At 43.8% G+C, this 59,272-nt stretch overlaps 2 protein-coding genes and 1 pseudogene across 2 annotated transcripts; 2 read left to right on the top strand and 1 right to left on the bottom strand.

Annotated features, from left to right (window-relative positions):
- Nucleotides 1–7,007: 7,007 nt before the first annotated feature.
- Nucleotides 7,008–15,307, top strand: LOC127770806 (wall-associated receptor kinase 2-like). The gene is made up of 4 exons (XM_052296602.1): nt 7,008–7,278; nt 10,014–10,835; nt 13,800–13,940; nt 14,124–15,307. Exons 1-4 carry the CDS (start codon nt 7,008–7,010, stop codon nt 15,305–15,307), a joined length of 2,418 nt encoding a protein of 805 aa, XP_052152562.1.
- A 1,026-nt stretch (nt 15,308–16,333) lies between these two features.
- LOC127771157 (F-box/LRR-repeat protein 14-like) lies at nt 16,334–17,934 on the bottom strand (annotated as a pseudogene).
- Nucleotides 17,935–46,778: 28,844 nt separating this feature from the next.
- LOC127770805 (wall-associated receptor kinase 2-like) lies at nt 46,779–55,884 on the top strand. The gene is made up of 3 exons (XM_052296601.1): nt 46,779–47,670; nt 54,147–54,317; nt 55,079–55,884. The coding sequence occupies exons 1-3, from the start codon at nt 46,779–46,781 to the stop codon at nt 55,882–55,884; spliced, it is 1,869 nt and encodes a 622-aa protein (XP_052152561.1).
- Nucleotides 55,885–59,272: the final 3,388 nt, after the last annotated feature.

Genomic DNA, 59,272 nt, shown 5'->3' with positions numbered 1-59,272 from the left:
ATCACAGGTTGATTCAATCAAGGGGGAGTGTTAAGAAACTACGGGTGATCTCATCCACCCAAGTAAATAGGAACAACGGTTCCTAATCTAACCGGTAGAGAAGAGGAGATCGCTCCTCTCTCTCCCTTTGGCGCCCCTCTCAACAACCGACGAACATCGCGGCCCCTGCGGTTGCCACTGCTTCACATTGTATAAATGTACTATTGATCAATGAGAAACTCATCCATTCGCTCTATTCTGTTCAATCATCTCTTGCTCCAATCAATTTTATCCGCTTTAAACAAAAACCGTACGTCACTTGACACATGTTCCCCGTCTTTTTGGGTGATGATGGCTTGTCCCATGGGGTGGAATACTCTGTCTCATCTTTAATGTCTCTCATTTAATTTCCGCACTTACTTTCTCATCTCACCCAATCATATATAATCGTTGTTCACCTCAACCTTAGGTGATGTTTGGATCCACGGACTAAACTTTAGTCGTGTCATATCAGATATATGGACACTAATTTAGAGTATTAAACAAGGACTACCTACAAAACTAATTGCGTAAATGAGAGCTAATTCACGAGACAAATTTTTAAGCCTAATTAATCCATAATCAGCACATGTTTAATGTAGCATCACATAGGCTAATAATGGATTAATTAGGCTAAATAGATTCATCTCGCGAATTAGTCCAGGATTATGGGATGGGTTTTGTTAATACTTCTAACTAGTGTCCCAACATCCGATGTGACAGTAGGGGTGAAACGGTACGGAAACTTTCCGGATTCTTGAACTATTTTCGAAAATGGAATCTGCCAGTCAGAATTTTTCGGAATTTTTCAGAAATGGAAATGAATTCAAAAATATTTTCTCGGAAATGGAATCGAAAATGATAAGGGCAGTTTTCGTCGGAACTCGGAATCGGTCAGAAACTTTCCTCAGAATTTCTGGAATTTTCCTCAGAATTTCCAAAAATCACAAAATACCCTGGATTCTTTTTTTAAGCACTGAATAGTGAATACCATGGTGTTTGGCTGCTATTTTTTAAAAAATATTTTTATGCAAATCTAAAATTACATAAGAATATTTTTTCCCTGCATTAGGATTTATCAACAGCATTACTAATTTATTCCATAGATTGTGTTTTGTGATGTACTGTTGATACTTAACAATTGGACTTATATGATTGTGTTTTATGGTGAATTATTGACCGTTGCGACTTGATAATTGGATTTATTAGTTTGAGGCGTTTTTTTATTCCGATAAATTTTCGTTACCGTATTCGCACCGGTTCGTTTTCGCTCTGTTTTCGATTTCGATAATATTCGATTCCGTTTTCGTATCCGGGGTTTCCGATTCCGAAAAAATATGAAAAGGAAAATGATAAAGATGATTTCCGTCCGTTTTCGTACTGTTTTTACCCCTATGTGATAGGGACTAAAATACATCCAAACAGGCCCTTATTTCCACTAAAACTCTAAAAAATGTCTGTACTTTGAAGTAGAGGGAATAGATAAATTTGACAAGAGCGAAAATAAGATATAATTTGCCTGTGACAAGTAAAACTATTTTTTGAGATAATTTGATTTTATTTGAAAGTGTGATTATTATTTATACTAGGTAATTCCCCGCTGTTTGCTACAGAAACTACTAAGTAACTTTTAATATTTTTAATAATAGAGCTAAAAGTAAAAAATATATATTAGTTATTAACAATAAATAAAACTGGTTTGTCAAACTATGTTCAGAGAGAGAAGTAATTGAGTAGACTCTGTATAAGATTGTAAATAAAATATGATATGCCGCACTTTGATTATATGGATGAATATATGTTAAGTATTATAAAAATAATGGATATATATATATATATATATGTGTTAAAAATGTTGTGAAAAATAATGTGAAGGGAGATGATTGGATGAGATTTGTAGAATTCAATGAATTGTAGATGATGTTGTGTCGGGTCCCAAAACTAACAATTCAGAAACCGACATGTTTAACTGTATCAAGCCCTGGATCAGTAGATTGATACAGGTTCAACAATCTGGATCTTCATCGCATACATTTAGTCAAGACTCCAAAGGAGATATCTTTATATAAAATAATAGGACATTTACAAGTTTGTGGCTAACTATTACAGCAGAAGCTATACGATGACTCAACTCTGCCGTTTTACTATAGAATTAAACCATCTAACTATACTAGACTTGAAGACTAGGTTTAAAGGGAACTAACTTATGTGTTTGAACTCCCAGCTTTGGCAAAAACTCCAAATAGACTCTGAAAAAGAGGGGTTGAAGCAAGGGTGAGTACAACGTACTCAGCAAGCTATTATATTAATCAATAATGAATGCATGAAATAGTAGTATTTGAGTGGGGTTAGATTTACTTGCAGAAAGCAGAGAATGTAGAAGGAAAGTCTATAATGTTTTAAATGCAACAGTATTTAATAAAGTTTGAAATTATGTTTCTAACCAAGATGCCATTGTGAGTCCCAATGCCCGATAACCGCGAGCACGGCTATTCGAATAGTTTTAATAATATTCATACTGCAGTAGATGTACGCTTTACCCGCAATCCATGACGTGCCAAACACATTAGCCTTGTCATGGCAAAGCTTTTCGGTCACTAACATCAGTGGTACCTGTTCCATGAACTCTAGTCCTCATGCGCTCTGAACGTAACGTTATCAGCAGCGAGAGGAGTTCTGGCGTTCCCGAGGCCTTTAGAGAGAACTGATTGTATGACACCATGTCATCGCAATCAGGGTTTACAAACAGTTCGTGATATCACAATTCATCTCATATATTTACCTGCGCCTCGGTAAATATCACAATTGCCCTTCGCGGCATAAATTTGCCTCCTGCGCGAGGACTTAAGAAGAACCACTATACAGAGGTACCACTTTTGCTAGATAACTTAATCAGCTAGGTCTATGCCCATACGAGAATTGCGGTCGTACTCGTATGTTCTTCACATGTACTTGGCAGTCTTATGTCGGTTGGAACAGTACTAGCCACCCGGAAATCAACCATTTCTACCGTACTGTCCCAATCTAAGTTCATTATATTTTATGCAGTCTAACTAGGCAGGGCTAAGCAAAAATCTAGCATATATCTGGTTTGCTATATGTTCAAGTTATGCATTTAAAATCATGAATGGCTAATGCATGGAATAATAGAGATATAGAATATAGGATAATAATGCTCAAAGGGGAGGAATAATAACTTGCCTTGCTCCAACGCAAATAAATCTGAGATAGGCAACCTGATTATACGATCCTTGAAATACCACAGGTTGCCATCCAAAATATAACAGACTTTACTGTAGAAGAGGAAGATCCAAATTCAATAAAAAGCCATAGAATAACAAGAAAACGACAAACGATTAAGAGGGCTAGGGTTTAGGGTATAACCTATCTCCTTTATAGGGTATAGGGATTGTTGGGCTAATATTTGTTAGCGATAGGTTTAGGTAGTATAATACCTAGGGTTTAGTTATATGGGAGTCGATTATGGAGTAGGATAGCATATTGGCTAGGCTCTATATTTTATGTGGAGGCTCTCGTGGTTTGGACGATAGGAAATATATTAGATAGTTAATATGGTTAAATATGCATGTGGCTAATATGGGTCAAGGTTGGCTTTGATAGAATAGTGGCTAGGATTTAGTTGTTTAGGCCGATATCGAGGTAGGATAAATATCGGCTAGGGTTTTAGGTGTTTGCTAGTCGTCGCTAGAGTTGGACAGCATGACGACTAGGTTTGGTATCATTTCTAGCCGTGTCGATAGACAACATATCGGCTAGAAGAATAGGAGGTGGGTGCAGGTTTAGTGGGGTGGAAGTGTTACTCCGACAACCGTGAGTGGCGGCGGAGCGGCTTGGATCACACAGAGCCCGAGAGCTAACTATGCGGCGTGCAATGGAGGTCGAGGGGATAGTGAAGCTTCAACCGCTATACGCATCAAGGCGTGGGGTGCTAGGAGCAGCACTTCGACCTTGGGTTTGGTTTATGCCGGGCTTTACAACCAACGGTCCGACGTTGAGGTCCGTAGACCGCGCAAACGTCCCCATGGAAGGCGCAAAGTTCCAACCGGCGGCTTTTTAGTGGCTAAAGGGGATTTTGGAAATAAAAGAAAACATTTGAAAGGCAAATATAAGTTTAAATTGTAAATAAGATTAAATCAAATATTTATTCAAATGGTATTTGAATAAATTAAGGAAATTCAAATAAAATCTTAAAATAGCAAATTTGATATCAAAATGAAGAGTTTGAATTTAGATGAATTTAGGTCCAAAGTTCACTGGAATCGGATCTACGGTTTAGGAAATATGGGCTTCTAAAGATTGGATTTTGAATTAAATCTAGAAATTGAGAAATAGTACTGTAGGGGCCCACCTGTCAGTCTTTTTCTCTTTTCTTTTTCTTTCTCCTCTTCTTCTTCTTCCTTCGTTCTCTTCTTCCTCTGCTTCACAGTGAGCCGAGAGAAGAGAGAGGAGAGGGTGAGCGGGGCGCCGGGCTTCCAGTGGCAAAAGTGTGACGACGTCGGCGGCCACACATGTTCCCGAGCACGACGCACCCGAGGACGGCGGTGGCTGGCGGAGAGAGCGAGGGAGATGGCCGGAACGGCGAGTAGAAGAGCTTATCTCCGGCGGCAAAAGAAGTGGCTGTGGTGATTGCTATGGGGTGGGGGAGAAGGGGGAAACAGGAAAAATGGAATCACCTCGTCGAGACGAACATGATGGCGCGATGGTTTGGCTTGCGAGGCTCCGGTGAGGGAGATCGGGTGGTGGCGGCCATGGGGAGGAGAGAGAGCTGGAACTCGGTTTTTGTGTGGAAAAGGGGAGGGGTGGCCGGCTATTTATAGGGAGAGAAGGCGGTTTGGAGGAGGAGGGAAAGAGGGTCACGATGTCGGTGGAGTGGAGGAGAAGGAGACGGCGCCGGCTTCGTTTCTTAGCGACGACGGAAGAGGAGTTGGCGGCGGCATGCGCCGTGCACGGCACGCGCACCAGGAGGAGGAGGCGGCTCGGCTGGTGGTGTGGGCTGGTTTGGGCCGGCTCGGCTTAGCTGGGCCGGCAGCCCAAGAAGGAGGAGGAAAATATAAGATAAAAGAAAAGGGATTGGGCCAAAAAGGAAGAAAGAATGGAGTTTCGGCCCGATGACAAAAAGAAAGAAGTCTAATTTGAATACTTGATTTGGATAACTAGGTTTTGCAAAGAATTTGAATTTGGAAAGAATTCACAAAAGAGATTTTCTAATTTATTTGAGTGCAATATTTAGAGGTGGAGTTTGAGGGAATTTATTTGGAAGCACTCAAATAGGAAGGGAAGTTAATAATATTCCTCAAAATATTTTTGGGAATATTGAAGGGAATTAGTTGAAGGCAATAAATAGGATTTGAATTCTAAAATTGGTGTGATGCATATTTGTGGCTAAAGGAGAAAGTTGAATGAAGAGTATAAGTTGGAATTTTCTTAGCACAAGAGCAATTATTCACAATATTTAAAATAATACTATTCTTGTGCTGAAGAGGAAATCAAGCCACAAAGATTAAATTGGTGGCTAGATCAAAAGGAGAAATTTGGATATTTGGATCGAGAATCAAAGGATGGGCTTAAGATCAAAGGACAGGCTAACAATTAATTCCAATGAGATTGGAATTACTTTGGTTTAGGTTCAAGGGCAAAATTGGAGGATTTCTCGGACCATAATTCATAATAGTAAAAATGGTTTTCAAACTAAATTTGAATAAAAGAGTTTTAGACGAAAGAAGGTTTAATATTCGAAAATAGAATTCCAACAAGAAATACCAAATATGTTTTTAAATGAAAAACACAAAAGGGATTAAATACCAGAGATGTTTTATGCGAGTTAGTTTTAGGAGGTCGCGCTTATTATATTTTCCTAGGTTTAGAAGGTTATTACGAACATAAGAACCAGCATGATGCAAGATTAGAAAATGACACATTTTCAGGATGTTACAAAATCATTTTTTTGTTAGGAGCACACTACAAATCTAATAATCTAATAATGTTATTTTGACTTTTAGTTGTGTTAGAATGGGGGTCTTATTTTTTTAATATTGCTCAAAGTTATGTTCATATTACTTTTATTATATCTATTATTTTTTATCAAGGTATGTACGATGATAAAATATATATAATTATTTTTATAATTCTATAATTTCTTAAGTAGCACGCAAAAGTCGGAAGATGTAGCCCTAATTAATGTGAGATATTTATTCTTAAAGGTGAATTAAAGTGGATGAGTTTTTAAATACAAAATAATCAAAAGATAAAAGACATAAGCAGATCAAATATTAGTTTTTTGATTTAGATGTTATATTTGCTTATTTCTTTAACATAGAATTTTTGCTTTTCTGAAAGCGTGAAAAAGGAAAAGAAATAGGTAAAAAAGAGGGAAAAGAATTTAGAGGAGGGAGTAAACGTAAGAAACGTACGTATGTACGTACGTACAAGCCAACAGTGCAGGTGGGCCCAGGTATGGGAAGACGATTTCTTTTATAGATAAATCTAGGGACAATTGCATCCATGCCCCTACTTTCAATCCCAATTGCTGTTTTACCCTTACTTTTTAGGGTTTGCAGTTTTACCCTTACTTTTTGAATCTGAATCAGCCGTCTACCCCTACTTGTAACCGCCGTTTGGTGGGTCCCACGTTTTGTGTTAAAGAAATATAAAAGGAAATAAAAAAAAGGTTTTAGGGAATATGAATTTACGTTTGTACCCTTGAGGCAATGGATAAGGACTCCTCCAACCCGTGCGCGTTGAGGGCGTGAAACCCACCTATCGGCGGCGGCAGCGAGGGCTTGCGCGCGGCGGCGGCGGCGAGGGCGTGCGCGCGGCGTGGTGGCGGCTGTGGCGAGGGAGGGCGGCAGCGAGGGCGTGCATGCAGCGGCGGCGGCCGTGGCGAGGTCGTGAGGGCGACGGCGGCGGCCTCGGGGCTTCGACGCGGCGACGAGGGCGGGCAGGTGCCTCACTGGCCTGGCTCCGTTGCCATGGCGGCAGCTGCTCCTTCAGTGGCTGCTGGCTTCCACGCCGAGGCGGCGTCATCGTCGTCGTCCGCCTCCGCCTCCCCTGACCGCGCCCTCCTCGCACTACTACGCAGCCGGGCAGCCGGCTACGATCCCATCTTACTCGACGTCGACGCCGCCCTCCTCCCCATCCCTTGCTCCCAGGTCCTCCCCGCGCGGTTTTGCTGCACCGGCATGAAGGTTGCGGTCCGCGTCGATGAGCTTTGGAAAATGGCGGACCAAGCGCTCGATCAAAGTTTTTTTTTTCTTTTTTTTGAAGATGCTAGCTGATTCGTTGCGACAGAGGTAAATCAAGGAGGAGGAAACAAACAACAGCTCGATCGAGTAATGTAACTCCTGTTGATTTTTTACTCATGTCTCCTCTTCTCTTCCGCTCCCACTACGGCTTGAACACCTGTCACACGTCGAGGGAGACGACGAGAGGCAGCGAGTGGCCGGCGGTAGGGCTGCCACTGCCGCCGGCGTCGAAGGCGGACGACGCGGACTTCAGCAAGGGCGCCAATTTAGCCATCACCGACGCGACAGTGCTGGAGTACTCCTCCTTCAAGCAGCACGGCATCGACCAGCGCATTTTGGTTAAATTTTGTAAATGCTGTCGAAATTTTATTCAAACTTTGATCAAATTTTGTAATTGCCGTTCATATTTGGTCGAAATACTCATCACACAAGCTGAAAACACAAAATAGGGGCAAAATCACGCAAAGCTAAAAAAAATGAGGGCAAAAATGCAATAACCACTAAGGGTATAAACGTCATGTTTTCTACAACTAACACCGTTAAAACCGGCTGTTAGAAGTAGGGGTACACGGCTGATTCAGATTAAAAAAGTGAGGGTAAAACTGCAAACCCTAAAAAGTAGGGGTAAAATAGCAATTGGCTTTGAAAGTAGGGGCACGGATGCAATTGCCCCATAAATCTAACGGTTACTAATAATGAGTCCACTAAATTTAATGAAAATCAACAGTTAGATGTTTGTTTTTCTTTAAAGATTTTATTTAATTTATTAGTGTGCCACGTGGTGGCTTAGGAGCGTTTATAGGATGCCACATGGCGGTTTAGGAGCGTTTGTAGAAAGTTTAATGGACTTTTAGTATATAATAGATAGATAGATAATAGATTTGTGATGGACGCTTTTGACTTTTTAGAGCGTTCAAGACGTGAGCTTGACGCTTTTGAGCTTTTCGTAAATGAATTTTTTATAATTTCAAACGTATGAACGGCATAGATTAATTCTAGCACGCCAGATAAAAAAGAACAAAGGTAGTATATACATAAATCGACGGAACCACAAATGAAGCAATATCGATATTGTGGGCTTGTGGCCAATCTTTCATTTTGCTGGAGGTTATCTGAATACCTCAAATTATGATCTAATCTCTCCAGCACACATTAATTACTTTTTTGGCTGTTCGATTAGGCAGTTCTTATCAATGTTTAAGATTTTTGTCCACATATATTATAACCATATATATATGTGTATGCATCGATGTTAGTACAACATGACAACACACTGGTGGAGAAACCATCTTTGATCGGTCCGGCAAAATTCACAATAGTCCCGGATCCAAAAAGAACCGGGAGTAAAGATTATTTTTAGTCCCGGTTATAAAAATTTTGATCTTTAGTCTCGGTTGGTAACACCAACCGGGACTATCATCTTTAGTCGATCACCACTTTAATCACGGTTGGTACTACCAACCGGGACTAAAGATGAAGATGATCTTTAGTCCCGGTTGATAGTATCAACCGGGACTAAAATTAAACACGTAGTATATAATCCCTATCCCTTATCCTCTCCTTCACAGTTACAACTTAACATATAGAATCTCACCCCTCTCCTCAGATCTATCTCTAACTCTCTTCTCCAACTCCTCCCCTTCCTCCTCTCCTCCCCCTTCTCTCCCCTTCCTCCTCCCCTTCCCGGCCGGCCTCCCCTTCCCATCCGGCGGGCCGCCCGGCGACAGGGCCGACGGGGCGGCGCCCGGCGGAGGGCGGCGGGCGGCGGTGCCGCGCGCGGCGGCGGGCGGCAGGCGGCCGGCGCGGCGGGCGGCGGGGCCGCGCCCGTCGTTCGTGGCGACCGGCGGCGGCAGCGGCATTCTTTTTTTTTTAATTTGCGATGATTCACTGAGATGTATTTGACTGAGAAGTTACAAATTTATGATTCATTGTTTGGATCTGTGATGTATTTGAGTAATTTCTTAGGATATTGTGATGTATTTGATTTGTGATGTATTTATTTGTGTGTATAAGTAACTTTGATTTCTGATGTAAATTTGAGATGTTACTTCGATTTGTGGATTGGGGGTTTGATTTGGGATATGTATCCCACTTGATTTGGGAGAAAATAAAAAAGAAAAAAAAAGAAAAAGGGGATCATCTCACTGCCGCAACCCTCTCTTTAGTCCCGGTTGGTGTAGGTCCCCTCTCTTTAGTCCCGGTTGGTGTTACTAACCGGGACTAAAGATCTATTTTTAGTCCCGGGTATTTGAACCAGGACTAAAGATAGCGATCTTTAGTTCCGGATTGGTAGTCCCGGTTTTCAAACCGGGACTATAGGGGGTTGCGAACCGTAACTAAAAAGCATTTCTCCACCAGTGACAACATGCTGGGTGTGCAATTCAGAAAAGATATTATTACAGTTGTGTCTAGATCACAAATAGGAATATCGACTCCAGGCGCTAAGCTGTCCCTATGTGAAGACGAAGACTCAGAACAAGTCCAAGTCAAGGCTGGATTTGTAAAATTAAAATAATTTTGACAGGAGTACAAGATCGTATCTCCTCCTACGTCTATGGAAGAAGTGGCCACTGCTATATATCTTAACTCAGAGTTACTTGCTCACATAGCTAGGTGATGCAAAAATCAAGGCCTAGAACACAACACCGATCATTAAACTCAAATCGTCCATATATATATCTCCATTCAACATACTTGCCATTCTACCATGGCTCTGCTTAGTGGTATTGGCAGGTGATCTGCCGCCCAACTGCGAGAGAAATTGCAGCGGCATAGAGATCCCTTACCCGTTTGGCCTTGAACCTGCCTGTGCCTTGTCCGGCTTCAACCTCACATGCAACACCACAGATGGCAAGCTGTATTTCTACGATGTGGAGCTGCTCAACATCTCGCTGCTAGAAGGTTGGGTTCGCATGAGGATGGATATATCCAATTACTGCTACAACGACAGTTTACATGACATGGACAACGACAATATTATAGGTTGGTCGTTAGACTTAACAGATACACCATACAGATTAGCCGATCTTGGCAACATGTTCACGGTCATCGGTTGCCGAACACTTGCATACATCGACGATCTGGATGCAGCCGGCAATTTAACAACTGGGTGCGTGGCCACATGCCGGCAAGGTGACTATTCAAGCATCACTGACGGTGCCTGCTCCGGGATAGGTTGCTGCCAAATGACCATCCCCAAGGGGCTCCAGTACTTCCAGGTTTCGTTTGACTCGCGCTTCAACATGACAGAGATCTACAACTTTAGTCGTTGTAGCTATGCAGCACTTGTTGAGTCATCCAGATTCAACTTCTCCAAGAACTACTCTACCTCTTCAGCGTTCTATGATTATTATGGTGGGCAGGCTCCGCTGCGCATGGATTGGGCCATCGGGAACAAGACATGTGAGGAAGCACGGCATCAGGCCAATTACAGCTGCATCAGCACGCACAGCGATTGCTTCAACTCGCTCAACGGACCAGGCTACATCTGTAACTGCTCCAAAGGATTCCACGGAAATCCTTACCTGAAATCAGATGATCCCGACAGCTGCCAAGGTGATCTTGCATACAATCCCATCCTTCCATGCATTTTTGAGCAAGTTAATTTGGCGTGAAAATAATACGGTTTTGGCAAGTTAATTTTTGAGCAACTAATTTTTTCACCTATGGGCATATCTGACCAAATACCCGAAAACCTAGTGGGTGCAGCAAGGTTTTATATTTTGCCCCGAGCAACCAATACCCGACCCGCGAATCAAGTGGGCACAACCTAGCTGCTTTGTAAGATTAGTGCACACTATTTAGGATATAACAACTACTTTTGGATGACTGTAGTATGTGATGATATTACTGAATTATTTTTGGATCAGTGCTGCTTGAAGGTGAAAACTGCAGAGTGAAGCAAGATGATTGAAATGTTGAACTTTGATAAAGTTGTTAAATGTTGTGTCGATTGTTGGCAACTTGAAAGTTGAAGTGATAATTTTGCTAGCTTGTTAATTGTGTTGCTCTTTTGAGTATCTATCTATAGAGATATTACTCACGTTATTAAAAACCCACTGGGTTACTCATGAATACGGGATAGTTTTGGTTTCTGAAATTTTATTTATTTTTTGAACTATTTTAATTTTTAATTTTAAAAATAAACCATTTCAAAACTTATTTTCAAGATCTGAATCTTTTGGCCACGTCAGCCGGACTGGCGTGACAAAACAATATTGTCACGTCGACCTGACTAACATGACAACGTTATTTGGTCACGCCGATCTGACTAGTGTGGTAGCATTATTTGGCCAATGTAGCAAGACAAAACAGTCATGCGCGCTGTGTGTGGCGTGTCAGTATTATTTTACCACGCTGGCACGTCTGGTGTGGCCAAAATATTCAGATTCTAAAAATAAATTTTTGAAATGTTTATTTTTAAAATTAAAGAAATTAAAAAGTTCAAAAAATTAAAATATTTTGGTTTCCACCAGTTGATATTTTCCGGGATTGGTCAGGTGTGTTTCTGCTCCACCCATACCCGAGTACCTGACTCGACCAATTGCCATCCATTGACATAGCCATGTCCTGCTCATTGCTCAATGGCAGCATGTGGGACCCACCATTTCCTAGTTGGAGTTCCATCAAAGAGCAGGTACAATGAAAGAGAATATAAGTTAGATATAAACACATATCGATGAGATGAAATAGGTGAGATAAGAGCAGCGAGCTATCGATTTGTAGCTAGCTATAGTATGAACTCTAAGACGCAATATGTGCATGGTAAGTGAGACCATGTATTAATAGTGTTATATTTATATGTAACTATTGTATAAATTGGCTATTAAATTGACTGTAGATGATTTGGAGTTATAGATGGCTATACTATTAAACTTGCTCTAAGTTCTAGGTAAGGCCTGGTTTAGTTCCCAATTTTTTCTTCACTTCCAACTTTTCCATCACATCAAACATTTTCTACATACACAAACTTCCAACTTTTCCGTCACATCGTTCCAATTTCAATCAAACTTTCAATTTTAGCGTGAAATAAAAACACACCCTGAGTCAAAACTAGTTTGGTTCTCTGCCGAGCAGTGTAAATTAAATTATTTGGAAAGTTGAAGGATGAATAATATATAGCGCTAAAGTTTATGGACAACTTTCAGATTATTGTTTTTGAATTTTATAGTGTAAAATGATGTTTTATTTCATTTTCATCACTCAGCCATGGCTTTGGATTGCTAAGAGTTATTAGGCCATTCACAATGCTCCTATGTGGCATTCAGCCTCAAAGGGAAGAACAGCATATTCTGTGCCACATCATACACAAGTGTAGCAAAGTGAAGACCGAGTAGCCAAACTTGCCTACCCGTTCTTGGGCTGAAAAGCCTGTCAAATGCACGTGCGCATCTTGGAAGAGGAGAGAGAGAGAGAGTTGGAAAAGCAAGCACAGCCACCCGAGCTCCCGACTCCGTCGCCGCTCAGGCCACGGCGCAGCCGCCCGACGCCTCCGCCGACGCTGACGCCCGCCGACGCCGTCCCCCGCTCCAGGTCAGGCGCCCAGCACCGACATGCCGCCGCCGTCCGAGGTCGATCCCTCGATCCGCCGCCCGGCCGGCCCGCCCCGCCCCCGCACCGCCGTGGAAGGCCACGGCGCCGCCGCCGCCGCGCCGTGGCCCCGCTGACGCCACCGGATCTGGGGAGATGGTGAGATCCGAGCATCGGCGTGGCCCCACCGCCGCGCCGCCGTGGAAGGCCACGGCGCCGCCGCCGCTGCGCCTCGATGAGCCGACGCCACCGGATCCCCTCCGCAACCTCCGCTTGAGCCACCGCTTCGCCGACCTTCGCAACCTCTGTCTCCGCCGGCTCATCGGTGGGTAAAGGAAGAGAGGGGAGAGAAGAGAGAGGAGAGGGAAAAGTACAATGGGAAAAGTGTAAAAGTAGTATTGGTGGGACCCACTGCAAGTTACTTGTACATGGTCCTGAGGAGTTTGCACTGTGGAACAAGTGGCTAATACCGTTCTTGGTCTATGTGGCATGGGAAGAACACCAAAACTTGGTGACGCACTGTGAATGGCCTTAGTATACCTTAAATTATTCATATACATCAGTCATGTGCCTTCATGTTATAAGCTGTAGTACAGGAATGCTTCCCAAGCATAATTTTCTGAATTCTCATCTGTAGATTGTTAAAACTAAAAAAAATATAGTTCTAGGCAGTTCACGTACTCACACACTATTTGTACACAAGCTTGTTCCTAGACCTTCTGGAATTTAATTCAAACATGTACGCCTCAAAACATAACATACATGTGTATACTGATAGTCAGTGTTTATTATTATAATCTGACGGAATAAAACAAAGAAAATCGTCTAAATAATTCTAAAATTTGTTCTCCATGGCTTCCTGTAATCCTGTCTGTATTACAGAGACGACGGGAGACATGAATTTGATATTTGCAGTCCATTAAATTGTACAGTTTTCTAACTAAGCATCACTAATTTCCATTTCTTAATGTCACTGGTATTTTGCTGCAGATATCGATGAGTGCAAGGAACCAAATAAGTACCCTTGCCACGGAAAATGCATGAATAAAGTTGGAGGCTATAATTGTACTTGCCCGTTTGGTACAAGAGGCAATGCCTACAATGGACAATGCGACAGAGGGCTAGCAATTGGTACACACAAAACTTTCGATCTTGCAATATTTAGATACATTTGAACAAATTTTGAATATCTTGTTCGTACCAACATAGATCAGTACATTTTTTTGTGTTACTTATTGATTCATTTGAATATGTCATGGGCTAATTCCTCATGATATATAGTTGCGTTGAACGTTTTGAACTTCTTCTTGCCAGGAATTTGTGCCACTATTTTGCTCGCTCTAATGAGTTTGCTTGGGATAGAATGGATCAAGTACAAACAACGAATGAAAAGGCAAGACATCATGAAGAAGAGAGGAGAGTATTTTCATCTACATGGAGGCCAGTTGTTAACAGATATGATGAACATAGAGAACAACATTTCATTTAAGCTATATGACCGAGATGAAATTGAGTTGGCTACCAAAGGCTTTGACAAGACATCAATCATTGGTGAAGGAGGTCAGGGTATTGTTTTTAAAGGGTATAATCTTGATCAAGTGAGCAACCCTGTTGCGATCAAGAAGTGCAAGGGATTTGATGAGAATAGTAGGACAGAATTTACACAGGAGCTGCTCATACTTTCTCAAGTCAACCATGAAAACATTGTCAAGCTTCTTGGTTGCTGTCTACAGTTTGAAGTTCCATTTCTTGTGTACGAATTTGTGCCCAATAAGACTTTGCACTATCTATTCCACAGCCAAAATGATCCATCCATCAGACCACTGGAGATCCGCCTAAAAGTTGCTGCCGAATCTGCTGAAGCATTTTCATATCTACATTCACTGGATCACCCTATCTTACACGGAGATGTCAAGTCCACCAACATACTCCTTAGCAACAATTTTATTGCGAAGATTTCTGATTTTGGGTGCTCCAAAATTAGGGCAGCTGATGGACACAATGACGTGGTGAAAGGTACAATTGGCTATCTAGATCCAGAGTACCTGCTGAAGTTTGAGCTCACTGACAAGAGTGACGTGTACAGCTTTGGTGTCGTTCTTCTTGAGCTTTTAACTCGCCGAACACCATTATCTAATCAAAAGGTTAGCCTCGCATCAGTATTTCAAGAGGCCATGAAGGAAGGTCTGTTTCTTGAGCTCATAGACACAGAAATATTGCATGAGGATAACATGAGATTGATAAGTGATCTAGCAAGGCTGGCATGCCAGTGCTTAGCAATGACTAGTGAGAGTAGACCAACAATGAGCAGGATTGCAGAGGAATTAAGACGAATAGAAAAACAAGTACGACAACACCGTGGGGTACTTACAAGTATTAGTTCATTGTCATTGTCAGCAAGTTCATCTGCAGACACATCAGAGCATTTCACAGGTGAAACCAATGGTTACAACAGCCTTAGGAGGGTGGCTGCAATGAGCATAGAATTTGCTAGATGATTGCACAAGTACTGGATGGTTGTCGTTTGAATGCAAGCGCTTCTCTTATATGCCAATATTATATTTGTCATTTGTAACTCTGTTCTAGATATATAGATGATAATGATGTTGTTGTTTGTATGTCCCTCTAAAGAAAACATTGTGTATCTTTGATCAGGTGTTGTCACTAGTTATCAATAATTCAGGCTAAAGATATCTTGTGCTTAATTTTAAGATTTGGGAGGTTAATTATCTCCTCATTCATCTGAATAATCTCTCTTCCATCGATTTGCTAGATGTCTACAATTATTGAAAACCGCATCAGGTTAAATCAGAAGGCGAATAGGAATGTTGGAGGAATGCCACGAGGGCCTTCGACCGGACCTGCCGAAACTGAAGCTCCAGCAAGGATACAAGCCAGAGGCATGGAAGGATAATCGGGGCGAAGCCACTAGGTGAAAGCCATCTGGCGAAGGTGAACGGCGAAGACCGAAGGACCGCGTCTACGCTTCGCGCCCAAGAGGATCACATTGGCGAAGGTTGTATGGCAAAGACCATGTTGTGAAGCACATGAGCTTCGCCCAAAACAGACTCCGTGTGAAGAAGACCTGATGGGCCGCCATGCCCTTGGGGGCCCCTTTCGCCATAATCGGGTCAAGCCCGTCGGCCCATTAGAGGCCCATATATGTGAAGGACAGTGTGCCCTCAATAATATTCCTATCATAAGGGTAACCATATAAATTCTCCTATAAACCTAAACCCTAGGAGAGGGAAGTCTGTAATAGGGTTATAAATAGCCCCCTAGGGCCATGTAATGGGGTATCCCGAAAAATTTTACCAAGTAATACAATCGTTTTTATTTCCAACTACTGTTAAGAGAACCACGTCCTTCGACGTGACGCGGTTGTCGTTTCGACAACAAGGAATAACATGTTTGACTCAAAAAGGGCAAAATGAAAATCCTGAGGATGAAATATAAACTACAAGAACACTAATGCTGAAAGCCATTGAAGAAGGATGTCATTGAGAATTTTCATTCATGGGAAGGATGCCTTCCAAAATACAACAAAAGATACTCTTATGCTAGAGCTAAGCACAACAATTTAAGTACTAGTATCAAGTACAAAATGATGGTGAAAAGTAAGCTGAGAAAAAAGCTAGCAGGTTAATGATGACAATGCGCTCTAAGCAATGACTTGACAGCTTTGCCAGAATCGCAAATAATGGGCAAGGTTTTCACAATTGACTTCATAGCAGACTGATTTGGCAGCACCCTGCACACCTTTCTCGCAGATCTTAGGACAGCCACCAATAACCAGAGACAGAAATTTCTGTGCATGAGCCAGTTTGGTCATTCCAACATCAGTCACACGCTTACAATACCGGAGTGTGAGACTAATCAAGCATGGAAAATGTACAATGCAGCGCATCCCATGATCAGTTACGTCCTTGCAATCCATAAGGGTGAGTGTTTCCAGGAACGGTGCAGATGAGAGGCCCTCCATCCCGTCATCATCGAAGAAGAGGGCGCCGTTCAGGACGAGAACACGAATCGGACAAGATTGAACGAGCATCACAAGTCCCCTGTGTGAAGCCTATTTCAGGTGGAAGCCAATGCTCACAACCTGTAAATGTCAGTTCAACATTTCTGAAGGAAAGGACAGTTGAGAGCTAGTGCCTTGAGACTTTCATCAGTAAAACCCGTCCTGAAAATTATATCATCACCAACATTGTAGTGTTCGGGTTTCAGCCAAAGTGAGATGCTTTTAAGATTCTTGCAGGTCTGGGATAGTGCAATCATGTCATTGTCAATAAGACCACTAACATACTCTAGGCTCAGCTTCTCTAACGACCTGCACTTTCCCAACAGAAAACGAAGTCCTATTTCTGGGCCTTTCGGCTCTGTTACAATACGCACCAACCTCAAGTCCTTCAAACCCTCGCACAAAAGATCATATCTATAAGTGTGAGCCTTGTATGATGGGTCACGATCTCTTCTGAAAATACTCCAAAAACTTTGTTCGTTTTCAAACTCAAATTTCTGAAGCTTCATCCATCCTGGGCCAAACATTAAAAAATGATACTGCCCTATTCCTTTGCAATTCTTCACTACTAGTTCTTCCAATGATCCGTTAGTGCCAAGATGCTCCAACCACTCAGTGCTGCTAGCAATTCCCTTACAATTGTTAAGGTGGAGAGAAGATAGAGTCTTACAACCAACAGCTAAAGAGAGAAGCCCCCTTGAAGTTATTTCTGGAGTGGAGTTCAGTTTTAGGGACATCAACATCTTGCAATTAGTCAGGCAAGCAAGACCAGAGTCATTGATTTCAGAGCAGAAGCTTAAGGTGAGATCATTGAGCAAGGGCAGTGAGAATGAAAGCACACGGAGACGTTGGTTGTCGATCTGACTCCCATTGCCAGGTGCCCAACCAGAGTAATTGATCTCTACTTTGTGTAAATTGGGGAATTGGGAAAAAAGTGCTGGTAAAGCTTCAATTGCAAGTCCACTACCAAGACAAATTAGTGGCCCTTTGCTCCGCATCAATGTTGTAGAGCTGCTTCGACACAAGGGAAAGAGAATTCAGATTGTTTGTCCTTGCAATCCTCTTGAGAATATTTATGATCAGTTCCTCCGAGAGATGATCCATTGAGAAATGCAGCAATGCTAGTTAAGTAATTTCAAGGGGTAGCAGGTGTCCAGAGCCCTGGATTAAAATTGATGAAATCGTAATGAATCACATGAATACAGGATGGAAAATTAATGTGCCATATTTATACTGATGAAATTTAAAACTTTTTGCATTTTGCTGTACGTGTTTGCGCTTCACGATTCGATTTAAAGAAGTAACCTATCTATTCATCCACGAAATGATTAATTAAGGTAGAAACTCTGAAAATCAGTTAACATAGAGCAACTTTTCAAACCTAGAACCGAATTAGTCGAACAAACTATGTATGATTTACAGTACCAATTGAAAACGAAAGGATTTGCAGCTATAAACGAATTAAAATCTTGGATTTGCTTGTTCAAAAGAACAGGTAAGTATTCCACAAATCAATTAATAAAATGCACCTACATTTATACAAACTAAAACCTGAAACTGATATATTTGGGAAAATAAACTGTACAAATTGATTAGGGAATTGAGTAATCCAAGGTTTTAGAAACAAGTAAACTAGATTTAACAGAAGCATACAATAAATTGCAACAAGAATCTACTGGACTAACATATTTGGAACCGAAGCGCCCAATTAAAGCCACCATATGCAACTGAACCAAAGATTAGAGGGGGTTTTTTTAGTTTTGTCTATTTCAGAATGCACTGGCTTCTTCCTTGGTCATCTCGATTCTCGAGTTCCTAAACAAGAACTGAAAGATCAGGGTAGAGGAGCAGAGACGAGACATATATGCGTATATACCTCCGAGGAACCAGTGGCCGGGGTTGAGGGTGGCTGAAGAACCAAGAAGAGGCGGCGCCATCGCCGGGGAGAATAGGAGGGCGCGGCGGAGGCGGTCGTGGAAAAAGATGGATGTGCCGCGGAGGTGGAGGAGAGCGCCGCTCGAGGGGACGCCGGCCACCTCGCCTGCGGTCGGCGACGGCGAGTTCTTTCCTTTTCTCACCGGACTCCGGCAACGGAGAGTGATAAAACCCTCGCGTCCTGGGCCTCTGTTGGGCCCGGGACCTATGGTGTCTTTATTCTTTGAAATAAGTTTACCACGACTCCCTTAACTTGTGACCAAATCTATTTCGAATCCTTAAACTGTAATACTGGATACCCTCCAGAGGACGGTTTCGCTGACGTGATATCTACGTGACAGTATTGACTTGTCTGTGACGCTTAGGTGGTAGTAGAATTAAAAACATATACATGGGACCCATTGGTCATTCGCAAAAAAAAAAAAAAAATATGGAGCCTACATATCATCCTCTCTGTCTTTCTTCTTCCTCCCCCTCTATCCCTTCTCTCTTTCTTTCTCTTCCTCTCCCCTTCGGTCTTCTGCAAGAGGCGCGAGCAAGATTCTTTAGAAAAGTGCATTTACTAAGAAGAAATACAGTATACAACCGAATATTCAGTGTTTTCTTTTTATAACAGAAGCTGATCGAAGCAGGCCGTGTTCTGCCCCATCTCTGAAAAAAATGTAGAAAAGTTTACAGCTTATCTGACTTTTTCATTGATTGACAATTGCAAATTTGCAATCGCTTATGTGATTGATCAACGATTGCAATCCAACCGCTAGCATTACAGAAGCACCTAAACTGAACAAATTCTGAACTCTGCAACAATTCGTAGCAGTAAGAAGCAAGGAAATGCAACAAGCTGTTCGTCACAGCTGCTTCAGTCCATCGGCGAAGCATGAGCTGAACTGCGCAATGTCGGCCTCCGGCAGCGCCACGCCGATCGTCGATGGTGAGCGGGCAGAAGGAGCCGCCGGTGGCCTCAGCGTAGTCGGACTCGTTGATCTGAAAGAAGAGGGAGTTTGAGATGAGGATGAACCCCATTAGGCCAGGGTCGGCGGCCTGGAGCTTCGACCCCTCGGCCACCCGCCAATCCGCCATGACACACCGTGGACGGACACGGCCGAGACGCCGCCAGGCTTGAACCTGAACTCCTCGAACACGATACCCGCCGCGCGTCGGCGATGCCATCAATAGGCGCGGAAGCGATATGGAATAGCAATGGCCGTTCCGGACGTGGAGCGCGACGGCCCGGAACGGGGCGAGACAGAGGTGGGGCCTGCTCGTCGTTTCGCCCTAGCCACCACCTCCTCCATTCCCCCTCTCTGGAAGCAGCAGGCGCCATCTGGAATTCTGGACTCCGCCGCAGCGGGGGATGGCCACCATGGACTAACCGCCTCGGCTCCACGGTTTGAAATTTCGTTTCGAGATTTCCGAAATTTCGGTAATTTCGCCCCGTCCGGCAAGCTCATATCTCACCCAAAATTTTTTGGTTTTTTTTTAAAATGTGAATTTGGTCAAATTTTATTTAAATTCATTCAAAATCAGTAAAAAAAATCAAATAAATTCAGCCAAAAAAATTCTGAAATATTTGTAATTTGGGTCCACCCCGGTAAAAAACCAATTTCAAAATTGAAAACGCTGCTCGGCTCTTCTTTGCTCTCTCTCTCACGCTCTGCTTCTGTTCTTATAGATAGGGAGCAGGGAGAGAAGGTGTAGATGAGCTGTTTGACGTGTGTGGTCCGTGGACTTGGTCTATGGAGGTGCTGCTTGGTCTATGCACCATTGAAGTTAGGCACTGCCGTACTGTTTGCGGCTGCTTCTGCATGTATCACCTTTTTTTTCGATTAAAGATTGGGTTTGTACCCACCGCCTCATCGATACCAATGTGTCTCCGACTTCAGCATCGACTCTGGTTTCCTCTTCGTTGTCCAGTCCGCAACTACGGTTTAATCATCCGTTTAAGCGCTCGGCTATAATGACTTTTGCAACCGATCGTCATCGAGCATACGTCTACACCATCAAGCTTTGGATTGCCATTGTGTTGCCACCTCGGACTGCAGTGCTGCTGCCCGTGGTCCACCTTCACTTGTTGTTGCAGTGTTGAGACGCACCCTCCTCATCATAGCTTCATCGCCGTGCTCAGGGAGCCATCGAACCCTTGCATGGCAGAGGTGTGGCTCGAGGCCGTGGTCATCATGTTCGGCGCCATCAACAACCTTCTCCACCAGACAGGCGTGAGCGCCAAGGACATTGGCGTACTCGCACTACTACTACAGAAGTGATTTTGCTATACGAGACCCCATGATTTTTGCAAACGGATCATAACTAGTGGCGTCTGCAAAAATCGAACGGTATTTTCGCAGACAGCTTCTTTAAGACGTCGGTATGAAAAAATCGATTTTCCCATACGGCCCTCTTAAGAGGTCCGCATGCAAAAATGACCACACTTTTGCATGCGGCTCACTTAAGTGCCTGCATTAAAAAATCGATTTTTCCATACGGACGTCTTAAGTAGCCGTATGCAAAAATAAAATTTGAAAAAAAATAAAAATTTGAACTCCAAATTGGATAATTCTTTTTCCTAAATGTTTCTAAAACAATGCTCTATCATGTCATTGTATTCTTACTGCTATTATTTTGGTTATTTTTCTGGTGACTTTGTCTTATCAATTAAAAATATGAATTTCAAAACTTCAAACAATATTTTCAAATACTAATGATTTCAGCTGAAAAAGTCATCAATAATAAAGTTGTATAACACATCAAGACCTATAACTTATATTTTGGTCATTTCTTCATCCGATAAAGTAATAGTAACATTTTTACAAAATTTACATATCTATCTTATAGATTATAAAACTATATAAGACATATGTATATTTTGTGAACAATCTTACAAATCACTTTGTCGGATGAAGAAATGACCAAAATAAAAGTTATAGATCTCGATGAGTTATACAAGTTTGTTATTGGTGAATTTTCCATTTAAAATCATTTAGTATTTGAAAATATTGTTTGAAGTTGTTATAGTTTGAAATTCAAATTCAATCTGTTAAAACAAAGTCATATAGAAAAATGACCAAAACAAAATTTGTCAATCTTGATGAGTTATACAACTTTATTGTCGATGATTTTTCCATTTGAAATCATTTACTATCCAAAAAATTATTTGAATTTCTTATATTTTAAAATTCAAAATTTATATAGTTTAATCAAACTCGGATAGAGAAATAACCAAAATGAAATTGGTAGATCTCAATGTGTTCTACAACTTTGCTTTTGACAACTTTTTCACGTGAGTTCATTTAGCATCAAATTAATATTTTTAATAATTATTTTCGCATGCGGACGGTTAAGTGGTCCGCATGTAAACTCCTCTCTCTCTTTCCCTCCTCACCATTTCAAAATATTTTAACCACCCCATTTATTTATCTCCCTCTTTATCTCCTCTCTCTCCCTCTCTCTTTCTCTCCTCTCCTCTCCTCTCTCTCTTTCTTCTCTCCTCTCTTCTCGCCGACAGCGGGCAAGGGTGCATGGCGATGGTGTCGGCAGGCGGCGAGGGCGGCGGATCCGGCGGTGCCGTCCTCGGAAGGGCCGGATCCATTGCCCTAGGGAGGAGCTCGGCGCTCGGTGGCGGCGGATCGGGCGGTGCCGTCCTTGAGAGGGCTGGATCTGCTGCCCTACGGTGGAGCTCGGCGGCAGGCACAGCGACCAACGGCGGCGGTGGATCTGGGGGCGGCGGTGGCAACGGCGGTCTCGGGCGGCTGGCGACGGCACCAGTGACAGCGATGACGGGAGCGGTAGCGGCAGCTACGACGAGCTCGGGCGGGTGGCGGCGCTAGGTTTTTTTTTTCATTTTTTTTATTTTTGGAATTTATTTTTTTTCGCGATTTTTTCTCTTTGAATGTGGTCAGCTTAAGCGCCCGCATACGAAAATCCGATTTTCATATGCCGGTGCCCTGGCCGCATGCAAAGATTTGCATGTTCGCAGACGATTTGGCGCATGCGGTTGGCGCAACCGCATGCGAAAATCGCTCCGGCCCGTTTGCAAAAACGGTTTCTGTAGTAGTATTGTCGTCAACTGCAGCCAGTTCAACCCGACGTCGCTGTCCGCCATAGCTGTGAACCACTACATGCTCGATCCAGGGCAACATCACCAGCTACAACCTGGACAGGATGGGCTGCATCGCCGGCCTGCTCTCCATCGAAGTCGCCAACTGTCTCTTCCGGATGGGCAGCGTGGCGATCCTGCTGTCCAACAAGCGATCGAAGAAGAAGAGATCCAAGTACGAGCTGGTGCACACGGTGAGAACTCACAAGGGCGGCGACGACAGCAGGAGGATGGCGATGGCACGTCGGGAGTCTCGCTGTCCAAGGACCTCATAGCAGTCGCCGGCAACGCGCTGAAGATGAACATCACCACGCTGTGTCCCCTCGTCCTGCCACTATCCGAGCAGCTGCTGCTCTTCGCGTCGACGCTAATCGGCAAGAAGCTCGCTCAAGATGAAAGAAGATCAAGCCATCTTCTCGCGCAAGTCTGGCGTCGGCCGCCGCTCACCCGACCATCGCCATCTTCCCGCACAAGTTGCACACCGGCCGCCGCTCGCCATCTTCTCGCGCAAGTCTGGCGCCGCCCGCCGCTCCCCCGACCATCGCCATCTTCCCGTGCAAGTCCCATTGGGGCCGCCGCTTTCCATCATCTCACGCCACTGACGCCAGTCCAGCGCCAGCTGCCGCTTCCACGAGCACGGGAGGACGAGGCACGACCAGTGAGCTTGACAGGCCGGCCCCCGCTGCGGAGACTTGCAGCCGCCAGCGTGCGGGTCGCAGGGCCGGTCCTATGATTTTGAGGGCCCTAGACGAACTCATCGCGATGGGCTCGTTCTCGGCCTCTGCAGGTGCTCGGGGCTCCTTCTCGGCCTCTGACCCAAGAGAGATACAGAGAGGCGTAAGGGGAATAAGGGGAGAGAGACTATGACAGATGGACCCCATTGACTTTTTTAATAAAAAAAGTTACTGACTGGATTGCCACGTAGAACCAAAACCACTCCGGATTATAGCAGAGGGATATTTATCCGGTTTCAATAGTTTGGGGATAATTCGATCGACCATAATAGTTTAGGGGGTAATTTGTACTTTTCTTCGTGTGAATTATGTGCGATGATGATTTAACGTGGTTGCAATTTAGAAGCTCTAAAATTTTATAAATTATAAACCTATAAATAATATAGCCAGATTACATGATATTTAAATTTAATAATTATTAGTGGATGATGATGTGGCATATTGTTAGTGGATTACAACGTGATATCTTTGTATGTTAAGTTTTAGGATTCAGTGATTGTAAATTTACAGAAAGAGATGATTTGCACTAAAGCTGTGTTTAGATCTAGGGGTGAAAAGTTTTAGCATGTCACATAGGATATATAGACACATATTTAAAGTATTAAACGTAGACTAATAACAAAACAAATTACAGATTCCGTCTGTAAACTGCAAGACGAATTTATTAAGCTTAATTAATTCGTCATTTGCAAGTATTTATTGTAGCACCACATTGTCAAATCATGGAGCAATTTGGCTTAAAAGATTCGTCTCGCAATTTACACGCAATTTGTGTAATTAGTTTTTTTCTATATTTAATACTTCATGCATATGTACAAACATTCGATGTGATAGAGTGAAAAGTTTTTGCGTGGTAAATAAACATGGTGAAAAATTTTTGCGTGGGATTGATGCAAAGATGACTTAGACCGTCGAAGAATTTTGTTGGATCATCTTCCTGGAAATGGTCACCGGTGACTTTAATATCAAAGTAATTGTGCATCTATTCGTGGATGACGTATTGATTTTGAGTGCAAGTAAAAAGCGGCGTCTAAATTATCTGTGCGCTAAATCGATGGATAACTTAATTTTGCAGTCAGGAGTGCGCTCGAGAAAGGTAATGAAAATAACAATATCTCGTTCTAACGAAGATTTACGTTGCCCTAATTAATTCACTTGTATAAGATTTTCTTCATTATTTTTACATCAAACGGAATCATATAAAATGCGCTCCAACGTACTACTACAGAAGTCGGGCCCGTTCACTTTGATGTCATTTTCAACCTTACCAAGTTTTGGTAAGTTGCCAAAAAAGTGGCTACATTTAGTTTGCTGCCAAATTTTTGTAACTATATAAGAAATCCTGCCAAAATTTTGGTAAGTTGCCAAAATTTTGGCAACTATGCCAAAATTTGGCATTGCCAAAATTTAGTAAGGTTTTTTTTTATCAAAGTGAACAGGCCCGTCGTTTTTCCATATGGTCCAAAACACATATTTGCGTGAACGGAGATCCGCTTGTAACAAAAGGTCTGAAAAAATGTCATGTACAATAAAATTCTAAAAAAAATAAAAGTAAGAAAACCTTAGAATCCCGGTGGATCGAGCCGTTGCGGGGCTGGCGCCCGCGGATCCAGCCATCACGTGCCCAGTGGCGGTGGATCCGCCCGCCGGCCGTCGTAGGGGCCGGTGCCCGCGGATCTGGCCAACGAGAGCCCGGCAGCGGCCGATTACGGCCGTCGCGGGGCCGGAGGCGGCGGATCTGGCCGCTCGCAGCCGCTTCTCCCCAAGCCTATTGCTGTCACGCACTGCCACTCCTGAGACCACCGCACATTTCCCGGCCAGGCCCGGCCTCTCCAAAGCCTGCAGCCACTGCTCCCGGACGTTGCTCCCCGAGCACGTGACCGTTGCCATCGCCGTCGCTGGCCCCGCTGTCACCGGGAATGTCGTCGGGAAGTGAGGATGAGATCAGGTTAGAATGGGTGGAGGGGAGGAAGTGAGGAGAAGATAACGGAGAGAGATGGGAGAAGAGATTTTTCTCTCTTTGTTGAATAGATTGAGAGGGAAAGAGGACGAAGATTAGACTTGCAGGCGGGTCTTTAAGAGGCACGGGTCTCTTAAGTGGCCCGCCTGCGAAAATATATTACTTTCGCGTGTGGGCCCTTTAAGACGCCCATATATGAAAATTGATTTTTTTATACATGTCCGTATGCGAAAATAGAGGTCGATTTCTGCAGACGCGGTCAATTATGATCCATTTGCAACCTAACGAGAGCCACTTTTAGGAAAATCGTTTCTGTACTAGCGACAGTTGTTGAAATAAATAAAAAGTTCATGTCACACTCAACCTCTTGTTAAATTTTAATCCATATGCTTGTCGAGTTTCCTCCCGTATTTTTTCTTGCTCTCTAATAAGATGCTTTGGTCTAAACATGGGACTCTTTGTTAAAACGTCATGTCATTTAGACATTGCCATATTGTTCAGAAATGTCGTTCTATATGTCCATGTCTAACCCGATAATTAACCAATTTCTGAACATTATTGGAATATTTCCATGGGCAAAGAGAGAAAGGGGGCATTCATAAAGATTTCGGGTCAACCCATTATAGCGACCTTTGCGGAAATATATAGTTCATGCGAAGACTTGGTACGAATCGTTGGATCTTTTTGTTTTATTGTACTTTTGTGGTGAACGACCAAGATGATTCATGGATGCTAGCGGTATGAGGTACTTTTGTTTTATTGTACTTTTGTACGCTTGCCTTCATATATATAAGAGCAGTCGTCGAACGGTATGAGGTGCACACAACTAGAGAATCACCTCGCAAAAAAGAAAAGTACACCACCAGAAAGAAATTAACCATGCCTGCTCGCCATAGAGGGCGAACAATGCTATGGCTCGCCATAGCGTTCGCTTCTTTGGAGCTTGGCCTCATCACCGGCGGTGCAGAAGCGCAATGCTCGGACACCAAGTGCGGCAGCATGGACATCCCTTACCCATTCAGCATCGGCCCAGGCAGCTGCGCCATGCCTGGATTTGAGCTAGACTGCAAGAACTACTCCAGGCCGTTCCTTGGAGATTTCGAGGTCGTCAACATCTCCCTCCACCTCAGTCAGCTCCGGGTGCTGAATAAGATATCTTCTTTCTGCTACAATCCAGCATCTAAGTTGATGGAACAGAGTACATTTCAGAGTGACCTGGACACTCCGTTCAGGTTGTCCGACACCGGCAACAAGTTGCAACTTCTTTTCCAGAAACCGATCTCCAAAGAACTTTGCGGTTAAGTGTGCTTAGCCTAGAGCAATTTCGGGATGAGTGACCGAGTGGGAAATCCTACCCGGGTGCGCACGAGTGAGGACAAAGTGTGCAGAAAAGACTTGTGTTGGTCTGTGAGGGCAGTCTATGTCCTATAAAAGCTGTTAGATGTAAGTGGGCCCGGCCTCGGAGAGACCGGACGTTACATCCTCGCGGCCAAGTTAATGAATTTCCTTGGCGGTTTCGCGGCGGCCGCCAAGGTAATCATATTCTTGGCGGTTGGAAACCGACAAGTTAACTTTTCTTGGCAGCTTAGAAAGTTGCCTGTCATGCGTCATTTTCTTGGCGGTTCAACTGCCAAGAATGTATTTACTTACGGCCAGCCACCAATAAAATTGAATTTCCCTGTCTCTCTAGACTTGTCGGCATTTTATTGGTGGTCGGCTAACGGAATAATCATCCTTGGCGGTTTTGATGGTTTCCTTAGCGGTTTTTGGCCGCCAAGGATATTCTGGTTTCTTGTAGTATATGGCACCCAAATTTGGTCAACAGCATGGTTGGCGGCTTTTATTTCCCTTGTCCCAAAGAAGCAGTCGTGGATCCAGGCCTAGGGCAGCTAGGGCTCAAGCCCTAGGCCTAGGATCCAAACTCCAAATTCTATATAATTTTGAGAAAAATGCTTGAATTTATATAGAACTAGAGCAAGATGAAGGACTCAACCCTATTGAATTTTTCTCATTTTGGTCCTTTTTAAAAACTTATTTTACAAATAAATCCTTACAAAAACTTATTCCAGGAATGGCCATTTTTGGTGCGCTAGCCTAGCGCCATCCCTGTGCCACCGTGGCATTAGGCTTGACGGGGCTGGACTGATTGGGCAAAGAGGGGCACTAGCTACACTGGCACCGCCCCTCAGACCGCGCCAGCATGGCTGGCGCACCCCTCCTATGTGGGCCGCGGCTCCAAGCTAGCTCCACCACTACAAAGAACGGAGGAGAAGCGGAGAAGGGCAGATCCACTGGTGGGGTGGTTGCCTCGATTAATTCATCAAAGAAGAGGAAGAAGCGGTTTGTTTGGGGGGGGGGTAGAGAATGGCAAAGGAAAAAAAAAGAGAGACCACAACAAAACTAAGGTCTGAAAAAAAGTACATAGTATTTTCACAGTGGGCTTATCCTGGCACAAATTTTAAATATGAGGCCACTTATAGGAGTAACTGGCCTCCATCGCTCATGCCCATTTACGACAATCCAACCAAGAGAATTGTGAGTCCCACCAGGCGGTATCAAGTGGCGATGCCACCTCCCGAGTAGGTCGGACGACTACCCAGGCTCTGTCGCTGTCGTCTCCCTTGTCGATAGCTGTCGACACCTATAAAAATTAATTGATCATTGGAGAACACTATTAGTCATCCTGGCTCGACGGCGTTGTTGGCTCTGCCACTGTGGGCATCACAACCAAAGCCAAGGAGATAGAGGTGCCCACGACATATATTGCTTGAGGAACCCTGGCGACGCCAGGAGGCACTGACAAGTGACAACAACGGCAGAATTAGGAACAAGAGATATTCAAATGGGATAAAGTCCATTTTAGATCCCTCAACTCTTCACTTTGTTTAAGACACTGTCCTCAACTCTAAAACTGGGTATTCACCCGTCTAACTTTCAATACTGTGCAAATGACTCTCCCCCCCCCCCCCAAGCTAGTTTCTACCCAGTTTTTATCCACTAGGACACTACGTTGGACGCTAACTGTACAAAGTAGTAGGCCCCACATGTCATTATGTTCTTCCCCATCCTCTTTGGCTCTCTCCTATTTCTCTCCCGAATCTCCAACGAGGGCTGTCACCCACCCACCTGAGAGCTCATTTTTTTCAGAGATCCATGAGCAGAGGAAGACGAGGAGATGGTGAGGTGCAATTCAAGGAGAGAGCCGCGGTGCCAGATAAAGAGGTCAACGGTGGTTAGGAAGGGCAAGTCAAGAAAGTAACAAGAGAACGGCCCAAGAGGCTAGATCCCACCTATGCCTCCTCGAGCTCCACTGCCTCTGGTGAGCACCACGTCCTTGAGGTCCGCCACCTTAGCTCGTGAGCTTGGGCTCGCTGTTTTATGTTAATCAAAGAGAGGGTATCCAGTGGGAGGGTGGTTGAGAGAAGATATATGCATATCATCGGCATGCAGCCCCGGCAAGGGTGAGCTCGCCGTCGCACTCGTCTTCTCTGAGCTCGGCCAAGGTTACTAGCTCCACATAACTGTATTTACTTTTAAGTATGTACATATTAAATTCACATTTACTATTCAAATTAATTTGCTCAATAATGCCTGAAAGGAGATATATATGGGACTTTAAGAAACTTCACCTTGGCAGCTGCCAGGATCATTTGGCTTCAGGTAAGGATTTCCGTGGAACCCTTTGGAGCAATTGCATATGTAGCCTGGTCCATTGAGTGAGTCCACACACTCACTATTTTTGCTGACGCATGTATAATTGGACTTCTCTTGCACTACCTTGCAGGTCTCGTTACCGATGGCCCAATCCACGAGCAGTGGAGCCTGCCCACCATAATGGTCATTGAACGCTGAAGAAGTTGAGTAGTTCTTGGAGAAGTTGAAGCTGGAGCTAGATGCCTCGACGAGTGCTGCATAGCTGCAACGACTCATGTTGTAGATCTCCATCGTGTTGAAGCTTGAGTCAAACAAGACCCCGTAGTACTGGAGGCCCTTGGGGATGGCTGTCTGGCAGCAACCTATCCCGGAGCATACACCATCCGTGAGACTGGCGAGGTCATCTGCCTGGCATGTGGCCACACACCCGGTCGTTAGCTTGCCATCCACATCAAGGTAAGCAAGCGTTTCGCAACCGATGGCCGTGAACTTGTTGCCAAAATCGGAGAGCCTGTAGGGTGTATCCCTCAAGTTCAACTGCCAATTCATTTCATCCATCCTGCCAGAACTAATATTGTAACAATAGTTCGCAATGTCCATATCCTCATGCGGACCCAACCTTCTAGCAGTGAGATGTTGAGCAGCTCCACGTTGTAGACATACGGTTTGTGCACCCCTGTGGTGTTGCAGGTGAGATTGAAGCCGGGCAAGGCGCAGGCAGGCTCTAGGCCAAACGGGTAAGGGATCTCTACGCCGCCACAACTTCTCTCGCAGTTGGGCAGTGGATCACCTGCCGATACCGCTGTGCAGAGCCATGGTAGAACAGCAAGTATGTGGAAAGAAGACATGAATGATTTGAGATTAATGTTCAGTGTTCTGTTCTAGGCGTTGGTTATTGCTTCAACTAGCTAATTGTGATCAAGTAATTCTGAGATAAGATATATAGCAGTGGCCACTTCTTCCATAGACGTAGGAGAAATGATGTACTTCAGTTCAAATGATTTTAATTTTACAAATCCTGCCTTGACTTGGACTTGTTCTAAGTCTTCGTCTTCACATAGGGATAGCTTAGCGCCCGGAGTCGATATTCCTATTTGTGATCTACACAGCTATAACTATACACCCAGCATCACTAGAACAGATACCCTCATCTCAATCGGGCGGTAAGCCCCATCTCAATCGGGCACAGCGTCCGTCACAGGTTAGAAGTCACTGATGTGAAGAGTTATCTCAATCGGGCAAACGGCCGTCACAAATGAATCTATCTCAATCGGGCCCTAAGTAAAGCCCGTCAAAGATAGCTTTGACCCAGACGACCAGTCAAACTATAGCCCGTCACAGATGACCTATTTCTATCGGGCCACAACTAGAGCCCATCACAGATGACTACTAACCTTTATCGGGCTTAAACTAGAGCCCGTCACAGATGACTACTGACCTCAATCGGGCCTAAACTAGAGCCCGTCACAGATGACTACTGATCTCAATCGGGCCTAAACTAGAGCCCGTCACCGTTGACTACTGATCTCAATCGGGTATAAACTAGAGCCTGTCACAGATGATCCCATCTCAATCGGGCATTTAGTTATGGCCCGTCACAGATGACTATAATACACAAAAAAAAATTTATTTTTTGGCTAGCCTCAGGCCTTTGCTAGCCATGCCCGCTGCAAAAATGACAGAAACAAACACAGATATCCAATATCCCCAGCTCCCCAACATCACCCATTCATATACATATGCATTCACATACACAGACATCAACATATTTCACACAACCACACATTCACAGCCATCACATATTTCACATCCATTCAAATATTTATCATGTTTCACCTGCAAAACCGAGTTAATTGGAACAAATATTTATTTAGCAAGTCTTAACATAAACATATGAAATATATACATAAATATAAACATCCAGTTACATCATCACAGTTGCATAATAAGTGTTCATCATTGCCTAAACATAAAAGTTCAACATTGTTCATCATTTTAGTTTAAGCCTAAACATTCCTTTGGGGTTAATTATTTCGCGGAGGATGAAGCTGGCTATCTCCTCGCGAACCTCCTCAAAGTTGCTAGGCAGAGACTTGGTTATTGTGCCCTACATTGTCATAATTCCAGATTAGTTGATCGATCATAAATAAGTACTAAAATGTAGTTAGTCTATCACAAATGAGACCACCGACCTCAAACTCAGCCAAAGTCTTCACCTTTTCTCTATACAGAAGGCGCATGTTGTGGCACACATGGAATCCGCACTGGTCACCTATTTGTTGCTTCACCGGGAAGTCTTTTTTGTGGATGAGGGTGTCATGTCCTGTCTTCCTGAGGCCTCCTCTTTGCACGTATTGGGCCCACGCTTCATCTATCGCTAGTTGAATTGGGGTCCAATCATATGCGTTCTTATCAATTCTGGAGTTCAGGTAGTGACATGTACTCCACTTAGGTGTTATGACCAGAAGGATCCAATGGGCACTGCGGCATTAATATAGTGAAAGTTAATTAAGTACTCAAGGAACGTGTCATGCTGTTGTGTATATATAGCTAACACACTTACTATTGATTATAGGCGCACATAATGTACTCCTTGTCTCGGCGGGACCACAAGGTGTCGTAGATGTAGTTGACCATTCCTTGACGGTCATTCTAGAGATTTGTGACAGTGACCACTTGTGGATCAAGGAAGGCAACTTCCGGTGCATGCTTCTGACACCATTGCCAACTTAACCTACACACAGGATAAACTATCTTGTAAGCAAGTTAAACCGATTGTTATTACCAGATTGAGTTGGGCGACAATACTTACAAGGAGTAGCACTTAAGGAGGCTTGTGTCCACCGCTCGGAGCCTATAGAGGTCGAAAAGATCCTTGAAGTCGACCACGATATAATTTGTTGGACCAAGGAATGGCTTTCCATCGTGCTCTCCAAGGATATCGGTAGCTTTACTTGGCTTCCTGGCGTTAGATTTCTCCATGTAGTACAAGTGAAGGTCCTTGCAAGCGGTGCCCATTGCGGCAAGCACGTCATCTCCAACAAATGGCATGCCTAGTTGGAACTCCTGTGGAGCGACGTATTTCTTCTTGACCTCTTTGCCCTTACTCTCTTCCTGGCCCTTGCCCAGATCTAGCTTCCTTGGAGCTAGAAGCGAGGCCTGCACCTTTCCTCCCCTTCCTCTCCCCTTTGCTTCGGGTTTATCGAGAGTAATTCTCTGAGGGGAAGAGTGTGCCTTCCTGCTCTTCTTCATCGGTGGGGGTTCATGAATCGCCTTGCTGTTGGCCTCCGTTCGGTCCTCCCCAAAATCCGTGTCGTACTGCAACTGCACATCGTAAGATTGTGCATGACGATCTTGAGCAGGAGGGGCTGAAGGAGCAGAGGTGGGTCTCTTTGGTGGACGACCGCCTGGTGCAGTGGTTGGCCTCGCTGTAACCCTGATCTCAATGAGGTCCTTGGGCCATTGGATGAAGGTACCACGGGCATATCCTAGTGAGAGGACCTCTGTCACGTCCTGATAAATTCATCCCGAAATAAAAATCATTTTCTAAAAGGAATAATAGAATTAATTAAAATTCGAAAAGAAATTCGCAAACATTAAAATACGTACAAGAAAAATTCGAATGTGGAAATTTTTGTTAAATTCTCCTTGGTCTAAAATGAGCCCTCAAATTTTACTTGAATTTTCAGAGCACCGGAAATATTTATTAAGCAACAACAACAATTATCAAAGTTTATTAAAAAGAAAAACTAAAAATAATCCTCCTTCCTCCTTTGGGCCAAGTCTGGCCCAAAGTCTCCCTCTCTCCCCATCGGCCCGCAGTCCAAGTCCCTCTCCCCTCCCTTGTTTTTCTCCCTCCTCCTCCCTCCTCCCGACCTGCCTCGGCCCAGCAGCCCGGCCCAAGCCGCACCACCCAGCCGCCCCAGCCTCCCAAGCCGCCCCCCCTCACGCGCGCCGCACGCGCCCCTGGCCGCGTGGGTCCCACCCCGGTCGTCTCCTTCCTCCCGCACGGCCTCTTCTCTCTCCCGTGCAAACCTAGCGCCATTCCTCCCTCAAATCCGCGCGATTCAAGCATGGGATTCCAAAATTAATTTGGGGAATTAATCCCCTTTCCTTCCTCTTCAATTCCCCCCAATTTCCCCCTTGATTCGTGCCCATTAACGCCCGGAACGGCCGCGCCATTCCTGGCCGCCTTCCATGGCCGCCGGCCGCCTTTTCCGCCGCCGTTCCGCCCTCTCCCGTGGCCGGCTCCCATCCCGCGCCTATAAAATGGAACCACCTCTTTGCGTTCTATCGTTTTAGCCTCCTCCCGCGTCTTCCCGTGGCCGCACCACCTCTCCCCGCCTTCCCCTTCTCTCTCTCCGACCGCCGGCCGCCTCCAGCCGCCTCTCCCGCCTCGCCCGCGCGCCGTCCGGCTGTGCCGTCGCCTCCCTCGGCTCTGCAACACCGTCCCCTTCACCGGCCTCACCGTCTCCTCGCCGGAAACTCGCCGGAACGGTGCCCCCGCCGGCAACCAGTGGCATTGGTGCCACTGTACTCCCTTCGGCCGGCTACTGTCCCTCGTCAGGTGCGGCAGCCGTCGTCGTCGCCATCCTCCCTCGACATCGCCGCGTCGCCCTCCACCCCGGCCTGCCCTCGGTTTCGCCGGAACGCCGTCGCCCGCGCCGGTCTCACCCTCCGCCTCGCCGGAGTTCCTTCGGCAACCCCTTCCACCGTGCCCGTGCGCCGGCCGACGTCGCCGTCTTCCCCAGCATCGCAGCGGCAAGGTCGCCCTCGCCCTCGCCTCCCCTCCACCCGAACGCCGCCGGTGTCCGTCGTCGTCTTCACCGTTCATCCTCGCCGGCTCGTCGTCTCGCGGCGCCTCCTCCGTCGACGGCATCGCAGTGGCGTGTTCCACGCCGTCCTTGCCTCTGTACAGCTGCCGCCGGCTGCCATCATCGTCTCCTCGCCGGCCCCGGTCGTCATCGTCGTCGTCCTCTCGTCGTTCCCGGTCGTCGTGGCGTTCGTCCCTCCGTCAAGCCGTTCTCGTCCGTCGTCCGCGTCCGTCAAGTGTGCCGCTGCAGCCCCGTCGTCATTTTCGTCCTCGCCTCCGCGTCGTCAAGCCCTGCGCCGGCCGCGTCTCGCCTTCGTCCAAGGATCGCCGCCGAAGTCGTTCCCTCGCCGTTCGCCTCCGTCGTCCCTGAGCCGTCTCCGCCGCGCTCGTTCGTCTTTGTCATTCCCACTCCTCGTCGCGTGGTGGTAAGGATCTCTCCCTCGTCGCCCTCGTCCTCGTCCTTTCGGTGTCGCCCCGTACCCATTGTGCGGCTGTCGACCCCGGTACCCGTGTACCGGTGTCAGTAGTCGTTCGCTTGTGCGTGTGGAGACCGTGTTAGTGTGCCCGCTCGGTAGCCACGTGGTTTCCACGTGTGCAGCCCGTGTGGTGTCTAGTGGAGTCCGTTTGTCGGCCACTCGCCTCGGTTGACACACGGGGTCCGCTTCCGTCGACCCGTGGACCGTCTCTGTGTACCCGGTCCACCGTGGTCCCTTAGGTTGACATGTGGGGTCCGCATGTCAACAGCGCAGCCTTCCTGTCTTTTCCAGGTTAGCGCTTACACATGTTTTATAGTTGCAAAGCCTAATTACAATAATCCGTAAATCTTCATATAACAGCATTAAACTTCGGATGATCATATCTTGATCATACGAACCCCGAATCGACCCGTTCAAGTCTCCTAATGTTTGTTATAACCTAAAGAACCGTGTGCTTTCTTTTTATGTATTGTTATTGCTTCTTTATAGGCTTGTAGCTTTGCTTGTGTACTTCGCGTAGCTTCTGTCGTTCAGGAGGTTCTCGAAGCGTGGTTCGCGGTCGTCGCCGAAGGTTCGGAAGGCCGTTCTCTCTGAGCAAGGCAAGTCACATCATCCTTGAGCATATTGAATCCTAGTTTATAAAATTATTTTGATTTAAATTAATGCATTATCGCTTTATTTAAATTCCCGCGTTATCACTGTTTTATTTAGCCATGCCTATTTACCTTTGTTATGACCTTATTATTATTGCTATTGTTTATTATTACCTTGTTCACCCTAGGATAAACAAAACCCCAACTAGTGGGTACTCTATTCATGGTTCCACTAGTATGAATTTAGGTAGATGCTTCGCTGAATAATTAGGCAACATTAGGTGGTTTTATAACTTTAGACTTTGGGGATGCTCATATCATTTGGACACTGTGGAATGGTTGGCTTGTGATGGAATTGAACACACACCTACCCCCTCTATTCAAAACTCCCAAAATGGTTTTAGGCTGGGCTCGAGGTGCAGGGTTTTGCTAGTAGCACCTCGGCCACTATAAGGACCGGTCTTCAGGCCTCTGTTGCAAAGCACTACGGTACTAACCACATGTCTAATGGGTAAGGCTTAACTCGGTGCTTAGTCTAGTCCTGAACAAAAGGACACGGATAGAGATGGATGAAGTCGTTGCGACGATGGATGTCTCTGAGGCAAATGAAGGCTACGCGAGCTACGGCTCGGTAATCGAGATGTCTAGGCAAATGAAGACTACACGGGTCGGTGCCCGTTAGTCGAGATGCCATGGCACTGGACTAGTACGCGGGTGGTCTCACCCCTATGTGTGTGGCGCACCCGGTCTAGATCTTGTTGCTAGGGGCTCAATCCTGGCCTGCCTGTCCCGGGATACCGGCCGTAGGCAGGGTTGGGTCGGTACTTTTGTTCACGGCTAGGATGGGTGAAGGGTTATGTCACATGTTTACGACGGATTCCAAGGCCATGGAATGCGGAGTAAAGATGTGTCTTGTGGGTAAAGATGTACACCTCTGATTAGAGTAAATCTATTCGAATAGCCGAGCCCTCGGATATGGGCAAGCCTAGCAATGTACCCAAGTTAGTGGTTTAATTCTTAAAAAAAATTGCTTAACAACTAAAATGTGGAAAGGTTGGCCTGGGTTGGCTTGGGACGAGCTGGGACCCAGGTCGGGTTGCCAGTTCGGTCTGAATCATCGTAGGCCTTGGGTTAAGGCAGGTTCGTGTGGGTCCACGGCCTTGATTAATAATACTGTGTAGCTATAGGATCGTCTTTATAAAATAGCTTTGGGCAACTAAGTGACTTTTAAATGCTGTTTACTGCAAAACTTAACCCCTATATTATTACTACTTGTACTCCCTTGCATTAATCATGCATCTCCCGGTGGGACTTGCTGAGTACGGTGGTTGTACTCATTCTTGCTCTATCTTTCCCCCCTTCAGTAAGAGAAGCTTTGGAGAAGAAGTCTTAGGTGGAGTCTTGGCTTATACCCCAGTTGAGCGCCTGTGAAGATGGAGCCGTAGGCCCGCTAGTCCGCTGCTGTTTATTTTTGTTTGTCAGGCCTGAAGTGCCTTTGTAATAATGTAAATATTATCGATATAATAAAGATGTGCCTTTTGTATCATGTTTGTTTGGTGTACCCCGGCTTTTCCTGGGACGGGGATTAATACACTAGCGTTCGGGAAAAGGCAATTTTCTCGGTCGCGACAACCTCGTCGTTCGGTGGATACTTCAGAGGGAACAGCTCGTATTCGGGCTTCACCGAATCGACTTGAACTTTTGCACAGTCGGCCCTGAGTTGCGCTCCATGCACTCTTGTCTCTGGGGTCGGCTTGTACGCAAGTCCCTCGGCTGCTGGAACCGTGAACGTCGGCATCACCCTAACTGTGAGGGTGCAGCTCGTTGGTTCCTGCGATAGATTAATCAATTTTTTTAGAATATTATATATCATATGGATTCATTAAGTCTTTCATGTATTGAGTAAGTTCACGGTTACCGTTATGTGGTCGACGGCGCTGTCGACCGATGTTGGATTTTCCGCAACTCAGTTGATGCGCAACTGCTGCGTTTTTGGGTGGGGCTTCCTAACTCTTCGTGCGCAGCAAAAGCGGCGGCCTGCGGGTTCTGTTGCTCTTCTCGGATCTCTTGCCTAATCTTGGCCCTCATCGACTCGAGCTTTTCGTTGAATTCAGATGTCAGCTCAGCTCTTATCGACGCCCGGATCTTGGCTTCAAGGCGTGCATCTTTCTCCGCCTTGTTGGAAGTCCGCTTCTTGTACTGCCACGCGTAGTCTGGAAATCCATACTTCCATGGAACAGAAGACCCAACGCCCCGTGTCCGTCCACGGTGTTCCTTGTTGCCCAACGCTTTCGTGAGGAGGTCGTCCTCGCGTCTTTGAGAGCAGGCCTCTTGCGAGGCTTGTTGCTCGGCAACCAACTCCTTCTGCATTACAATTTAGTGGGGTTAAATAAACTGCACGATGGGAAACAATGCGAACATCTAGTTTGACTAGACACTTACAATAGCTTCGTATACTCGTTGATCTTCTGCATTTGGCATGAAGATTGTGCCATCATCATTCTTCTGGTACCTGGCCCTGGCCCAGTTCCTAGCCCGAGGGTGTGGGATATCGCCAAACACGAGCGGTGTGCACGATTGAGATGCTTCTTCATCCTCACGTTGCCATTCCTCTTCCTTACCGGCATATCCGGCGGTGCCAAGCCGGTGCGGATGCTGGTTCCTGGTCTGGAGCAAGCGATATGCCTCGCTTCTAGCTCTGGACTCGGGGGTCGACTTCTTCGCATGGAATTCCTCCCAGACCTGTTCCGTGATCCAAGAAAATTTCTCTCTTGGATCTGGATTCACCGGGTTGTAGACGAACTCGCCGACTAGCTTAGTCTTGAAGTTCTTCCAAGCATTGCCCATAACCTTGAAAGCAGCCCGCCTGAGACGGTCCTCAAGCTCCGCAGGATAATCAAAGCTCTCCTTGAATGTTAGCCAAGCAATGTCCTTCTCTGCGTCCGGCATGAGCTTGATGTCATTTTGCAGAATACTGAATTTCTGCCTCCCTATGACCCCGCAGATAGACCTAAATCGGCTCAACGTTTTCCTTGGAGATGTCGGCAACCCTACTGCGTCAACCGCTGTTATGCGGAACCGTTCCTTAGGGATTTTGTTCCCTGTCCTAGGAGTACGTGCCCTTGAGGACCTACTAGTTGTTGTCGACATTGGTTCGCCTTGCTGAGACATCGTATACTTTTTTTTCTAAATAACAAAAATACACAATTGAGTGCTACAATCTATTAGAATGAATTTAATGTCACTTAGAAAAATAAATGAAACATATAAATAAACTAAATTGTGCATCTCACAGTAATAAAACGAACCACATTTCATCTATTTACTAAATTCATTAATGCACCATGCATAAATAAACGAAATTGCAGAATACTGAATTGCGCATCTCACAGCAATATAACGAACCACATTTCATCTATTTACTAAAATCATTAATGCACCATGTATAAATAAAAGAAATTGCACATCTCACAGCAATAAATTAACCACATTTCACTATAGTTTCATTAATGCACCACATTTCATCCCAACATAAATAAACCACATTTCATCCCAACATAAAAAAACCACATTTCATCCCAACATATATAAAACACATTTCATCCCAATGCAATCACATTTCTCACTCACAGTTCACTCACAGTTCAACCACATCCACATTTCATCGGCGTGTCATTCACAGTTAGCATAGGGCGGCGCGATGGAGTACTCACCTGAGGATGGACGGTGGGGCTCGGTGGCGGCGGCGCCGGGCTCGGTGGAGGCAGCGGTCTTGGTGGCGGCGGCGGCGGGCTCGGCAAAGGACGAGATTGCCGCAGCGGCGCCGGGCTCGGTGGAGGGCGGCGCCGGTCGGTGGAGGCGGCGCCGGTCGGTGGAGGCGGCGCCGGGTGGCCGGCGGCGTCGGGCTCGGTGGGGGTCGGCGACGTGCGTCGGTGAGGACGAGGGCGGCGACGACGTCGTGGAAGGCCGACACCGGTCCGGTCGGTGTAGAGGCTCGATGGAGGACGACGGAGGTGGCGCCGGGCTCGGTGGAGGGCGTCGCCGGTCGGTGGAAGCTCGGTGGAGGGCGTCGCCGGTCGGTGGAGACGGCGCTGGGCTCGGTGGCGGCGGCGGCGGGCTCGGTAGCGGCGGTGGCGGTCTCGGTGGAGGTGGTGGCGAGGGAGGACGACGGCGGCGAAGTAGGAGTTGGCGGCGGCGCTAGGGTTCTAAGGAGGCGGGAAACTGTAGCGGGACTTAGAAAAATTTTCGATCCGATCTGAGAAACCCTAGATATAGTAGAGTGATGAGTCATCTCAATCGGGCTTTGCCGTAGGGCCCGTCACAGATGACTCATCGGTGACGGGCTCCATACTAATGCCCGATTGAGATAACATTCAGGCCCGTCACGGATGACTCATCTGTGACGGGCCCAAAGATAATGCCCGATAGAGATAGATTAATCTCTATCGGGCTTGAACTAAGGCCCGTCACCGATGACTAATTTTCCATTATTCCAGATAAGTCTTTAAATTTGTGAGTACAAAATATATAGCTGCTGTATGATAATTCATTTTATTAGTCATAATACATTTTCAGATAGAAAATGATTTCAACTGGGAATATGGTCAACAACAAAATTGTAGAGGTTATCAAGATCTACAACTTTTGTTTTGGTTATTTGTCTATATAACTTTGTTTCCAACTGCTTGAAATTGATTTTGACAACATGACAAATCTAAACATCATTTGTAAATACTAAATGATTTCAAATGGAAATATGGTCAAAAACAAAGTTGATCCTCTCATCAGTATGTACAACTTTTGTTTTGGTCATTTGTCTATATAACTTTGTTTCCAACAGCTTGAAATTGATTTTGACAATATGACAAATGTAAACAGCATTTGTGAATACTAAATGATTTCAAATGCAAATATGGTCAAAAACAAAGTTGATCCTCCCATCAGTATCTACAACTTTTCTTTTGGTCACTTCTTCATCCGACAAAGTTGATTGAGATATATTAATCTCTATCGGCCGTAAACGTTGGCCCGTCAATGATGACTCATTTTCCATCTTTCATTTGTTGTGAGTGCAAAATATATAGCTGCTGTGTAGTATAATCATTTTATTAGTCTTAATTGATTTTCGGATAGTAAATGATTTCAAATGATTAGTCTACTGGTATTATTTTGGTCATTTTGCTATATAATTTTTTCCCAACAGCTTGAAATTGATTTTGTAAATAGTAAATGATTTATCAAATGGAAATCAGTGTTGATCCTCTCATCAGGATCTACAACTTTTATTTTGGTCATTTGTAATAAAACAAAATTAGCCCATATTAATGACTACACATATCAAGTCTTTGCAAAAAAAACAAAATACTTCATTCATTACAATAGATAAGTACAAATGCATCAGTCACAAGGTTATGCCTTCCGTATGATCTGAACGAGCATATGCCACAGGCTCTTGGGGATCATCGTCAAGGTCAATGTGAGGTCTTACATGAAGATTATGGTTGTATTCTTCTTCATCGACGATGTTGTCAACTCCTACAATTCGGCGCTTTCCATCCCTCACGATGTGCATCTTCTTGTTTGAAGGGTCTTTTATGTAGAATATCTGCTCGACCTGTTTCGCAAGTACAAATGGTTCATCGGCGTATCCCACCTTAGATAGATCTACTAAAGTGAAACCTTCCTTGTCAGCTTTGACACCAGTGCGTAGATTCACCCAACGGCAGCAGAACAAAGGAACCTTGAACTTGATGTAGTTTAGCTCCCATATCTCCTCAATGCGGCTGTAGTATGTGTTTGACCCAACTTGATCCTGGAATGCATCTATACGGACGCCGCTGTTTTGCACTGTGCTTTTGTCATCTTGTTTGACGGTGTAAAATGTGTATCCATTTATATCGTATCCTTGCCATGTGTCTACGGTCCAAGACGGTCCCATCCCCAACAACTGTACTGTCTCATTTGGGACATCCGAGGACATTGTCACACGATTCTTGAACCATTGATGTAGATTCTCTTGAAACGATCAATGATAGGTAGATACCACACAACCTTTGCCGGACCACCCCTCTTTGACTTATTTCCTTCGTCAGCACTTTTCTTTCGCTTGTATCGACAAGCCTTGCAGACAGGACAAGCATTCAAGTCCGCATATTGCTTGTGGTACAATATGCAGTCGTTCGGACAAGCGTGAATTCTACGGACCTCTAACCCTAGTGGACACAGAACCTGCTTTGCTTCGTATGTCGTCTCAGGCAATGTGTTCTCAACAGGAAGCATAGCCTTCAAAATTCCTAAAAGATCTGTGAAACTCTTGTCTGTCCATCCACTACTTGCCTTCAGCTTCATTAGGTCCAAGGTAACTGACAACTTAGTGTGTTTTGCTTTGCATCCAGCGTACAGAGGCGTCTCGGAATCACTTACCAACCTGCTGAACTTCATTCCATCTCTCTCATTCTGGGCTGGGTCCTCAATGTCACGTAACATGTCTTGCAGCAGATCGTGATCCACATCAACCATTTCACCGCCCAATGGAGAAGGTATAAACATGTCATGCTCATCTTCATCTTCCTGATTATGCGCACCACTTCTGTCTGCTGCTGCTCCACTTCCTGATTCTTGCTCTCCATGCTTCACCCAACATGTATAGCCCTCCATGAATCCTCGTTGTATCAGATGACCGTGTACGTCCTCTCCGCTATCAAACATATTCTCATTCTTGCAATCTACACATGGACAACACATGTAATCACTGTTTCTTCTTATCCGATCCTCCTCCGCGGTGTTCATAAAATTTATTACGCCCTTTCTGTACTCCGTAGAATGACGTTTCAAATTTTTCGCATACATCCAACTTCGATCAATTGCTACAAAATAAAAAAAACAAATTAGAGTCACATATTATAAGATCATTATTGCAAAAGTATTTACTGATGAAATTGCTCAATTAATGATTAATATTACTCACTTGATTGATCCATTTTGATCACCTACAAGAATTTAATTTCTGTTTTCCTTCAAAAAGGACAAAAAATCGCCCCCTACAGCCTCCCACCAAAATAGTGAACAGTGGGATACAGTTACACTAGGTGGTGGGGGTATTTATACTGTGCAACAAATATCTGTAACGGCCCTAAAACAATCAACCGTGATGGGCATACAAGTAATATCTATCGGGCCTTAATAAAAGGCCGTCAAAAATGAGTGTCATCTGTGACGGGCTCTAAACTTATCTCAATCGGGCCTCTAGTTGGAGCCCGTCACAGATGACCCTCATCTGTGACGGGCTTCTTTTAGGGCCTGATAGAGATATGGAACCCTCATCTCAATCGGGCCTCAACTATAGCCCGTCACAGATAAGTGTCATCCGTGACGGGCTTTATTTTTATGCCGATATACCATGGCTATGCGACCATATCTCAATTGAGATTACTTCCTTGTGACGGCCCGCAAATTCTAGTCTTGTTATGGGCCGTCACAGATGGAAGGATCTGTATTAGTGCATGTTGTTGTCATGTCTTGGTACATTGATTCATGCACATATGGTTGTAATATGTGGACAAAAACTATAAATATTGATAAGAACTGCCTTATCCAACAGCCAAAAAAGTAATTAATGTTGGCTTTGGAAAGATTAGCTCGATCGTAATTTGATGTATCAAGGTAACCTCCAACAAAATGAAATTAAAGCTATTGGCCACGATGATGCTTCATGTGTGGTTCCGTCAATAGACATACTACCTCTGTTCAGTTTTAACTAACGTCCGAGAATTAATCTATGCCGTTCATACATTTGAAATTATAAAAAAATCATTTACGAAAATTGTACCAATAGATTTGTTTTTAGAAATACTTTCATGATATTACAACTTCATTAGCATATCTTGATATAAGGTCATGAAAATTCAAAGTCAACCTCACGTCTTGAACGCTCTAATAATTTAAAAATGTCTAGAACAAATTAAAAGAACGGAGGTATTACTACATGAAAAATCATTAAAGTAGAGTAAAGATATCCTGAGTCCTTATGGAGCGTCGCGATGACCTCTTCCACCAATCGACATCTTGGCTGAGCCCTGAGTAATTAAACCTGGCTTCAGTCCCCTTTGAAAAGTTTAGTAAGATATAGAACACATTATGGAGAGATGCAAGTTGCACTATAGATTATTTAGACATATAAATAATAGATAGTGAAATTGGCTTCTTTGGCATTCAACTCTATTTGTCACAGACCAATTATATCTCAGATAATTTGATCAAACTATTACAAAATTAGAAATAATTACAAATTTAAGGTCTAGTATGATAAAACTACATATTTAACATCAAATTTATCACAAAGCTTTATATTTAAGATGAAGTATCGTAAAACTATAGATTAGGTAACAAATTTATCATAAAACTATAGATTTAGTGGCAATTTAATCATAAAACTATAAAGTTTATAGCTCCAACATAATAATAGTTCTAGGTATGTAAACTCCAAAATCTATAGTTTTGTGATAACTTCAATATTAAATTTATAGGTTGTGATATATAGCCCTAAATTTATAGTTTTATAAAAAAAATTGGCACTAAATTTGTAGTTTTGTGATACCACACCTTATATCTATAGTTTTGTGATGGTTTGATTAAAGTATATGTGGTTTTATGAAATTTACTCTATGTTTATTTTTCCCTTGTCAAATTTTCCAAAGGTTAATATTTTTTTACTTTTAATAGAAATCAAAGGTTGAGGTCACAAATGATTGTGACTAGGTAAGAGATAGTTATTATGGGTTGCGATAAGAAAGTATGCAGAGAAATATTAAGATTATTGTACAAATTTTGAATCCTAAAAATGTTTATATTTTTGGAACGAAAAGTGTAGGTCCTAAAAAATCCACAAAGCAACTGAAAATTTTGTACGATCTTTTTAAATTGTTTACTAGTTTTAAAATTTAAGTAATTTTCAAACGTAAAAGTGGCAAATAATTAAATTCCCCATTTTATAGCGGTGCTCCTGGCCCTGTTTGTGGAATGTAATTTCTTTGACGGTTGGTGACACAGTACACAGAAAGTTAATTCCTGTTGGTGAAACGACAGAAAATTAGACATGGAAACCTGATGTTTGTCGGTTTTTCCCTGCACGTGACCCGATAGAGATATTCCCGCCACGAATTTTTCCGTGGGATTTTTCTGATGGGAACCTAGCTATTTTTTGATGGTAAATCATTTTTTGACAGCATGTCTAGTTTGTGTTTCCATGCCACCCTAACAATTGGTTTTCTTAAAGCAAAATTACTCTTAACTTATGGACAGATTCAGAAGTGTACAGTTTGCCAAGTATGTGATCGTGTAGTGCACAATTTTTTCGATGTTTATATATGTTGATATTTTAGGCAGTAAGGCTGTGTTCGGCAATGGCTTAAAGATTCTGTTATTTTTCACACAAACATTCTCAAACTGCTAAATTCTATATAAAACTTGCTATAAATTCTGTTTTTTTTTCCGTCCTTCTTCACTTTTCCTCTTATCTCAAAGACAACCCTAATAAAGTCGAATATTGTAAAATGGACTTCTTCCTAGTAACAACTCAGTTGATTACAATATTGTCAAATAACGGTACGTGCCAATTAATGCCAAGTTGCCAACGTGGTACAATCACTACTTGCGCAGCGCATCAAATTGAGCGTTATTAATTGTATGTGCGATCGGGTCTTAGCATGTACTTTTTCATAAGTTGAAAAAGAAAATGGCTTCGTAAGGGCACCCACAATGGTTATCTATGAGTTCTCTACAAGAGATCCATGTTAGCATATTTTCCTACTTGGAAGATATTAAATGAAGAGAGAGAGTAAAGCTATCTACTAACTTAGAGATAGTCTATAGAGAAAAACGAGACAATGCATGAGAGAGCTATAGATACCCATGTAGACATACTATTGATGTGGTTTACTATTAATCCAGCACTGCTACTGCTAGGTCTCCTATTCGCCTCGTACTATTTGTTTGACGTAACTTGAATTCTTGAATGGCGCTAGGCAGATCTAAAAAATAATAGAGGGGACTGGGCTTATCTCCTCTCTCCACTAGCTCCCTCTACTATACTCTTGCTCGTCTCTCTCTTTTTCCCTCACCCCTCTCCTCTTTTGTCAATGATGATCAAGCTTGGTATAGGAATACTTAATTAGGCCCTGTTTAGTTTCCAAAATAAAAACTTTTCACCCATCACATCGAATATTTGGACACATACATAGAGTATTAAATGTGGACAAATAATAAAACCAATTACATACACTAGTACAGAAAGCCCTATTGGTGCCGGTTGGGAACTGTCAATAGGAGCCGGTTTTCCGTCCGGCACCAATTGATCGGCACCTATTGCTGTCACCGGCACCAATAGATAAAATAGAACCGGCACCTATTCTTCTGCACGAGCCAAAAAAAATCTCCGGCTCGAATCGAGCCGAATCAGAACCCCTCCCATCCCGTGATCCCCTCCACATCCCAGAACCGAATCAGAACCCCTCCCATCCCGTGATCTCCTCCACATCCAAGAACAATATCCACACATCAAAAATCAAAATCACACATCAATAACAACAACAATTCCTACATCCATTTAAATATAATGTTCATCCGATCGAAATCCCCATGTTCTCGGTACACACATGAACAAGAGAATTTGAGAGAAATTAAAAAGGAGAACATGAACAAGAACGTACTCGAACCACAGCGGCCTTGAGGATGATGCGGCGGCGACGAGGCCCTTGGGTCGCCTCCTCCTTCGCCTTCATCGGGCAGCCGCTGGAAGTGGGAGACCGTCGCCTCCCTTCCCGCTAGATCTGGTGGAGGGAGGGCGCGGCAGCCGCCGCCTCCGCCGGGCAGCCGCTGGCCTCGGGAGCCCGCCGCCACCGCCGGGCAGCCGCAGGCCGCTGAAGACCGCCGCCTCCCCTCCCGCCAGCACGGCAGCCGCCGCCTCCGCTGGGCATCCGCCCACCTCGGGAGACCGCTGCCTCCCCTCCCGCCGGATCTGGCGGAGGGGAGGGCGCGGCAGCCGCCGCCTCTGCCGGGCATCCGCGGACCGCGGCTTCCGCCGGGCTTCCGCCCTCGGTCGCTAGAGAGAGGGAGGGAGATAGCGACAGGGGAGAGGATAAGGTCGAGAGGAGAGGAGAGTGAGTGGATCGGATAAGGTCGACGTGGGTGGGAGTAGATAAGAAGCAGCGGTAGGCGCTCGGCTCGTTTTGTATAGGTGCCGGTTTTTAAAAGAACCGTCACCTATAATATATTATTGGTGTCGGTTTTTTAAATAACCGGCACCTATAATATATTATAGGTGCCGGTTATTTTAAAAAACCGGCACCTATACTATAAGTGCTAGTTCTAGCATGTATAAAAGTGCCGGTTATATATTTTTTCACCATGGAGAGGTGGGAAAAGCTCTATAGGTGCCGGTTTTAAATAAACCGGCACCTATGAGCCGGTCCCCATGAGGGTTTTTGTAGTAGTGAGTTCATGCGAAGACTTGGTACGAATCGTTGGATCTTTTTGTTTTATTGTACTTTTGTGGTGAACGACCAAGATGATTCATGGATGCTAGCGGCTACGCTCACCTTTATATAAGATCAGTCGTCGAACGGCATGAGGTGCACACAACTAGAGAATCACCTCGCAAAAAAGAAAAGTACACCACCAGAAAGAAATTAACCATGCCTGCTTGCCATAGAGGGCGAACAACGCTATGGCTCGCCATAGCGTTCGCTTCTTTGGAGCTCGGCCTCATCACTGGCGGTGCAGAGGCGGAATGCCCGGACACCAAGTGCGGCAGCGTGGACATCCCTTACCCATTCAGCATCGGCCCAGGCAGCTGCGCCATGCCTGGATTTGAGCTAGACTGCAAGAACTACTCCAGGCCGTTCCTTGGAGATTTCGAGGTCGTCAACATCTCCCTTCAGCTCAGTCAGCTCCGGGTGCTGAATTTGATATCTTCTCTCTGCTACAATTCCACATCTAAGTTGATGGAACCAAATACATTTCAGAGTGACCTGGACACTCCGTTCATGTTGTCCGACACAGGCAACAAGTTCACCGTCATCGGGTGCCAAACACTGGCATATATTGCCGATAAGGATTATGTGGGCAAGTACATGAGCGGATGCGTGTCCGTGTGCCGGCGAGGTGACGTAACGAGCGCCACTAATGGCTCCTGCTCTGGGATAGGCTGCTGCCAGACAACCATCCCCAAGGGCCTCCGTTATTACCAGGTCTTCTTCGACCAAGGCTTCAACACGTCGGACTCGATATACAATGCCACCCCATGCAGTTATGCTGTGCTCATGGACTCGTCCGACTTCAGTTTCTCAACAAACTACTTGACTTCGTCGGAGTTTAACACCACCAACGGCGGGCGGGCACCAATGGTGCTCGATTGGGCAATCCGTACTGCCAACAACTGCGAGGAAGCAAAAGACAGTCACACGTCGTTATACGCGTGTAAAAGTGACAAAAGCGAGTGCTTCAATTCCTCCAACGGACCAGGCTATATATGCAATTGCACAGAAGGATACCAAGGCAATCCTTATCGGCAGAACGGCTGCCAAGGTAAAATTCCCTATAATCTCATCATAGCTAGAATTTTAAAATTACGATTACTCTCAGTCTTTCTGGAAAGTTATTACTCCCCCGTTTCTAATTATGACGTCGTTGACTTTTTCAATTATGTTTGACCGTTCGTCTTATTTAAAAAATTCATTGTTAAATATACTTTTATGTATACATATAGTTTTATATATTTCACAAAAGTTTTTGAATAAGACGAACGGTTAAACATGTGCTAAAAAGTCAATGGTGCCAAATATTTAGAAACGGAGGGAGTATTAGGGAGTAGATTTATACAGTGATGATTGATCGATAATACATTAATTTGTTTGCGCTTTAAAGTACTTTTTCCATCTTGTACTTTATAAATATGCAGTATATTTTTTTCCATAATTAATACCACTGCACTAGTCTTACTTGTAACGTATATATACCACTGCACTAGTCTTACTTATATTAATATAACGCCGGCAATTTACCATGGGATTTTTTTCAAAAAAAAATGACAACCTTCACAAGTTTGAACTCAACCTGATTGAATCAGGCTCCAGATTTATTGTAACGTGTGCATTGAGCAGGAACGCATATTCATGAATACAGTTCTCTTGGTTCAATCGGAAAGTTGATTGAATTATTACCACTGGTCAACCCGTGTGTTACAAATACTATTATTATCGATTTTATAAATAATAGAATTTAATTACACATTGAACACGGTGGTTATTAAATATTGTTAATTTTAAATGTGGACTTTATTACAAAATTATAAACATATATAATTGCAACAAATTTTAATTACAAATGTAAAATCCATCCTACTATTTTTGTTAATAAATTGTATTTTATTAATTAATGGTATTGAAATTCAGAATGAATAAGTACTGATTTGTACTCATATCAAAGTCCGGATTTAGGATTTACGATAATCTAATTTGTAAATTTAGAATTACTAAATACTGCTATCCTCAGTTGTACTTTTGAGTAGCTCTAACACATTGATCCTATGACTTTGATTATCCGTTGATGACCAGTTTGCTGATCACCGTGGCTCGCATGAAAAAAAAATGTTCTACTTTGGGTTAGAACAGCTGAAATTAATTAATTACCTTATTTATGTGACAGCTATTTGAGGGTATAAACGAATGAATTATCTTCTAAAAAGTTAAAAGTTGTTTAAAAAATTTAGGAACCTCGAAAGCGTGCAAACAGAAATCCAAAATAAAGAATCATGAAAAAAACAACGCCTTAAACTCCCTTATAACATCCTTGTCCTAGTAAGAGTTCTATTCATATTTATTAATATTGTGCTCATATTTATAATATAATGTTTTCTTTCACCTGCATGAACAAATAATACAAAATCTCAATATGACATAACACAATACATTATAGTACATTATAATTACTATGTAATCAACTCTCGGTTTTAGCGTAAACGTAGTTAAGTGCTGGATAAACTCAACCCATGGTACTTAATTGTTCTCTCGATGTATCACACATTTAATTTTCTTTTCATGTTATTAACAAAATTAATCATGATCCATATATGATTTGATATGTGGTAAAGTGGTAGCGTCGTAACGGTCATGATTACATTAGATACCTCAGATACAACACTTCGTCACGCATGCGAAACGCAGAGGTGCAGTGCAGATGTGCATTGTGTGACGGGCCAAAAAGAGAACTCCAGATGCTTTATTTATTAACTCCGATGATTTAAATAATTGGTCCACCAGTCCAAGTGTAAGAGTAAATTAGTCAATATAGATTTTAAATTGTAATTTAATAAGTACACAATATAATGGTGTAGAATTTATTGTAAAAAACTATTATTTGAAAATAATAGTCCAAAGTAATAAAAGATATGATAGATCCTATGGTTTAAATAATAGGTCCAATAGTTTAAGTGCACGTATAAATTAGTTAATATAGATATTAAATTATTAATTTGATAGATTTACAATATAATTTTGTAAAATTTATTTTAAAAAGTTCATTATTTGAAAATAATAATATTACAAGTAATGAGTACACCGATTTAAGTGGAAATTAATTGACATTATTAATTTAATGGGTAAAGATAAAATGGTGTAAATTTTATTTTCAAACAATGTAGCGCTAATTTAGTTACCTGCATTTTAATACAGAGTTATATGATGATATATTCTTTGTTTGTAAAATATTATTATTTTAAATAACTTATATTAACTGTATACATAAAAAAACAAAGGAAAAAAAAGGAGGAAAGTGTACGTACCTCCCTGTGCCATGGGAGGATAGGTGGGACTGTGCTGGTGGAAAGGTGGGACCCTATAGAATTTAGTTTGTTTTAAGATCAATTTAATCCAACGGATTATAATATTAGATCCACCAATTTAAGTGAAAATCAAGGGGTAGATGTTTTGTTTTTTCTAGATTTTCTACGATATTTTCTAATTTATTAGAGCGCTAGTGACAGCTTGAGAGCATTTGAGTAATTTTAATTTAATAATGGGTTTTTAATATATACTCCCTCCATTCCAAAATATAAGGCACAACCACTTTTCACCCAAAGACTAAGAAATAATTATTATCATCTTGTAGTTTGAATCATCCTAATAAATATTATGCATACATCCAATAGGATTACATAACATGAGAGTGGATGATTTAAAAAAGTAATAATTTAATGGAGAAGATGTCATAGTTAATTGCATGCTTGCATGCATGCCTTATATTATGGAACATCTAAAAAAAGTGGTTGTGCCTTATATTATAGAACGGAGGGAGTAATAGATAGATATAAATCTTAATCTTTACTAACTAAAAGATTCATAACTTTCCAATCGTGACAATAAGTTTTTGTTCGTCAATCCGACCAAGCGGCATCCTCCATCCACACACGCGCAAATACATCCCGTACGACGCCCAAAAAAACCAGAGTTTGATACAAAATCAGCTAAAAATTAAACCAACGGACTTTTTGAATCGAACTCAATAAAATCAGCTGGGAGGATCCACGGGATTGAAAGTTTGAAACCAACGGAATCGAGCAAATCACAAAGCAACCTTGATTTATCATATCTTGACGGCGGCGGCAAGCTCGCCGTAGGATAAGCGGTGGTGGTGGAGGAACATGGGGAAGAGAGGCGAGCGCCAACAGCTCAAGGCACGTCATCGCCGAGGCCGCTCCGCCGACCCGCAGGACACCACTGCCATCGGATCCCGCTGGACACTAGACACTGATACCGTCGTCACACATGACAGGGGAGGGCGCTGCCGTCATCACCGCTGCTCACGGTGTGGGATGATGAGCACCCAACAGCGAGTACCCTAATTTATCCATCTCTTTCACGGTACCAAATAAAACAGCTATCAAATTAATTCAGAAAATTTGATGATGATATACCAAAGCAATCAGAATTTGATGACGAAATACCACCCGTGCTTTCACACACGAACAGAAGAGGAGGCACACAACAAAGCCAGGCAAGACTTCCTGACCTTGTTTCTTCTCCAACCAATCAGGCGGAAAAATATTTAGATAGAAGCTGATGGGATTGCCACCAGGTAGTTCGGCAAGGACCAAACCCTAAACATGAACTTAAGAAAAAAACCAATCTGCCTCCTGTTGCTAATACCTAACATGTATGTAGTGTCCTGACTCCGTGGCTGCAGATGAGCAGCAGCCGGTCACCTCCCCATCGCAGAATGTTGCTATTGATCCGTTCCGATTTATCAAAGAACTGGAGAAAAGATTTTTTTTTTTCTGAAAGAAGATGGCATCGTGTAATTAACTCATGGGAAAGTTGATGTTTCACATGAACTTTACCATCAAAAGCAGTTTTGCAACCAAAAACTACTAGTAAAATTTGCTCAGCAGTTAACCCACCGTACAACAAAATCGATCAGTTTCTTTCAAGTAAACAATCTCACAGCCATTGCATACAAAGATGGAGCAGCATGCTCACCGGAGGTCGTCGTGGACTCCAATTACCGGCGCGGCGCCGGAGTTAGAGCCAGGGGCCAGGGCCGGTGCAACCAGCAACCCCCTGTCCACCTGGCCTCGTCTTCCTTGTCCGATCTCACGAGATGAGGAGAAGAGACCGCGCGATGAACGAAGCAACCCTGGATTCGGGCATCGTTATGCAGGGGCTGAGACGCAACGCAAGAGATCAGTACTTCAAATTGAGAAAGAGGAGATGAAGAGATCGAGTCGGAGATGGGACGGGACGGACAGGGCAGGACGAGGCGAACCTGACGGATCAACGCGCACGTCTACCAACCGGCCGAACCTACTAAACACTAACTCCTGAATCCTGATCCGATCTGGAGACACAATGACTGACAAAAAAAACTAAGGCAAAAACATCTTAAACTTTTATAATATAGAGATAGAGATAGAGATATGCAAATCATCGACTGATATTACTTGAGTAGTCTGGGACATATCAGGGGAGGTAGCCATCGCCCCACATCAGTCGTGAGATCACCGACCGCCGCTTAGGAAGATGGGGAGGAGAGGCGAGCACCAGCAAATCAAGACGCACCGTCACTAAGGCCGTTCTGCCGACCCGCGAGAAACCGCCGCCGCCGGATCGACCGATCGGAGTAGCAAAGGGTGCCGCCGCAGCCACTCGTGGTTGGGAAGGCCGCCGCCACCGTCGATAGCAGTGGGGGAGGGCACCGCCGCGGCTGCTCATAACGGGCGAGGGCGTAGCCATTGCAGCCGCTACTCGCGGTGGGGGTGGTAACCACCGCCCCGCCTCGGCCGCGAGATCGTCGGCCACTGCTCGCTTTGAGGAAGGCAGCCGCTGCCACTGCTACTTGCGGTGGAAAAGGGAGGAGAATGAAATTAGGGTTAGGGTTTCAACATCAAAATGTTTTATCTAAATTATGAGAGACCCTAACCGTTCGATCGAATCCGACAGCTCTCTGCACACCTAAGCTGACTTGGGCCAAGCCATGCCACATGGGCCTATTGCACTTAACAGGCCAAGGTGTGAAAGACATACGGCTCATCCTTATGGGCCTAATTGAGTTTTATTTATGGGACTCTCTATACATCTTCCGACAGATTTTTATAACAAAATCACATAGATTTTTTAGGAGCTTTTGGATTAAAATCTATTGGTCAACCTAAAACGCTAAAAACAACCAAGAGACACCATTACGAACACTGTTTAGCATGTGCTCAAGAGAAAGGCCAAATTCCAATATAAATTTTAGAAGTTACATAATAAGTTTCAAAATTACATTGTAACTTACAAGAATTAAAATATAAGCTTAAAAAATTACACTGTAATTTTGAAAATTTATAATGTAAATTTAAAAAATTTCACTATAATTACATTGTAAGATATGTAAGTATTCTTGTAGCCTATGTAGGCCCATCAACTAACTTTCGTTAGCCCATAAATGCATGCTTGATGATTTCCTTCCCCATATCATCTGCAGGCCGCTCCCATGTGTGAAACCTAGCTAGCTAGCCCATAAAAATATACAGATCTCAAAGCACATCGAACCATAAAAAAATCGAGTGATACTCTACCATAAATCTGTCGACAGAGATTTAGCAAAATCGTTATTCTCGTTTGATTTAAACTATTTCTCCAGTAACAAACTTAGTTTGTTAGTTTAGATTTAGCACTATTTGGAGCCATTAAAAATTGATGAAATTTGATATAGTTTTTCCTTCTACATATTAAATTATTTATAGCTAAATGGAGTCAACAAAAATTATTATTGTTTATTTTTCATGACTTAGAATTTAAATTTAGACTATAAATAAATAATATTAATTATTTTTTTATATGGACTACTCCTCTTCCAATATTATTTATTTTATAATTCATATTTTTTTAGTCCAAAAATACACAATGCAATAAAAAACATAATTTTATAGTTACTCCTCTTACAGGAGCTTTTCTTTCCTGGTTCTGTCGCGCTTTTCTTTCCGCCATTTTTATTGCTCCCACTAATATGATTTTAATGATTTCTCTTGCACACTATATTTAGCCTCAAATGAAATTCAGCTCTCACAAGTACAATACATAGAAAATCGAGTATATTCTCACAATTACATTATATAGAAAGAAATTTTCATCTATCACTTTCTATGCAATAGCAATCACTTTAATTGTTCATTATTTGTTCCTCCCTTGCTATACCATCGGAACCATGCTTCAGAAACATCATCCACATCACGCAAATATAAAGTAGATTAATTGTCAAAAACAAACATGACTTTTTTTATCAGTATACATATCGTCGATGCTTATAATCATACTCTGGTGTTTTGGTAAATCGTTAATAGCTAACTTGAGTCACCCTGCCACTACCGGTGCAACGCACGGGCATTTTGCTAGTCAAGTAAAAAAGAACGAACTAAGCGAACCACATCTTCAACTAATGGCCTAACTAGCATTCGTCTACAATCCTTTCAAATAACATTCCTTTTTTTATGTTGTACTCACATTTTTATCTATGTATCGTTATAGACATAAATGAGTGTGCTTTTCCGGATCTGTACCCTTGCTCAAGTAATAGCGTATGCAAGAACAAGCTAGGAGGGTATGATTGCCCTTGCAAGGCAGGAATGAAGGGCGATGGTAAAGGCCGCGGAGGAATATGCAGCGAGAAATTCCCCCTAGCAGCTAAAGTTGCCATTGGTACGTAAATTACTCAGTTTTCATTATCATTTATATTTCCAGCTATATAAATTATTCAGTTTTCATTATCAATTAAGGAATAGTACTTCAGTATAATTTTCAGTTAGTTGCGGATAATAATTTGTTTATTTGGATTCCTCATCTTTATTCAGTCGTTAGTATTTGAATTTAAACGCTATTTTTTAAACATGCCTATGGAAATCGTTCTAACTATAAAAGTTCATTTAATAACTTAAAAAATCATGCAAATACTATGTTTTGTACAAACGTAATGAAATAGTTTCTCTTTTTTTTTTTTGCGGGGAATGAAATAGTTTCTCATCTGTAACAATTTTGTTATTCTTTATACACTCTTAACACAGCTGAAATAATTTCGTTGCCACTTCAGAAATCAATATAATAGTTCTACATTTTCTGGTTTTTCACATTACAACTTTACATGTTACTCCCTTCATTTACTTATATATCGCTTGACTTTACATGACACATTTAAATTCAAGATTATGTTTTTCTTGGTCAGTTCAAATATTTGGTGATTTTAAAGTACATTGTTTTGTTTTCCATGTGTGTAGTTGCAATAGGTGGTCTCTTTGTCTTGGCAGTCCTGCTTTTCCTTGCGCTTCTTCGCAGAGAGAAAAGAAAGATGCGAGACCTTTTTCAAAAGAATGGTGGTCCCGTACTACAAAACGTCCACCATATAAAGTTATTTAAAAAAGAGGAGCTGCAGCCAATTCTGAAAAAAAGAAATATAATTGGAAAAGGTGGATTTGGTGAGGTTTACAAGGGCCGTCTCGATGATAACACGCTAGTTGCAGTAAAGAAGTCCATCAGAGTCAATGCTACACTACAAGAGGATCAATTTACAAATGAGATCATCATACAATCCCGGGTCATCCACAAGAACATAGTGAAGCTTATAGGTTGTTGCCTTGAAGTTGATATACCAATGTTAGTCTATGAGTTTGTCGCCAATGGCAGCCTTGATGATATTCTTCACGGCAATGATAGGAAGACTCTCAGTTTGGATGCACGTTTAAATATTGCTGCACAAACAGCAGAAGGACTAGCATATATGCATTCAAAAACTAATGATACAATCCTTCATGGTGACGTAAAACCAGCAAATATACTATTGGATAATAACTTTGATCCGAAGATATCTGATTTCGGTTTATCAAGGCTCATAGCCATAGATAAACAGCATACAAAATATGTTGTCGGCGACACGAGCTATGTGGATCCAATATATCTACAAGAAGGCTTATTAACGGATAAAAGTGACGTCTATAGCTTTGGAGTTGTCCTTTTGGAGCTTGTCAGCAGGATGAAGGCCACAAATAATTCAGGCGACGGTACCTTAGTTGCAAAATTTCTTCGTGCTCATGAAAACAGAAGGAGGGCAACCGAGCTGTTTGACAAGGATTTCACAGAGTCAAAAGACATGGACCTTCTTCACAGTGTCGTAGATATTGCAGTGAAATGTTTATGTCTCAATGTGGATGAACGACCAGAGATGACAGATATAGCAGAACGTTTTCTCATGTTGAAGAGGGTTCGATTGGGTTAGAAGAACAAGTGGGAATGAGTTCACAGCATACTCTGTATTGCTTATATCCTATCTTTGGAATAAGATAGCGGAAAAAGTTCAAAACATATTGTTTATATCCTATCTTTGGAATAAGATAGCCAACTATCAGTGTACTTGAGCATTTATCTATCTATTATCTATCTATCTATCTATCTCTTATATACTAACGCTGTGTTCGTTGCTACTGGCCTCTTCCCAACCCCTCTACATCATATTCCGCGCATACGCTTTTCAAACTGCTAAACAGTGCGTCTTTTTGCAAAAAGTTTCTATACGAAAGTTACTTAAAAAAATCATATTAATTCATTTATGAAAAAAAAATTTAGATAATAATTATTTAATCACACGCTTATAGATAGCTCCGTTTTCCGTGCGTGGGAGATTTGTTCCCAACCACCCAAACCGAACTCAGTGTAAAAATCCATTAAAATTCCTAAAAATGCTCTCAAGCTGTCACGTGGCTCCCTCAATATGTTCTATGCTCTTTAAGTCGCCACGTGGAGCAACGAGAGAGTTGAGAATCCCCTGGGTCCGCACGTGCAGTGCATGGGTCAGTTCCATAAGATTAGTTCCATATATAATTGTGTATGGAGGCCAGATTCGAAATTAATGTCAAGAAAAATCTAATCACATATGGCATGCAAGATTAGACACGTGCAGCGCACACACGATTATGGTGGCTCCATCCTCCCGTCCTCTACAACACGTAATTTGGACGAGTGATATTTAGAAACCGATAAAGGTTTGCACGCTGGGGCGAAGCTAGACTACGCCATGTCAGATTTACTGTTTAGGTTTTTACTGTAGTTTTTGTCAGCTGCGATTGGCTGTTGCATTTACTGGTCCTGATTGGAGAATGCTTTTTTGTTCGGTAGTAGTACGTGCAAGTAGGGGTGTAAGTGGCTAACCCGCGAAACCCACTTATAGGTCAAAATAAGCGGGCTCGCGGCTTATTTTAGCCTATAAGTGGGTTCGCGGCTGACCCACTTACACCCCTACGTGCAAGTGGCGGACCAGAGAAATGACAAAGGCCAATCAGAATTGGCCGTCTATGAGCTGGGCCCCACGCGTCAGCCGGTGGAGACGAAGCTTCGCGGTAATTCGTTCGCGAAGATCGAAATTGCTAATGAGCAATCAGCCGTGCGGCGCCCCGCACGGCGAGGCAGGTGGCGCGCGCGGAGGGGTCATGCGGCATAGCATGCGTAGGGGTGGGGCCCACAGGTTTTTTCCGTTTGTTTTTTTTGTTTTTGCTTTTTTGTTTTCAGTTTATTACTGTTTTCTTTTGGTTTTTTTCTTTCTGTTTTTTTCTTTTCGGTTTTTTAAGCATATACGTATACCTATAAAAAGTTTGCATACGTGTATTCAAACTTTGTATACGTATGTATATAAAGTTTGTATACTTGTATACAAAGTTTTTACATATCGTATATAAAGTTTATATATGTGTATATTTTTTAATATATAAATATATATATATATATATTATAGTATTATAACAGTAGTGTAGCAGTACTACTAGTAATAGTAGTGTAGTAGTAGTACTGTAACTAGTAGTAGATTAGTACTACAGAGGTAGTCGCGTGCCGGGGGGGCCGCGTGACTAGTCACGCATTACACCCCCTGGCGAAGATGGGATATGCCACGTTGGGTTGGTCGCACGAGTCAGGCATAACAAAGGAAGCTTCAAGCCTCGCCGTTTTCTACTCACGCACGCAAGTACGCAAACGTAACACTCGCCTCACACGTAACCTCTCTATCTCGATTTTCACCGCTCCGCCAGCGCCTGGCGGTGACAACGGTGGAAGGGGAAAATAAGGCGTTGATGGAAAGAAGAATAGGGGAAGCCGGGCAGCGGGCAATATGGAGGAGTGGAGGTGGCAGCGGTGATGTCCTGGAGGTCAGCAGCGGTGGAGGCGGGTGAGGCCTCCGTCGATGACGAGGTCGGAGTGCCGACGGCTGCGCCACAGACGGCGCGAAGACCCTGTGGGGTTCCGGCTGCATCAACGGGAGGGGGAGACGACGGAGGAAGTAGGGGCCAACGTAGGCTTGGATATGGAGATAGGTGTGGTCTTCTTCTTCTCAGGCGGCCATCCCGCGGTGGTGACGCGGACTGGTCTCGCCGGAGCCCCACGGATGGCAGGCCTGTCGAAACATGAATTCGGCAATAATAAAAGGGGGTAGCGCACGAGATCTAAAAGTGGATGGATGCAGAGACAAGGATTTTGACAGGTTCTGGCCCTCTCGATGAGAGGTAATACCCTACTCCTGTTTGGGGATTTGAATCCGTCGGGTGTGTATTGATCTGACGATCAGGTTGTCTCATGCCCCCTAGAGGGCCTCCTGCCCACCTTATATAGGATGGGGGGCAGGATTACAAGATAGAAACCTTAACCAACACGGTATCGGTTTCTTAAATCTACTTTACAATCTTATCAAACCAGGACTTTAGGCCGTTCCATAATATACAGGGAAACGTAATACCCAAGTCACAATCTGTTACATATTCTATAAATATAAGTTATCCCCTATAACTAGTCGAATAACCATGCCGTGTGGGTATGGGGTACCCATAATCTCCACAAGGCCCGGTGAAGGTGTCGGTGGCGGAGGAAGGAGTAGCCGGTGACAGGAGATGCGGGGAGGAGCGGTGCGCCCACGACAAGGGCCTGCAAGGAGGCTCGAGGATCTAGCCGCTGATGTGGTCGTAGATCGCGGACGGCGGTGGCTACTAGGTGGATGAGGTCGAGGAAATACGAGACCCGACGAAAACGGTGTCTGACTCGGACTCTGCCGGTAAAATCGGCCACACACCGCCGGTCTGACCGGTCCACTGGCGGCGGTTTGATCGGCTAACACAGGACGGTCATACCGGCCCTCTCAGAGAAAAACCGGCAGATCGCCCAAACTTTGGCAATTTTCCTATTTTAACTCTAGGTGCCAAATTTGAGTGTAAACACATACCTGTCGCTAAGCGCGGGGAGCCATCGAACCCTTGCATGGCAGAGGCGTGGCTCGAGGCCGAGGCCATCATGTTCGGCGCCGTCGACGACCTTCTCCACCAGACAGGCGTGAGCGCCAGGGACATTGCTGGCGTACTCGTCGTCAACTGCAGCCTGTTCAACCCGACGTCGTCGCTGTCCGCCATAGCTGTGAACCACTACAATACATGTTCCAGGGCACATCACCAGCTACAACCTGGACAGGATGGGCTGCTCTCCATCGAAGTCGCCAACTGTCTCTTCCGGATGGGCAGCGTGGCGATCCTGCTGTCCAACAAGCGATCGATCGAAGAAGAAGAGATCCAAGTACGAGCTGGTGCACACGGTGAGAACTCACAAGGGCGGCGACGACAGCAGGAGGATGGCGA

This window comes from Oryza glaberrima, chromosome 4 (genome assembly GCF_000147395.1).
Source record: "Oryza glaberrima chromosome 4, OglaRS2, whole genome shotgun sequence".
In the NCBI taxonomy this organism is placed as follows: domain Eukaryota; kingdom Viridiplantae; phylum Streptophyta; class Magnoliopsida; order Poales; family Poaceae; genus Oryza; species Oryza glaberrima.
This window is presented reverse-complemented; position numbering and strand designations above follow the sequence as displayed.

Bases quoted from the DNA above. Each gene is read 5' to 3' on its own strand.
- LOC127770806 (XM_052296602.1), top strand. From the start codon at position 7,008: ATGGCGGCAGCTGCTCCTTCAGTGGCTGCTGGCTTCCACGCCGAGGCG. The intron at 7,279-10,013 runs GTTTTTTTTTTC...TGGTATTGGCAG, and splicing joins GGACCAAGCGCTCGATCAAA to GTGATCTGCCGCCCAACTGC. The intron at 10,836-13,799 runs GTGATCTTGCAT...ATTTTGCTGCAG, and splicing joins TGATCCCGACAGCTGCCAAG to ATATCGATGAGTGCAAGGAA.
- LOC127770805 (XM_052296601.1), top strand. From the start codon at position 46,779: ATGCCTGCTTGCCATAGAGGGCGAACAACGCTATGGCTCGCCATAGCG. The intron at 47,671-54,146 runs GTAAAATTCCCT...GTATCGTTATAG, and splicing joins TCGGCAGAACGGCTGCCAAG to ACATAAATGAGTGTGCTTTT. The intron at 54,318-55,078 runs GTACGTAAATTA...TAATTGGAAAAG, and splicing joins AGCAGCTAAAGTTGCCATTG to GTGGATTTGGTGAGGTTTAC.